At 55.9% G+C, this 57,021-nt stretch overlaps 1 protein-coding gene across 1 annotated transcript; it reads right to left on the bottom strand.

The window, feature by feature from the left end:
* Positions 1-5,544: 5,544 nt before the first annotated feature.
* On the bottom strand, positions 5,545-54,289 carry ABHD17C (abhydrolase domain containing 17C, depalmitoylase). The gene is made up of 3 exons (XM_042940823.1): positions 53,661-54,289; positions 11,492-11,671; positions 5,545-7,048 (listed from the first exon to the last, which is right to left on the bottom strand). Exons 1-3 carry the CDS (start codon positions 54,254-54,256, stop codon positions 6,829-6,831), a joined length of 996 nt encoding a protein of 331 aa, XP_042796757.1. The 5' UTR covers positions 54,257-54,289; the 3' UTR covers positions 5,545-6,828.
* Positions 54,290-57,021: the final 2,732 nt, after the last annotated feature.

The following is a 57,021-nucleotide window of genomic DNA, read 5'->3' as shown; positions in this document are numbered from 1 at the left end:
CGTATGTGTGCACTGACTGAATACATTTGGATTACTGAATTACAGCATCAGTCGTACAGCGCCCACGGCAGAAGGTGGATCCAGTAAACACGATTAGTCTTTGATCTTTCTCCAAAGATCGACTAACTCACTTTCAACTCCATAACGTCGTTGGGAGACAGTGTGTTTCCTTGGAAGCCCCCGTGACCGTATTTGAGGAAAATCGGGGCCCTGCTCCAAAGAGGCCTCCGCACCGATTTCCTAACGGAAAGCCCCAGGCCACCCTTCAGGACACCAGACGTTGCTGTCCGGGTGGGGGGGGGGGAGAGGGTATCTTTTCTGGCCTCTCCCCACCCTGAGCTCTCATGCAAGCTCGCAGGGGATTCTGTGTTGGAACCCCAGCAGCGCGTGCACCCCCGTCCTGCCCCCCACCTCCAGCCGCGAGCTCCGTGGCAGAGATGCGTCTCCCCCGTGTCCCCGACCCCGGGCTGGCACGACCACAGACGGAGCGAACGAATGCTCAGCAGACGCGGAAGCCAGCAAATAACCACCTCTCCACTGAGATTTACACGATACGCCCGAAGAGAAATTTCCCAGCACGAACAATAAATGCGAACCACGCTGGTTAAATACTCTAAGTAATTCCCAGACAACCAAGGAGCACATTAGCGGATGCTCTCAGCTCCCAAGTGTCCTCCGTGGCTTCGGCGGCCACATGACACAGGCATTGATCTTTTCCTGTGATGCCCCGAAACCTTCCGCCTTCTTTCCAGAAGTGTACCAGTGCACCCCGTAGGCACGGACTGTGCTTAAACTGTCGCCAAATCAGTCTCCCCTCTGAGGCAATTCTCCCCCCTTGTGTCACCTCTTGTACAACAGCGAAGGGGCGGGACTAACCTGGACGTGCAGACGGAAAGCCCGAAGACCCCAGGCGAGCCCCACCTGCCCGCAGGTGTGTGTGTGTGTGTGTGTGTGTGTGTGTGTGTGTGTGTGTGTGATAAAAGTGTACTCTTTCTCCCTCTCTCTCTGCCCCTACCCTGCTCATTCTCTCTCTCTCTCTCTCTCTCAAAATAAATAAATAAACATTTTTAAAGGGGGGGAGGGGGCACCTGGGTGGCTCAGTCAATTAAGCGTCCGACTCTTGATTTCGGCTCAGGTCATGATCTCACGGTTTGTGAGCTCAAGCCCCGCATTGGGCTCCGTGCTGGTGGTGCGGAGCCTACTTGGGAATCTCCCTCCCTCTCCCTCTGCCCCTGTGCTGCTCTCTCTCCCTCTCTCTCAAAATCAATGAATAAGCACTAAAAAACAATGTGAGTGCCTCTCCAGGACGCCACTTCCTGGCTCCTCACGGCGCCCCACCCCAGGCACTCACGATGCTGTCTACCCCGTACCTGTCAAGGGGCATGGGTGCCCGTGGGCTAAAGCCACCGGCTTGCCTGGGGTGTCGAAGGAAGACATCACCACAGGGCATCTGGAGCGAAAAGTTGGATGTGTCCCTGGCCAAGCAGTGAGTCTCGTACATGATGGTCTCGTACCGAGCGGGCAGGGCGGGGCTCAGGGACTCGTGGACTCTCACCAGCGGGAGATTTTAGGGACCGAGTGACCCTTTGCCAAGGAGGCTTGGTCCCTGGAGCCAGGCTGTGGCCGACTGGCCGGCCTTCAGGAGCTGGGAACCCACTGAAGGAAGGCGTCACTGATGGACAGCTTTAAATCCTGTTCTCTGGGTCACCTGTTACTATGGCCACAAACCGTAGTGTTGCCTTGAGCAGGGGAGCACAGGAGCTGTTCTCGGTAGGACCCCTTTTTCGTTTCAACGTCAAATAACCTGGCTCAGAGATTTTCAAACGTTAACACGAACCGAATCCGATCGCCCACGGGGCTCGTTCAAACGGACCCCTGAGCCCCCCACCAGCCCCGGTCCCCACCGGGGGTTCTGATTGAGCGCGGCTCGTGTGGCCCCGAGAATCTGCCCTGGGAGTGAGCTCTCAGGCGATGCTGAGGCTGCTGGTCCAGGGACCCCCACTTTGAGAACCCCCGGCCTACCGCGACAGGACTTGAGTGTAAATTATTGGCCGGTTATAAAAAATGCTTCGCAATAAAATACCAGGAAGTCTGAGAACTACGTGCGTAGATTTGTAAAATGGCTGTCAGTCACAGCCATGTGCGAAGCGGACGGTGAGTAGAGAAGAGAAACATAGCAGTTACTCCTTCCACAGATCATAGTGAGAAAGGGTGAGTTCGAGGACACGGGGCAGGAAAGCGTGTCCTCTACCCACACGCTCCCAAGAGGCCCCTCGCTAATGTTCTGTTTCTCCAGACGCTGATCGCTAGCGGTCTCGGGGAGCCCAGTGCATTCTAGGCTCATGCGATCCTCACGTTAATGTTATGAGAGAAGGACTCGACCGTCCTTATTTTACGGGCGAGGAAACCGAGGCACGGAGAGGTGCAGCGGTGTCCCCGAGATAGGCAGCTAATAGCCGGTGGCACTCAAGTTCAAGCTCAGGTCGACAGGTGGATTCCACAGGTGGAATGCTGAACCACGACACCTCAACCCTCTCAGAAGGCTACATGCTTTCTCACCTCCTCCCCGTGTTTATCGTTTCCTTTATGACGCACACCATGATTGGCTTATTTTGTTTCCCTGTGTCTTGTCTGTTTCCCCTCCCAGAGGACGGGGGCTTTGACTTCATTACTGCCTCATCCCCCGAACCGAGCAAAGTAGAGTTTGGGGTCATAAATATGGTTGGAGGAAGAACGAACGAATGAATGAATGAATGAATTCCGCGCGTCGTTCGGCTTGATAGACGAGCTCCGATTGAAAGAATATTACGTTTTGTTTTTTCTAGTGGCCACTAATTATGCACCGAGTGGTCTTGTTTTTAAGGAGAAGCCCCCCTGCGTCTTGCCCTGGGAGGGACGAGGGTCCGTCATTAAGGAGCCAGCCAGCGGTGTCTGAGGAGCAGCATTCCCCAGCCCGGTCAGTCTGCCCTTTTGTTTGTCTGCCTTTCCTTAAATGACTCTGAGAACTTGATGGCACGGGCATGGACGTAGGTGGGAGGCCCGAGGTTCCTTCCCAGATGGAGGCCGGTCCAGCTCAGAGCCTGGAGCCTGCTTTGGGTTCCGTGTCTCCCTCTCCCTCTGTCCGCAACCCCCCGCCCTGCCTCAGGCTCTCTCTGGGTCTGTCTCTCTCTCAGAAATAAACAAACATGAAAAAAAAATAAAGCCGTTTAGTACACATTTCTTACAGGTGTCCCCCGACAGAAACGAGGCGCAGTGAAGCAGTTCCCAGAACCAGGCTCTTTGTGCCCACGAGGGGGGCACCCACCTGCTGTCTTGTTAGCGGGTCCAGCAGCTTCCAGGCTCTGTTCCGAGCATACGCGGGAACCATAAAGCAACTCCGGCTCCAAAACAAAACCACCCTTCCCTATCCTTTCCAGGAACGCAACGTCTGCTCGCGTATCTGACGGGGCGTGCGTTAGTTGGAGGTGGGGGACTTGGCTTCTGGCCGGACGGCAGACTGATGACCCTTGTCCTGCTGGATTTTGCTTCGCGGCACCTGCTACTACTTGGCTTGTTATACATTTGTGGGCGCGTTATACCGCTGTCCCACTACTGCCGGACTGAAAGCTCTCCCGGGTGAGGGGTGCAGGCAGAGTGATTTCTGTGTAAAGAGCATGATACGGAGACCGCCTGGGTATTTGCTGCTATCGGAATTAACGTATTTATCGATTTCTTCTTGTGCTTTAGAGAAACAATGTTTTGATGTATTTTGAGTCTACTGACAAAAGTACTGATAAAGCCAGCAAACACACACACACACACGCACACACACACGCACACACACGCACGCACACACACACGCACACACGCACGCACACACACACACGCACACACACACACATGCACGCACACACACACACACGCACGCACACACGCACACACACACACACACACACACACCCCACAATAGTCTGGCTTTAGAACATATTCAGCTGTTTTTGCCGTGTTTTGTATCTTTTTCATTCTTTCATCTTTTTTGTTTCTTTTCCTTTTTCTTCCTTTTCTTTCTCCTTCCTTCCTTTTGCTTTCTCTTTCTCCTGTCCTTTTTTCTTTCTTTTCTTTCTTTTTTCTTTCCTTCCTTCCTTCCCTCCTTCCTTCCATCCTTCTTTCCCTCCCTCCCTCCCTCCCTCCTTCCTTCCTTCCCTCCCTCCCTCCCTCCTTCCTTCCTTCCTTCTCTTCTGTTCTCTTTTCTTTCTCTGTCTCTCCCCCCCACCTTTCGCTACAGTGTTTTGTGTAATTTTCAGCAGTGAGGGTCATGGCTACTATGGCTAATTCCCAATCTAAAGCAAAATAATGCTTCTGTTGTCTTACTGCTCAGTAAAATACCTGCTGTTTTGTTTTGAGAGAATCTCTGTGTATGTTCCCTTCTATTCTTGGGTTGGTAAGAGTTCTGCTTCCTGTCCCTCGAGCTCTACCTGACTGGGCAGGCAAGGCTCGGGCGAACCCAGTCCAGCAAATTCCACCCAAGACAACACTGGGGTCAATGCCCTCTTCCCTGTCTGTTCTCCTTTGCACCCGGCAAATCACCCGCATGGTCTTTATCTCCTTACCAGTTCACGCATCTGCTTGCGGAGATTTCTTCCATGTTAGTCAGTAACGTTCGCTTTTTTCTACTGGGAGACTTGGTCCGCATCCCAAGTCCGTCTTACGGCAGAAAACACAAGGGACCACACCTCCTAGGTTCATTACTTGCACGTGTTACTCTCGTGAATGGGGTCTCTCTCGGGGTCCCCACGGTAACCACGCACACCAATCTCAGGGGAAGGCTGTCCCCATGTGGAACTCCGGCAAAACTGTCCCCTTGGTTTTGGGAAAGGAGTCAGGAGGCAGAAAACATAAGCTACTTTGAGTGGATACAAACAAGTCACATCAAGGCTCCCCCTTACAGGCACCACCTAATACTAGAAGTCTCAAGGCTCCCCCTTATAGGTACTGACCTAACACCAGCCGTCTCAAGGCGCCCCCTTACAGGTACCCACCTAAGACCAGGAAGTGGCCCGCCCTGTGCCGGAACACACATTCACGCGAGCTCGCCCTGTCCCCTTCCACCTCCATCTTGCCAACGCTTCCTCTTCCCGCACGCTCAGGCGGTCTGTCCCCAGAGCTGAAGACAAGCCTCTGTCACTTGCTCTTTTTCTGGTCAGCGGTCAAAGGGCTGAAACGACTATGGACCACAGTTGATTCGGGTTTTCCAAAAAGCAGGCACCGTCCCCCCCCCCGCCCCCCCCCCCCCCGCCCCCCCGGCCGTGGTGCCTTCACCACCCGTTTCGTGCCCGGGACCCACCGCAGACTCTGCCGGGGTCCCGGCTGCACTCTACTACCACTCGCCGGACGCCCCGGCTTCTTCCAGAGTCCGCTCGGGTCTCTGGCAGGACAGAGGCGCACGCCCTGCGGGAGGCAGTGAAATCGGAAAGCCCCGAGGGTCTCTTCTTGAACAACATCGCGTTTTCTCACTCGTGACTGTCTCTGACGCGGGGAGGAAGGAAAGGACGGCGGGAGTCACGCTCTGATCCATGCATTCTTTATTCCGTGGCCGACCGCCGTGCTCTCTCCACGCCATAGTACACAGACTGGCAATCGTTCGCGATCCAGCTGTACAACAATCTGAGGCTTACAGTACATTTAAGGCTTTTAAATTTGAAAAGAAAAACGAAATCAAGACCGAGGAACCCCCCCAACCCGAACCCCCAACCAAGATGAGCAATGTGGCAATTTTTAAGCATCTTCCGTTTCTGATGCTTACTCGGTGCAGCTCCGGTGTCAAAACCCAAGTAGCTCCTAAACTAAAACGATTAGTTTAGTGAACTTTCCATTACATAAGTTGTTCAAAGCATCAACTTGTAATTTTTTTGTTTTTTGTCTTGGAAATGTTATAAAATTTTTTTAATAGCAAAACATAGGAATAAAAACATATTAACAAAATGTATTCAATCATTTACATTACAAACGAGGGATCTGCAGTTTGCCTTGTAGCCCGACAAAAGGAAATTACCCATTAAGAATCTATATGCACAATGCAATTGCAAATATGTACAGTACTTTAAAAAAGTCCTACCAGGAGGGCTTCACAGAAGGAAAGTCGGCTAGGCTCTGTGTTAGACCAACCGGACCATCAAAATATTAAAACTCTGTGGACTAGTAATAAATTTATGCTTAAAAAAACCCCAGTTTCCTTTTGATTAAGAATATTCCAGTTACGTTTAGAGGGTTCCAGTGGATGAACCTGTTCGTGATCGTTCCAGTAAATCACCCTTGGGCTGGTTTGTTTGGGGTAAGAGATCAGCCTGTGAACGAAACTTAGCAAAGGAATGAATTCTCATCACCCGAGTTTTCCGGTTGTATTCTAATCACAGCTTCACAAATGGATCGAACCCATGAATCCAGTGGCCGGAAAAAGAGCTGCGTGTCAAATACTGAGAACACTGGTGGGGAGAGGGCTGAGTCCTGCGTTAAGGGAACCGTGACCGGTGGGGACAGCGGGGTGACAGATGTGAGCGTTCCCCACACAGCACGGGAAAACCGACCGTCGGGCACCCAGCTCCCACTCCCCCCTTCCCGCCAGGCGGGGGACGCTGGCTGCCACAAATGTTCGGTTTAGCGTGCTGTGTGAACGAGGAGAGCCGCCTCCAGATACAGAAGGCGGGGACTTCCTCAGCAATTTGACTGGAACACCGAAAGGCGGGCGCGTCCCCCGTGGCTGTCACACCGTCACCGCTGCCCAGTTCAAGCACGTGCGAAACAGAGGACTCGTGTGTTCACAGTAAATGAGGTACGATCAAGGCGCCTTCTTCAGGAATTAGGCAGTTCGTGAGATATGAACTGTTTTAGTCTGTCCAGGTATTGTGCGTAAAGTTCTATGTCATTGTGTCCGGCCCCTTCCACCCAGAGGGGCTCCACGGCTCGGGGACAGCGCTCGTACATGGCCAGGCCGTGGGAGAAGTCGATGACCTCGTCCTCTGTACCGTGGATGACCAACACAGGAGAGGTGACTTTAGAGATCTTGTCAATGCTGCAAAAGAGAACGGGGCGGGGAGAAAAAGGGCTCCATTAGTGACGCCCCGGGGAAGATACGTTGCACCTAATGTAACCGGATCAGCAATCACAGGTGAGGAAGGGTAATACCTCCCTAGTAACTCATTTTGTTTTTTAAGTAAACTTTTCGGGGGTGCCCGGGTGGCTCGGTTGGGTGGGCGTCCGATTCTTGGTTTCAGCTCAGGTCGTGATCTCGCGGTAGGTGAGTCTGAGCCCCGCGCTGTGCTCTGTGCTGACAGCATGGAGCCTGCTTGGGATCCTCTCTCTCCTCTCCCTCTCCGCCCCTCCCCTGCTCTCTCTCAAAATAAATAAATAAACTAACAAAAAAAAAAAAAAAGCCTTCTCATTTTGCGATAATCTTGGATTTCCAGAAAAGGTGCAAAGATAACAGAGTTCCTGTGCGCCCCAGCCCGTCTCCCGTAAGGCTCACACCATACGTTGCCACGGCACGACTGTCGGAACCAAGAAACCAATGTCAGCATGTCACCGTAACCTAAACTCCAGACCTTGCTTGGGTTTTTGTTAGTTTTTCCACTGATGCCCTCTTTCTGTTCCAGGATCCGGTCAAGAACACCATACCGCATTTGGTCACTGTGTTTTCCTTACAGTATTTCATTAAAGACAGAACGGCTAAAAGCCTCCGGACTAACCATCCAGTAACTAATATTTCGGACATATTCATGTTTTGGAGAGAGGATTTCTTTAAAAAAATAAATAGGCCAGAACTTAGCATGTCTGCCAGAGCGTCTCTTCGGAAAGCCGAACACCTAATCCACACGGCCCAGGGTCTCCGTCTTCTTGGCGAGACGGCTTCAGAATCGATGGACAAGATCCCCACAAAACTCATTTTCTAAGTGCTGATGCCTCGCTTTCCATAAACACTGTGCTACTTAGCATTGTAAACACGATGCAGGCCTAGCTTTGAGTCCGAATGATTTCGGACGGTTGACAAGAATCAAATCTACCCTCAAAGGATGGATATTTGAGGACCTCCAAAGGAATGTGCTGCAGGGTCCGAAGACATTTCCCAAAGAGAAACTCAAGACCTTAAGCCTCGTTGGCCGGCTGGGCAGGCGACTTCGCCCACGGACGGACCCCCACTTAACCTGTGGACGCGGCAAGAGAGGCGGATCTGGCCGGCTGTCCCCCCCAGAGTCCCCCGCCCGTGACTTCTTTCTGTGTTTGGTCCCAGCCACGGCTACCGAGGAGACAAAGTGTTACCGTCTTCGGGGACCCCGCTGCCGAAAGAGTAAACGTCTTCCACGGCCAGGCGCTTTGCCCTTTCCGTACAACACCTGCCTCACTCTCCAACGAGAAAGGAGGAGACAGGAAAGCCCACCTCCCGGTAACCACGGAGGGCGCTAACCCCAGGGAGGCATCACTACCGCAGGCCTGAGCCTGTGCGGGTAACAGAGCTCTCGAGACAACTGCACACAACCTTTACGAGTGACTCGTGACGTCTCCGATGGTTTCAGGACGTGCCAGGGATTTGCCAAGACCAGAGCCAGGGGTGCCAGCATGCAATCTCGCAGATCCCCAACCCGCTTTTCTCCTGTTTAATTTTTTTTTAACGTTTATTTATTTTTGAGAAAAAACAGAGCGCGAGCGGGGGAAGGGCAGAGAGAGGGAGGGAGACATAGAATCCGAAGCAGGCTCCAGGCTCCGAGCGGTCAGCACAGAGCCCGACGCGGGGCTCGAACCCACGAACCGTGATATTATGACTCGAGCCGAAGTCGGACGCTGAACCGACTGAGCCCCCCAGGCGCCCCATTTCTCCTGTTTAATTTTAACGAGACTCCTTCTTCTGAGAATCTGGGAGTCCAGTTATCTTCACTTAGAAAGATATTTACTGACGGAACAGACTTGGGGCTGTTCCGCACAATTCAAGAGAATCTCTACAGCCTGGACAGTGTCTCCAGTTAGATGTCTGAGTCTAAATGTAAAGGAAAATAAGCTACAAACCAAATAATGATCACGACTCCTTTTTTTTTTAACTTGAAGCTTTCTTTTCTTTTCTTTTTTTTTTAAGTTTTCTTATTTATTTTGAGAAAGAGACAGTGCAAGCAGGAGGGAGAGAGAGCGAGAATCCCAAGCAGGTTCCATCCACACTGTCAGTGCAGAGCCCAACACGGGCCTCCAGCCCACGAACCGTGAGATCACGACCTGAGTCGAAATCAAGAGTTGGACCCTCAACCGACTGAGCCACCCCGGCGCCCTGTTTCTTTTCTTCCTTCTTCCTTCCTTCCTTCCTTCCTTCCTTTCCTTCCTTTCTTTCTTTCTTTCTCTTTCTTTTTTTCTTTCTTTCTTTCTCTCTCTCTCTCTTCCTTCCTTCCTTTCTCTCTTTCTTTTCCTTTCTTTCTCTTCTTCCTTTCTTTTTCTTTCTTCCTTTCTTTTTCTTTCTTTCTTTTTCTTTCTTTCTTTCTTTTTCTTTCTTCCTTCTTTTGTTTTCTTTCTCTCTCTCTCTCTTTCTCTCTCCCTTCCCTCCTTCTTTCTTTCTTTTTTTGTAATAGAAAAAGGAAACAGGAAATACCTTTTTTTAAAGACAGAAGCACCAACAGAGCTCTAAGAGAACATCTGCATGACTGCCTGTGGTTTGGAATCCATCATATTAATTGTCCAGGGCACTTTCTGGCAGTCCCCACGCCCCTACTTTAATTCGGCAAACAGCTCACCTGGCTCAGCCTCAGTTTCCTAATCTGTAAAATGAGTCCTTTGTAACTTGACCAACTTAAGGCCGTGGCGAAGAGTTAAGTGAGGAAGGCTCGCGATGGAATGTTCAGCCCGGTGCCTGGCGGACCAGACACAGCCAGCAAGGATTAGTTGCTGGGTTCACTGTTAATTAATAAGCTGCAATTAGTTGCCATGGCTATATTTTAAGGTATATGCTAATTTGAGTCAGGAAGCAACCTATTCATTTTGTTGCCCCGGTAACTCCTAACATCGCTTCCCACAAAACACGCCAAACATCTCCCTTTCAACAAACTGGCCTCTCATTACCAATTCGGCACAAATAAGGCCACGTCTGAGGGGCACTCGCCCCACTTAGCATTCCCAGCCACGCCGCTAGGAATCTGCAGCTGGGTCAGGCTTCCCATGAAGCTGCATCTCATTAAACCCTGGTACAAACCGCACAGAACTCAAGTTCACCCAAGGTGTTACCAGAAGGCCTCGTTCTGTAAGAGGAGACAGTCTGGGCGGATGTTTATGTAACCAAATGGTGTTCTTTCCCCTCCGGCAAGAGCAGAATGACAGCCACGAGTGGGTCGATCAACACCCTAAAACTGGGCTTTATTTCTGCCGAGGCTTCTCCTGCAAAACGGCAGTAGGAGCCGGCCGGTCCCGCCGTGACAATCCCAGACCGCTTCAGCAACGTGCGACGGGACAAGCTGAGCGGGCAAATCGTTTTTAGGAACAGTACTTTCCTCAAGCCCAGATTTTTCTTTTTCTTTTTTTTTTTTTTTTAAGATTTTTTTTTTTTTAAGTAATCTCTGCCCAACGTGGGGCTCGAACTCACAACCCCAAGACCATGAGTCGCACGCTCCAGCGACCGAGCCAGCCGGGCGCTCCTTCTCAACTCGGATTGTAAAAAAAAAAAAAAGTGAAATTTTCCAACAGAGGTATTCAAGAAGCCACCGGCTCGCGGTTTCTGCATTTGGAGCGGGGTGGTCGGCCATTCCTGCTCCTTCCATTAGCGGGACGAGGAAACAGCAAGGACGGGCAGGTGGCAAATGCGCCGCCTCCCGCAAGCCGGCCGGGGAGGACCCGGCCCAGGGCTCTCGTCCATGCGCTCGGGCAAGGGGGTGGGGACCGAACAGCAGGACAACATTGGACAGCTCGCAGGGGTCTGGGGCCGGGCTGGGTTTGCTCACTTATGGCAGCACAGCGGCCTGTCAGCCCAGCACGGAAGTCACTGGCCCGCCAGCGGCTCGCCTCACATGTTCCCTCGCCCGTCCCGTCTGTCTGAAAGAGGAAGAGATTTCAAACCCGACGGTGCTCGCGGTTTGCATGTCAGCATGGAGACCACGAATGGCCTCATCGTACATTTTGCATCGAGCTCTTTGCAGTCCAACCATACGCGCCCGTCTCCGTGAACGAGCGAATACCGAACGGGAGGTGTTTATAGGATACGTGGGCACGGCTCTTTTTATCTTGCATTCACAGCCGAGCCAGCTAATCCTGGACGTCAGTCCCAGCAAGGTCCCTGCACATCATCTGGGAGAGTTCTACAGATGAGCGAGGCCCAGAGGACGAAGTCTCTGGTGGACGGACGCGTCCCAGTGGCCGCCACACCCCCAACGTGCCCAGAGCAGGGTCTGAGTCCTGGGCACATTCAGGAAATATTTATCGGTGCCCACAGCTAATGGTGGAGGCTGAACTCGGGTCGTCGGACGCCCCAGCACTGGCACAGGTGCGAGCTTACCTGGGGAACGCATCGAAGCAGTACGTTTTCCTGGTATCCGGAAAAGCCACGCGCAAGCCTGACATCAGAGGCGAGTGGAGGATGACGGCGGCACACTCGTAACGCGAGGCCAGGTCCACCGTGGGGACGGTCCCGATGCTCTGGCCGTACAGGATGATGTTCTCAGGACTCACGCCGTACCTGCAGAGACCAGAGGGCGCACGCCGTTAGCTCACGTACGGGGGAGGACAGAGAGGCAAACCCTTGCTCGCTTAAACTCGCGAAACCCCCACGGCTACCGGTTTAAAATGACATCATCTGACTTACACACTTTAGCTTAAAACGAACGTGAACGTCGCAGAGACAGATGTTAGGGGCTATCTCTGTCCTAAGGGACTGGGATTCCCCCTTCTATAACGTTTCGCAAAAATGACGGACGTGACATTTTTGGGAGCGGGAGGGACGAACGAAACGAACGCGTTATAAATTCCATTTTGGTATTCACGGGCATCTCGTTTCTTATTCCTCCCTCTCTACGGTTTCTCCGATAATCGCAAACGTATTTCTGAAAGAGAAGCGAACGCACGTTTGGCAAATTATACTATTGTTATTAAGAACCCTTCAAGTGAGGTTTTAATAAAACATGAAAGGAATTAATGTCTATCAGAGGAAGGTACAGAGAGATGATTAATTTGAAGACGCCTATATTTTCTTCAGTGTCTCCTGCAGGCTAATCTCAGCTTCTCCACCCGCCAATGGTCTCCCGAGCCACTCCTTCCCGGCGTTTCGTTGGGAGAAGGGGCACGGGGCACGCGGCCACACTCCCCGGTCCCCCAGGGGACTCGGCTCCGGCCGGCAGAACCGAGAAGAATCCCAGGTGCAGCCTGCGGGTCGCGGCTCTAGAGAGAAGGGTGCGCCGTGCCCGTCCCGGTGGGAAGCAGGCGGACGTCCTGGCGAGGCCCCGGCCTGGCGGGAGCATGCCGCGAAGGCTGGGATGGGAGACAACGTCCAACGTCAAGGGCGAGCAAGGACGAGGACGGGGCTCCGACACACCGCTGTGCGAGTGCCGATCGGCACAGGCACCTGGGAGATACTCTGGCATCGGCCGGTGGAGCGGAAGCCCGCGACCCAACAGTCTCCCTCCTCCTGCGGCTCACGCAGAGCGCGACGCTTTCTGATAATGGCCTTCGGTGACACGGACGGTCGGGACTTCAGGCTGGCCTGCTCCCCCTCAAGCTCCCCCGAACTCCATGGGAAAACGGGGGTTCTCGAGAAGGTCTTCGGGGAGGGAATGGCCACATTTCCGCGGGTGTGCGCAGGGACGTGGTCTGTGAACAGCCGGCACCTGAGCTGCGTCGCGGGGACAGACGGGACTTGCACACGCGGGGATAAAAAGGACTTTCTCCGTGAGCAGCACCGGGAAACACAGTGCCTCGTGGGAAAGCGAAGGGCAGGCGCGGGGCAGGTGCACGGCTCAGGGTGGCTGAGGGCAGAGCCAGAGGCGGGCGGGCCGGCTAAAGGGTTAGCGCCTGTCCTGCAGACGGTGAGGGGAGGGGGAGCTGTCCAAGGGCAAGGTGATGGGGACAGAGTGAATGTTCTGGGAAGACTCACCCTTTGGGGGTGTGCAGGACGGTGACAGATGTGTGCAAGGGGACAGGGAGACAGTTACGGGGCTACTCAGAATCACGTGCGGGGGTGCGGAGAAGAGTACGACAAATTTAAAAACCACAACGTAGGAGCTGCTCTGTCCTCCCGCAGAAAAACACGTGCCCGAACCCGATCCGCCCTCTGTCACTAAAGCGAAGAGCCCGTGCGGCCCCAGCCCCTGGCACCTAACACCACCCAGGGCACCTGTGCCTGCAGAAGAGGGTCCCGGGATAAAGGTCTTGGGGGGTCGTGCCTGGGGCTTCACGTCATTGGGAAGGACAGGGTAGTAGAAAACGGTCAGCAGGAGGAGTTTTATGGAGAGGTTTGAGGAAGGAACTGATGGCCGCGGCATCCTGTCCCGAATCTAAGGCAGAGACCAAGGATTCTAGAACACAGAGCCCCTCGATGAGGCCCAAAGGACGGGGGTGCCAGAGAGGAACCCGTCGCAGTGTTCCAGCAGACCACCTCGTGGGGAAACGCTCTACTGAGGGAAGCCACCGCAGGGTCCTTCCACCGCAGCAGGAGCGTTTAACCGGGGGCTCAGGGACCCATGAGGGGAGCAGACATAAGGCTGGGGCCCCCTCCGCCCTGCACAATGTCATCAGATTCCAGAACTGTCTGTGACCCCTCCCCCAAGCATAGAGGCCAGGGGACACTTCACGGGATGGGGAGGTGGGGGGTCCGCAGACGCCCGGAGAGAGAAGAAGTCCCACATTTAGAGCGTGGGCCCCTCCCTCTGCTGTGGATTACAAACCAACGAGCCCTAAATCACAGAAAAAGAGAAGAGGAGGAGGAAAATGCAAACTGAAGGCAGCGAACGCAGGGCTGAGGACTCAGACCAGCAGGGCTGGAAACGGAAAGCGAGAGCCCGCAGGTCGGCGGGGCACCACAGCAGGGCGCCGGCCCCGGCAGGTGCGCAGAAAGGCGGGGGTGACGCAGGGCAGCCTTCCGCCGCAACGAGTGCGTGTCAACGCCGCTTTCTATCGTCATGGCCCCACCTGTGTTTTCGGGGTCTCGTCCCGCACACGGTGCCCCCCGGACCTCGGGGCCACCCTGAACAAACACGGCAGAAATGGGCCGAGCCTCAAGGGGCACGGCCCGCTGCTGAGGGGTGGGGGACAGAACCCGTCCAACGTCAGGGAACGGGACCTCCACGGTGACCTCCCCCAAGCGCTGCACAGAGGCTGGAGGCACTTCCCCGCGAGACCCATTAGCTCCTGGCTTCCCTTCGGCCAGCATCCGACGCCCAGGATGGTCCCTGCAAGTTTCACCTGCCACATCCGGACTCACATCCCCGCTGACCACCGACGCTTCGGACCCAGAGCTTCCACTCGAAAACGTCACCAGGTAAAACACAAAGCACTCGCTGTAACGGGGAAACACTGACGATTACATTAAATCAAAGTCAAGAACATCCGGTCATCAGAACTCACCGGTGAGCAAGTGAAAAGGCAAAGCCACCAAAGGGGAAAAGCCCCCTGCCTCAGCACGTGACCACCAGAGGGCTCGTACCCGGGACGTATAGAGAATTACTACAGGGCGGCGAGCAAAAGACAACCCAACAAAAAAATACAGCATTTTCTAGAATAAAAGAAGAAATCTAAACGGCAGGGAGGGACAGACTCTTGACTTCGCCTCTGGTTACGATCTCAAGTTTCGTGGGTTCGAGCCCTGCGTCCGGCTCTGTGCTGACGGCGTGGGGCCTGCTTGGGATCCCCTCTCTCTCCCTCTCTCTGCCTCTCCCCTGCTCGTGCTCTGTCTCTCCCTCTCAAGATAAATGAATAAACGTGAAAAAAATTCAAAACCAGCATGTGATACTGACCAAACGTACAGGTGCACAGAACCGCTTTGGAGACGCTGGCGATACTCGCTAAGAGATGTACTGACACGCACCTGCGACCTGGTAACTACTCCCCGGCACACGGGCCATGGCCAGACGTGCGCAAGTGCGCCAAGAAACACACACGAGACGGTGTGCGGGCATGTGTCTGCACGGCTGGAGACAACCCTGAGCGTCAGCAGCTGGGTCGGTGCAGAAACCGGGGTGCGGCCACGCCAGAGTGCACATCATGCCTGTGCAGCCAAGGACACACTGGTAAGGAAAAGGGGCAGACACAGAGCACGCACTACGTGGCACCATTTACAGAGACGCCCTCCCGCCCAGATTCAGCTTCACTGGTTGGGGATACGTAACAGGGCAGAAAGCTCATAAGGCAAAGCAGGGACCAGAAGCCTTACGAGTGAGGGCAGTGGCTGCGGACGGGGAAGGGAGGCGCTCAGACTGGGAAGAGACGTGCCTGAAGTTGCCCGTGACCCTGGTGGGATGCGGCTTACACGATACGTCTGGTCACTGTGCACCTTCTACCGTCCACGAGGCTGGACGCTTACGTGTTAGGGACATTTCTATCTGGCTGCTACATTTTGCAACCAAAACTATGATTTAAAAGTTCACCAGATAGTTCTGATATGGAGACAGCCCCCCCGCCCCGAAAAACCGTTACGACTCACGGTAGACTTTGCGCTAAAAATAAAGCCCATGAGGAAACGCGAGACCGTTAAAAATTACGTCTCGTAAAGACTTAGTGTGGGGAGAAATTAAGCTACCGTGTTCAGAAAAAAGCACCCTACAGACACGAGGTCACAATTATGTTCCATAGAACAAAAACAATAAATGGAAAAGGGACTTGAAATCAACATATTAAAGAAGGCATGATGCTAATCTTCAGGTAGTCAGAACTTCCATTTCTCTCTTTCTTTTTTTAAAGTGATCTCTATGCCCAGTGTGGGGCTTGAGGGCGTGAACTCACAACCCCGAGATCGAGAGTTGCGTGCTCTACCGACTGAGCCAGCTGGGCGCCCCTCTCTTCTCGTTTCCTTTCGTTATTAGGTACTGACTTGTTTAAGAAAATGAATAACGGAAGCAATGCTGTGAGGTCTTTCTGCAAGGACTCGGGGAGCACTGTGTCCAACGCCGATGCTCCTGTGCGGGAAGGGCTTTGCCAACCGTGAAGCGCTGGGCCAACGCTCTGATTTGTGTCACGTTCAGGACTTTCCCACCGCTTTGTCCGGTCTTTCCTATACCGCCTGATGACAAAGGATGAGCTGGAGAACGGGTGGGGCAGGGGGGCAAGTAATTCTTTGAAGGGATCAAAGATATTCGGAGGGACTCGTAAGGGGCCTCGGTGCCCACGCTCCCCTGTGCCGATGAGGCTACTGAAGTGTGTGTTTTTCACCGTACCACCGGGGTTTTGTTTTCGGTGGGAAAAAAAGGTACAAATGGATAACCTCTATACTACCAATGGTTCCAAACTGAGACGCATCTGAATTTTTTGCGAATTTTTTTTATGTTTATTTCTTTTTGAGAGAGAGAGAGAGAGAGAGAGAGAGAGTGAGCAGGGGTAGGGGCAGAGAGAGAGAAGGAGACACAGAATCTGAAGCAGGCTCCAGGCTCTGAGCTGTCAGCACAGAGCCCAACATGGGATGCGAATTCACAAACCGTGAGATCATGACCTGAGCTGAAGTCGGCCACTTAACTGACTGAGCCACCCAGGCGCCCCTGATTTTCTTGAGAATTTAACAAAAAAAAAAAAAAATGTAAATCCCCTTCCTTAGAAATTTTCCATACTCAGAAATTCCAATGGGCTTGTGGATTCCTCAGACTAAATGCTCACTGATACTAAGTACCAAGGGTCAGCCCAGATCCTAAATCCCTTTCAGCTCTCAAATTAAATAAAAAGACAGAGGGAAAACAGAGCCAGTAAATGCAATCCGCTTACGAAGCCTGTGTGAGATATGGGACATTTTAAGTTCATAACTTGAAAAAGAAAACACGGCAGGATCGAGCGAAAAGCATTCAAAAACATCAATAATCACCAAGTCCTAAACCTTCACCGCAAAATAAACCAGAAGTCACGCCCTGCCGGCCGAGGACCAGGCGGCAGGCGGAAACAGCACATGCAAAACAGAAGAAACGTCCGTCCACCGGCTTCACTTGCAAAACATGAGACGTGCCGTCTTTCAGCGAGCACCCCTCCTCCGCAGGCAGGTGTGGGGACAGGAGCGCGATCTCCGGGCCCCCCCATGCCGGGAGGTCTTTCACAAGGAGACCTCCCACCCCCTGCTGCCCGGGCACAGACACAGACACAGACACAGGCTCTGGGTGGGGGACTCCCAAGTCGGGAGGCCGGGGAGGCCAGGCGTCTGCACCGGACACGGTCCTCCCCCACCTGCTGGGCTGTGCTCCCGAGCATTTTGGAAGGTGCCTGTCTGCACACCAGGCCCACCTGCCACCCCGGGCGGGGGCGGGGGGGGGGGGCGTGGGGATCCACAGCCTCTGGGGACTCAGGAGCCTCGGCCCCACCCACACAGAACTGGTCTCTGAATCTAAGACCGGGCCAGCCTCCCCGGTGCCTACGCCTCCAGGCCGCAGTCCCGATGCCCACCGCCACTCCCCAGCCCGTCCTGACCCGGGGGGCCCCTGAGCGGAACCTCTGCTCCCACAACGTCCTGCAGGCTGCTATCCGAGGACGCTATCCATTCCGTGTCTCCTTGGCAGTCTGCGCTACCAAGAACGTCCTTCTTGGAATCCACTCCTGGGCCTCGGGGACACGGAGGTTCCTCGCCCAGCCCCACCACAAACCAGCCCGGTCCCCTTCCCTCGTGTCCCCTGCTGTGGTCTGCCTACACTCCTACATCTTCTCTTGGGATGACTTCACTGACCCCCGTGACTTTGACAACCAGTTCTCACTTGCAGCCCTGGTCTTTCTCCTGAGTCCCCGGGAGCAGGAGGTCCCCGGCCCCAGGGAGCGGAATTGTCACATGACCTTGCAAGGGGTCCTCCTCGGCCTCCTTGGATCCAGGAGGAACTCGACAGCGCAGTGACTTGTCCGAGGCCCTACAGCCAGTGACCGGCGGGGCTCTGAACGCATGGGTTGTCGGTTACGCGTAATTTCGAACTCAACGTGTCCGTAGCCACACTCATCACTTTCTGTCCTTGAAACCTTGTCAGTGGCTCGGTCATCAGGTCATATTCCCCTTTGTTGCCAGTCCAGGATCCCAAGTCAGGATGAAGGCAGAGGCGAGTACGTTATGAAGAGTAGTGGGTCGTGAAGTCACGCACTCAGCTAAAGGTCTGAACCCGGTTCTGACACTGACCTGGTTACACGGCGATTAATCCGCGGATTTGCTGCTATGCCTGGAAAATACTGCCTATTTTTTTTTTAACGGGTTCAAAAAATAGTTTCTGAGCACCTCCTTTGGTCTGGGGATAGAAAAATGGATATGAGTGGTCTCGAGGAGTGTGCAGCCTGCTGGTGAGTCACAGATGCACACAGAAGTATGGGGGGGCCAAGCGGATGAGGTGTAGACGTAAGACAAGTAGTTAGGACTCGGGACATCATAGTCGATGAGGCAAGAAATTCAAGATCGGCCCAGGTGACAGCTAGGAGGGCCAAGGGCCTCTTGAGCTCTTGGTCAACCGCGTGCCCCTCTGCATGTCAAACTGAGACACATTTTTCTCGACTCCCCCCCGGGCGTCCTCATAAAATCTGTGGCCCTGAGTCAAAGACATAAGCTGGTATTTCCTGCACACTGATCTCCAGGGAGAGGCGAGAGGAAATGCACTCGTGACAGGACAGCCTCACGCTGGAGCACCACCATTCCTTGATGGGGGAGTCTGGGACAGACCCGGGGGTCCCACGACCCCCAGCAGGTCACTGAAATCTGAGCCCGGCCGGTGGATATACCGAACAGCTCAGAGTTACGTTTGTACAAAGACTGGAAGGCGGCCAGGAGGCCCTGATATTCGTGATGAACCCCAGGACCGTCAAGGAACCATCAAGAGGGCTTAGTGTCACCCCATCTTAAGTATGAGCACCACACCCAACTAAGCTTTCCATCTCTGAGCGCCCCCTCCCGATTCTCCTGTTCTCCCACGGCCCCACGAATCCCTCTTTGACCCCATCGTTCTCCTGAGGCCGGAATTCTGATCCCCTGGGTCCCCTACCAACCACAGCTCACCTTCTTCGATCCCCAGGGTTACAAACCCCAGAATCCTTGGACTTCTTCACCATTCTACAGTCATCAAGCCCCAGCCCCGGCTTCAGCACAGACAGGTAAAGGGCAACGACCAGGAGGGGGAGAAGAACACGCCCACGGAGGAGAAGACGTGACATGGGGAGAAGTGGGCACCTGCTCACCGGCCAAGCCCCGGAACGCGGATGGGGCGGAGCGGAGGGCGCTCTGACACCCGGGAAAGTCCACCGCGTGTGCTCGCTGAGATCGGACACCGCGCTGTCACGCGGGGACCCTGGGGTCAGGACGAGAGACAGCTCCCCGGGCTTCCCCACCTCCACAGGTACGAGGAGGGCAGGACGTGGGCGTGAGCGACAGGTGCTGGCTGAGCGTCCGTTCGCTGGGGCGTGCGCCTCCCTGGCCTCCCCGGAGCCACGTCCGCTGTCGCCTCCTTCCTTCCGCTCCTCCTCGCGTCCCACCCTTGAGCGGGGCCTCCCTCAGAGCTCCCTCTCCTGGAGCCTCTTCTCTTCGCGTCTGTCCCTGTGGACCCCGTGAGGCGCCACAGCCTTGCACGGCACCCGACACGCGGTCACCGCACACGAGCGTCCGTTAACGGAGAGACGCGCGGCCGCGTTGGTGCACTCCCGACATCGCGGCTCAGCCCCGCCCCTCCCCCTTCCGTGGCACTTCCCCCTGAACTTCACGCTCCCAGATGGACTCCGTGCAGCCCCTCCCCCAGTCTTTCCCTCGCTCATCACCAGAGCCTTGACCGCACGCGCCGGAGAAGGACGATGCATGTCTCTCTCCGGTCTCCCCTCTGCCTCTCACACACCGTCAGCCGCTGAGTCCCGCCGTGTCTGCGTGGAGACGCTTGCCCGACGGCCGCTTTCCCGACCCCACTCCTGCTCTGTGGTTGCATCCTGCGGCCGATCTAACAGGACCCGCCTGTCCATTCGGCGCGTGAGCGAGCGGGGACATCAGCACAGGCGCCCTGCCGTGGGTCTGCCACTCAGAGGTCTTTCTGGAAGGCTCGCCATCATCGCCTCTGCCCTCCCCCGCGAGGCTCACGCTGTCCAGAGGGCCCCTGACCACTCAAACCACCCACCCGGTCTGCCCCATCTTTCTGGTTTGCGCGTCTCCTTCTAGGGCCGGTGAAGGGGCAGGTGTCCTAGTTCCTGACTGCTGACCTGGTTTCCATCCACGGCCTTACTCGGACTCGTGCTAACTGCACACACTTGCACATCACGGAGCCTGGGAATCCCCAGGCCGGGCCCCCCTCCATTTCTGCCCTCGCCTCTCCCCTCTCAGATCCGCCCTCGCCCCGATGCAGCACATGAGCCACCACACCACGACTTCCACTCCACCCCTCCCCCATCCATCCCACTACCACAGACCCCCTCCTTTAAAAGAGAGACAGAGAGGGGGGCCTGGGTGGCTCAGTCGGTTGAGCGTCCCACTTCGGCTCAGGTCATGATCTCTTGCGGTTCATGAGTTCGAGCCCCGCGTCGGGCTCTGTGCTGACGGCTCGGAGCCCGGAGCCTGCTTCGGATTCTGTGTCTCCTCCTCTCTCTGCCCCTCCCCTGCTCATGCTCTGTCTCTCAATAATAAATAAACTTTAAAATAAATAAATAGGTTAATTAACTAACTAACTAAATAAAAGAGAGACAGAGCAGGGCACCTGGCCGGCTCAGTCGGTGGGGCGTGCGACTCTCGATCTCAGGGTTGTGGGCTCAAGCCCTACGTTGGGTGCAGAGAGGACTTAAAAATAAAATCTTAAAAAAACACCCAACAATCATGAAAGAGAGACAGAGAGACAAGAAGAAACCTGTATTATGTTCCTTTGCTAATCACACCCCTTCAGCAAATCACTAGCCTTCGGGTAAAACACGTCTTCAGATTAACCTCTATAATCTGGCCCCACCTTACCACACCAACCTTTTATTTTCTCTCCAAAGGAACCTTCTCCGGCAGTCAGACTCCTCCCTGTCTCATAAACACCTTCTGCCTGGAACGTGCTCATGCCTTCCCTCCGACAAGAAAACTCAGGGTCCCTCAGGTCCACTCTGGTCCCACCTCCTTCACACACGTCTCCCAAACACAGGTCTGCATGGGGTCTTTTCCTTCCTGAGCCACTCACTGAGCGCGCACCAGCACGATGGTGTGAGTGATCGACCGCTCTGTGGCAGGTCCCACACCGGCAATGAGACTTGAAGTCCCACAAGGGAAGGGAAACGATACCCACACTCAGGGCAGTGGGGGGGAGGGGGGGGATCATATCCTGGAGGCGTTTCTTCCCGGGAAGGGAACGCGGTTCTAGCCAAAGACCGTTTTCAGACAAATCACAAGTCAATTCCATACGTGGTTATCATGCCAATGGATAGATCACGCCCTCAAAGTTCAGCATCTTCTTGGGGATCTGGGTACGAGCTTCTGGAGTCTCCTGTCTGCAAACTAGCAAAGAGGCGTCCATCTGTCAAGGCTGAGAGTAAGCATCGTTTCCTAGGCGTTAGGTAAGAGTTACTTCGGACACGACCCAGGGAACTCAAGTCCCCCGCGTTTTGCCAGGGGCGAGCCTCGGCCCCAAATGACGGCACCCTGAAGCAGGCAACGCCATGTGCACAGCAGCCCCCCAGAAACCTACAAGGCTCCCCCCTCCGACCTCCCCAAATGTCTACCACCTTCCCTGCATCACGAGCGATGCCGGGTTTGGGGTGCCCACTTGTCTGCTCCCGTCAGCCCCCAGGAGCCCCCGCACCCAGGGTCGGCCGGGCAGGTTGTCCTGTGGGAACCATCACTCCGCCGAGAACGTAAAGGCCGTTTGTTTTCGTTCTAACGTGGGGCTTTCTCATCCGTCTACAAACACCGACAAGCCGAGCCTCCCCACGACACCTGCGTCCTGTTTAAGTTAAGGGACCTTGACTTCGCCCTGTGTCAAGAGCGTGTCCACTTATCTCCTCAAGAAGCATGCTTGGCACGGTGCCACTGACTTTGAAGTCAGTCTTTTAAATATTTCAGAGCCAGGATTCCTGGTGGAAATACCTTCGGACATAGGACAAAGCTAAATACACAAGGTAACACGAATGTGAACGGAAGGCGAGGTCGGGGATGCCGAGAAACCCTAACAAACTTCAGGGCAAAGCCTCGGAGTAAAAGGAGTGTCCGGGGAAAGCGAGTGCATCACCAGGACCCGCCGAAAACCACCGCCGCTCACGGCACCCTCCGTCCACAGGCACGGAAACGGTAAGCCCGTCTCTCACGCTCTGTGGCCAAAGCTGAACCACAGGCCTCATCGTTTAATTGTCATAAAGATGAAAAAAGCACGATCACCTGAAACACGTTTCTTTTCTTCTTTAAAAGTACAGTGTCGGTTTAGACTTTTTCTTTAACGTTCACACGATGTTTCGCGAACACATTCGTACGTTCACTCCAGCGGTGAAAAGCAAGGAAACGCGTTTTAAAGTGGCTGCTGCGTTAACGCTGCTTGAAAAAATTAGTTAAGTTTAGAGGTCAGTGAGGTCAGCTGTGTATCTGTTTCTTTTCATCCGATCAAGGGAATTTGGTGAAAAGGGACATTGATACACGAGATAATTACAGCCTCTGGAAGTGTTGATAATTGGGGCATGCTCACTCAGGGTATTCTCCCAACACTGGCTGCAAAATAAAATGTGCCAAACGCAACATCAGAAGCAGCCTCATTCACTGGACGGCACAGTGAGCTGGGGGTGAACCCCTGCTCCCCGGTTATGAGTCTTTGGGGAAATGAAGAACAACACACAGGGCAGCTGGGGGGCTCGGTCGGTTGAGTGTCCGACTTCGGCTCCGGTCATGACCTCACGGCTCATGGGTTCGAGCCCCACATCAGGCTGTGTGCTGACAGCTCAGAGCCTGGAGCCTGTAAGGTGCACCCACGTGGGGGTACGACATTTCCTTCCAGAGGGCGGTGCAGGAAAGGGCGTCAGGCCTAGGCCCACGTTCGGAACAACTTTGTCCTTGACTCTGGGTCAAAGCAAAAGTAAGTTAAGACCCGGAGCACCAGGGCGGCTCAGTTGCTTGAGGGTCCGACACTCAGTTTTGGCTCAGGTCACGATCGGTTCGTGAGATCGAGCCCCAGATGGGGCTCTGCACTGACAGTGTGGATTCTCGCCCTCTGCCCCTCCTCTGTGTGCACGCGCTCTCTCTCTCTCTCTCTCTCAAAATAAATAAAACTACACTTAAATAAATAAGTAAATAATAAGACCTAGCATGACTTCATTTTAATTTTTGAAAAAAATCATTTTTCAGAGGAAAAGGTAGAGTCCTAAAGAACGCAAAATGAACTTTTTTAGATGTGCTACAATGAAAATGGAATAATTTGCTTGGACGCGTTTGAGTATAATTGTGCATGAAACTGCTCTCATAATAGACTCTTCTGGTGCTCTCTGACCACCTGATGCGCTAGAAAGGCCAGGAGAGGCTGTCCCCGCCACCCCCCGCCCCTCCACCGCTGCACAAGTACCCGTGAAATGGTTGCACTCCCACCTACCCTACTTTTCCGAGAGGATTACAGAGCGGGCTTATGTAAAACATCCTGCACAGGCATCTGACCAAAAAAGCCATTTAATAAACAGCACTCCCGTCCCACCAAATACAGAGACGCACGCTCGGCCACGTACAGCCTGACAGGTTCCGCGTTCCCTGCCCAAGAAGCACAGCCAAGGGGGACGTGCGCGTCTCGTGAAATCCCCGCGGTGGGGAGAAACCTAAAACCTCTCCTTCCATTATCTACCGGTCGCCAAGGCTGAATGTGGTTTCTTAAAACGAGACTCTCCAGAATCCAAGTCCCGATTATTCAACGTCACTGCAGGGGGAGGTGTAAGGCGAGCGCTCACACTGGCTGCGGTCCACACACCGGACCCAGTCGGTGAGTCTGCCCTGCCCGACACGGGCTGTGAGGGCCGGATCTGGGGTGCGGCACCCCACAGGCTGGTGTCCACCAGGTATAGCCGGACGGTCACATCCCGGGGCCGGGGCGTTCCCGACCCGCTGTGTCTTTTCAGGGCGCCACCCCCCCACCTCCCCGCCCTGCGGCTGGCGGTGTGAACCCACGCCCAGGGTCACTCCCGCAGGGACGGGCAGAGCTCGAACCGGATGGTCAATCGGCATCCTCCTGGACATCCGTGCCCTCTCCTGGGTCACCTGCGTCACCACACAGAAAGGCCCTCCTTAATCACAGGGACGAAAGCAAAGCTGAGGGAGGGGTCGGCGAGCGGTTCAAGCCGGCGCCCAGTCCTGGGTGTCCCGGAGGTTTGACCCGGGTAGACCTGGGGTTCGTTCCTGTCTCTGGACGCTGGGCTCAAACCAGACTTTCGTGAGCAGCTCAGTACAAGGTCATGGCCACGGGAAGGTGTGGGGGTGAGCACGTGCACAGCAGGCTAGGGGGAAGAACGGACTTGAAATCCTGGCCCTGCCCTGCACCAACTGCCCGACCTCTCTGCGCCCCCCTTCCTCAGTCCCCCTCCCAGGTCTGAGCCAGGAATTAAACGAGGTGATGAGAGAAACCCCACAGAGGTTCCTCCCTGCCCTCTCCAGGCGGCTCTCCAGTTTCCTCGGCCAGACATGGCTGAAGCGGGGATCTAACGTGGCCCCTGCACCTGCTGTGATCGCTCGGCCGCCTCCGCCTAGGTACCCCCGACTCACACTGGGGATGCCCTTCAGGGCACTTTGTGTCCACTCAAAACGTGGGTCTGTAGAGGCGCCTGGGTGGCTCAGTCGGTTGAGCGTCCGACTTCGGCTCAGGTCACGATCCCGCGGTCCGTGAGCTCGAGCCCCGCGTCGGGCTCTGCTGACAGCTCGGAGCCTGGAGCCTGCTTCGGATTCTGCGTCTCCCTCTCTCTCTGCCCCTCCCCTGTTCATGCTCTGCCTCTCTCTCAAAAGTAAGTAAACATTAAAAAAAAAAACTAAAGAAAACAACAAGAAAAAACGCGGGTCTGTTAAGTCAACACTGCTGGGGCAGACCCAGTGAGGAAGCCCCCCGTCCCTCCTCGATGGCATCTCTGCTTCCTCTCTCTCGGGTCTAACCCCGTCTTGTGTCCTTCCTCTTTGTGTCCCTACTCTTCTTCCAGAACCTTCCACCTGCCCCTTCATCCCTCTTAAGAACACAGAAAACTCATAGCGTCAATTATGGAAATATCGCAAGCCACAGGACAGGGACGGAAAGGCCCCCGGAGGTGGTACAGACGGATCACTTTATTTTACAGATCATGGGACTAAAGCTTTGAGTGGTTACCGACTTAACCCCCAGTTGTAATTATCAAGGCAGCGGCCACCTTACGGCTCCGGAACATGGGCGCAGGTGAAGGAAGGAGGAGGATGCCCGGGAACCGCACCCAGGCTGGCAGAATCATCCCTTCGTGGGTGTGGCATGGGTTTGGAGGGGGCAGGCCCGTGTGACGGGTCAGTCTGCTCCGTGTCTGCCAACCTGTTCAGGGATCGCCTGCCCCCCGCCCCCCCATGTGTGACGGGGCGTCTGCCCGACGGGGCTGGGACACGGCCGCCCCGTGGTGTTAGTTACCACCGCCTTCAGCGCAGAGGTAATGCGGGCTGGAATCAGGACGTCCACAGCACTGACCTGGGCGTTTCAGTTGCAGCGAGTGGCGCTTTGTCTTATGTTATTTTAAGTTTATTTATTTTGAGATAGAGAGAGAGAGAGCATGAGTGGGGAAGAGGCAGAGAGAGGGAGAGAGGGAGACAGAGAATCCCACGCAGGCTCTGTGCTGTCAGCACAGAGCCACACGTGGGGCTTGAACTCACAGTGAGATCATGAGCTGAGCTGAAACCAAGGGTCGAGTGCCTAACCGACGGGGCCACCCAGACGGCCCAGCAAATGGTGCTTTAGAAGTGGACATTCTGGGGCACCTGGGTGGCTCAGCTGGTTAAGTGTCCGCCTCTTGACTTGGCTCAGGCCACGATCACCTCGTGGGTTCGAGCACCGCGTCGGGCTCTGTGCGGACAGTGAGGAGCCTGCTTAGAATTCACCCTCTTTCTCTCTGCCCCCTCCCCCCCCCACATGCGTTTTCTCTCACTCTCAAAATAAATAAACTTAAAACAGAGCGAACATTCTGTTTCATGGGAACAGTTTCCGTCGGGGATCACGAACAGTTCTGGAGACGGATGGTGGGGACAAGTGCACAACCGTGTGAATGTTCTCAAAGCCACAAAAACGTACACTTGTAAGTGGCTGAAATGGTAAATTTAATTCAGGTATGTTTAATCATAATAAAAGGAAGAAAAAAGGGGGGAACATTCTTCTTAAATCTGACCAATTATTCCCTTTTGAAAGAGCACAAAGGAATACTCCGGCCCTCCTGGGATTCCAAGTGACTTTTTACTGTAAGAGTAGAAACAATAAATAGTAAATAACAGAGTAATAAAGGGTAAAACTTGTTTTTTTATTTTTTTTTTAACGCTTATTCTTTTTTTGATGGAGAGAAACAGAGCGTGAGCGGGGGAGGGGCAGACAGAGGGGGAGGCACAGAATCCGAAGCAGCTCCAGGCTCCGAGCCATCACCACAGAGCCCGATGCGGGGCTCGAACTCACGAACCATAGATCATGACCTGAGCCAATGTCGGACGTTTAATCAACTGAGCCACCTAGGAGCCCCTTAAAATTAAAACAAATTTTTCGTGTTTATTTATTTTTGAGAGAGAGGGAGACAGAGCACGAGTAGAAGAAGGGCAGAGAGAGAGAGGGAGACCCAGAATCCGAAGCAGGCTCCAGGCTCCGAGCCGTCAGCACAGAGCCCGACGTGGGGCTCGAACTCACGGACCGTGAGATCACGACCTGAGCCGAAGTCGGATGCCCAAATGACCAAGCCACCCAGGCGCCCCTAAAACTTGTTTTTTTACCTGCAAAATGTCTAAAACCCAAAGGCATTAAAATGCCTTAAAATGTGCCAGCGATGCTTCACAGGCACCTCACCAACGCGGTGTTCTACAGATCTAGCAACGTCTTCTACCCGCGATCTTTCTCAGAGGGGAGGTACAGACTTCAGGGAAGTCCAGGGGTGATCTACGTGACACCTCTATTTCATTTAAACATAACTTTGACCTCATTGCCCCCCCAAGAACGTGTTCTCCTTCCCACCAGCTCTCCACTTTGCCTGGATTTTTTTTTTCTGAGCAAAAACAAAGGAAAACCACTCCCTAGTACAGTCCAAGGACTCCACTGTCCTCTTGTTCTTCTGGAGATAAAAGGAGTCCCCCAGGGTCATCACAGAAGGCAGAGCAGAGCGTGGAAAGGCAGAGACGGCTTGCTTCTGCAGCACCCATCATGCGACTAAAACCGTGACGGAATTCCAATTTCTGTATCTGGCCACTCAAGGGCACTTGTGAAAGAGGTTGGCCGCACTCCGAAACGCGCCCCGGGCCGTCGAGGACGGGGGCCTGGGGACCCTGGAGCCGGGCCCAGCCACCCAGACTGCCGGCAGCACCCCCAGCTGCGTGACTCCGAGGCGTCGCCCACGTGGGGCCCTCACTTCCTACCCAAGTCAGGCTAAAATGAGGCCTCGAGGTAACTTCCACGGGATATTTTAATTAAAATACTATGCAGCACACAAACACAAGGAAGCAAAAGCTCCGTCCTGTTTATCGTAAGCCGGAAGCCTTTATCTGGCCGCTAAGAACACTGTGTGCCAGGACACGAGTAATTCAGAAGCGCCCGGCTCGCCGCGTCCCACCCACACGCTTCGCGGGCCGTGTCTCCGTATCGCCACGGCCCCGTCCCCGGCGTGTCCCACAGGCACCAGAGACGCGGTCGGAGACACAGGGGACCCGGCACCTCCTGCAGACAACACCGGCCGGAGACGTGTGCCCTGAGCTGAGAGGAGGAGCCCGCGAGCCCTCAGGCCCGGGTTTGCGTCCCTGCTCTCGGCCCGTGGGCGCCTCACGTGTTCCCTGCCGTGGCCGTGGCTCTTCTCCGGCAGGACGCGCCACGCTGGTCCTTTCGGACAGAGAGGGGTCTCGTGCAAGGTGCAACGCCGGTGACGCTCCCAACGGGGACGGACAGGGAGCAGGTGCTCGCTCTGGAATGAAACCGCCGTGCCGCTGCCGACACGTCAGACGGCGACACCCCCAGACGCGTGTATCACGCGCACCCCGGGGCCTGCGGTGGACACCTCCCTCTCCATCCGCCCAGCGGGCACTCGGGGGGCAGGCCAGGCCGCGGCGGGGGAGCCCACGCGTTCTGTGGCACGGGGGACTTCGGGGCCACTGCGGAGGCTGGGGTCGAGATGCTGAGAGACAGGAAGGCTTTGCCAAGCACAGTAGTGGGTCAGACGCACTGGGGGTCCCGCTAACTCGGGCCACGCTCCCGGGACTTCGCTGCTGGACTGAGCTCTCTTCTTTGTTCTGAGCGCAGGTGGATTCCGCTCTGCTGGGCGAGGCCGATCTAGAACCTGCCGCGCCGGCGCGAGGCCGGTCTAGAACCTGCCGCGCCGGCGCGAGGCCGATCTAGAACCTGCCGCGCCGGCCCGAGGCCGATCTAGAACCTGCCGCGTCGGCGCGAGGCCGGTCTAGAACCTGCCCGCGTCGGCGCGAGGCCGGTCTAGAACCTGCCCGCGTCGGCGCGAGGCCGGTCTAGAACCTGCCCGCGTCGGCGCGAGGCCGGTCTAGAACCTGCCCGCGTCGGCGCGAGGCCGGTCTAGAACCTGCCCGCGTCGGCCCGAGGCCGGTCTAGAACCTGCCGCGCCGGCGCGAGGCCGGTCTAGAACCTGCCGCGCCGGCGCGAGGCCGGTCTAGAACCTGCCGCGTCGGCCCGAGGCCGGTCTAGAACCTCCCGCGTCGGCCCGAGGCTGGTCTAGAACCTCCCGCGTCGGCTGAGGGTGCTCACCTGACTCTCCCCCACCCCAGCTGTTACCAGCGCTGCGGCCGGCTGGCCTGCTGGCTCGCCCTTCCTCCGGAGCCCCCCGGACCTCAGTCCCCGCCTCGCAGATTCGCTCCAGGACGCCAACCGGCACCAGAACCTGCTGAACTTCCTAATCCCTTTCTTCTGCCCTAGGATGTTCCTGCCTGAATATTCCTAATTCATCCGACTGCCTGCTCACAATTGACCCACGGTTTGTGAATTTCCCTCAAAGCAAGTCAATTCAGAAAAGGGGGATTTTTACTGCAGATTTTCAAAGTTAGTCAAGAATGGTGTTTTTCAAAAAAAAAAAAAATTTAAAAAAGGGGCGCCTGGGTGGCTCAGTCGGTTGAGCGTCAGACTTCGGCTCAGGTCATGATCTCACGGTTCGTGGTTTCGAGCCCCACTTCGGGCTCTGTGCTGATGGCTCGGGGCCTGGAGCCTGTTTCGGATTCTGTGTCCCCCTCTCTCTCTGCCCCTCCCCCGCTCATGCTTTGTCTCTCTCTCTCTCTCTGTCAAAAAAAAAAATTAAAAAAAAAAAAGAATTGTGTTTTTCATCAAAACTTGAAAGAAATCAAAACGATACAAAATCTTCTATAAAGTACTAACGTTAAATGTCTTCAATACGAAAGGTCTATTTGTATTTCTACCTTGGAAAAAAAGCCTATTGTCACCTTCCTCTACAATGTATTAGAATTCTTCAAATTAAAAAAAAAGTGAAACAATATGGCCAAAATGTTTAGGAAAACATGAATACTCATTATAATCTAAACCTCACTTCTTTGGCATAAAGCAAAATTGATGAGCAAGGTTACATGTTTCCATAACTCTGAGTATCGGAACCAAGTATTACAGAGGAAGTATCTCAGCTGAGCTTTTTTTTTCTTTCTTTTTTTTTCTTTTTTTGCCCTGCTGGTTGCACACACACACGCTGACCGCTTTCTCTCTGGGGGCTTCCCGGGCATCAGAGAGAGAGAGAAAGGAATCACATATTTCCCAGAGTGCAAGAATGAACAAGGAGGGTTTGGGTTTTGTCCTCGTGGGGTTACACGCTCGTGGTCTGGTTATATAGACTGGTTTTATGCTAAAATAGGAATGCCTGACTGTGAGTCTGGCAGAGGCAGACCCGGGCCTAACACGCTCCCCTCACTCAACGGACCGGAAATCTGGAGACCAGTAAATCACCCCAGTGCCGACGTCCCGTCGTGTTCAATGCCTCTAGCCACGTTCATGGGGCATAGGAGCCAGGATTTGTGATTCGTGGGCTCAGGGCCCGTGAACTCACTTTCCAAGGGGATGAGGCCCACACCTGCCTCTGCTGGCCCCCCCCCCTCGTCCCGGGCACTTGCTCCCACAGGCTCAACCCTCCCAGGTCAGAAATCACACCCATCAGGCCAGACCAGAGGTGTTCCCTCTGGGGAAGGCTGGGTCTCCCCTGCTTATGCACAACAGCAAGGAACCACTGGGGGGGGGGGGGGCAGCTCCCGAAGAGGAGGACACACTTCCACTCCACCTACCTTGTCTCTGATTCTAACAACCTGCCAGGAGCTACTAGCCATTTCTTTAAAGTTGCCGGCAGCTAGGTGAATTACACGAGGCCACCGATCCGGCAGGGGCCACAGCCCGGCTCTGAGGCCACATCAGATGCCTGACTCCAAAGCTGAGCCCCTCGGCCCTGAGCCCCCCGTCTCCACGCCTCCCCCAACAGCCCCTCTGTCCCTTGGCGGCCAGGGTGAGTCCAGAGCACGGGAGGCCTGCCGACCCCACCCCTCACTCCACACTCAACGTCTATAAACAGCAAAGCACCAGAACAGGTGATCAGAGAAAAATCACAAGACATATAGAAAGATCCTACAAATTCTGCAATTAACCAAGAGAGGAGGGACAATCTTAAAATTAAAAACAAAAAGAAAAACAGAAAAAACTTTCCACACAACTCCTAAATCAAGGAGAAGTCAAAACCCCAACGACAGGCCAGGTAAAAGAGACAAGTGTGTGGGTGTTCAAAGGCAAAACGATAATAAAATCATCACCATCACCATCAGCATCATCACGGCCGTCAAAATATCCAAGTCGACACCGACGTTAACCTAGAATACAAGGCGCCAGAGCCTAACGCACAGGCGGACGCCCCCACCTGCTAACAGCGGGCAGCGGAATTCTCCACCTGCCACGTCGGCCAGAGCCCCACACTCTCAGCGTCCAAGGGACAAAAGCCCGCAGACCCCCTCTCTTCCGAGGGTCTGTTAATTCTCGGAAACTGCAGAGAAGACTTCCTGGGCAGATACGGTGAGTACCGGGGGCAGGTTTCGGTCGGCTACGCTGTGTTCCTTCTTGTGTCCCCCGCCGGACAGAGCCCGGCACCCAGCGGGCACCCACACCTCCGAGCGAAACCCCCACGCACTCCAGGCGCGGCCGAGACACGTGCCCTTTGTAGCGGGGGCGCCTCCTCCTGCCGGTGCCGAGGCTGACTCTGGTCATCCTCCAAGAAACCGGAGGACAAAAACATCATCATGGGGGGTTGCATAACTCAGCTAACAAGGGAAGACTGCTCGGCACGAGATTTAAAAGACCAATAACGGCACTTATAACACAAATGGGGAAAGGAAAGGCATGTGTCTCTATTCTCCCCCTCAAATTCTACTCAAAACAAGAAGAAAACGATGTGAAGGAATAATAACGTGAAGGAATAATAATAATAATAATGTGAAGAAAACGATGTGAAGGAATAATAATAAGGAATAATAAAGCAAGCACTCCAGCGAGCCTAGGGCAGGGTGTCCATGACCCCCACAGACCCACGGAGCGGGGGCCACGCCGTCCCTGTGGAAGGCACTTCTAAACCCCGCTTCCGGCTCCGTTTTATGTTTCCGGCCATGTTTTTATTTTTCCCTTACTGTAACGTATCTCCCTTTATGCTTCACGGATGATTCACGGCGAGACACAAATCGGTCAAAAATCACTACGTGGTCCGAAACCCAACTTCCACAGTGATGACCCCGGCTCCTCAATGTATTTTCCGCCTAGGACAGAAAAGGATTACGTAAAACGTTGAGAAAGACTTCGTCGCAAATGGCTATCGGCTTTGGTACTTTAAGCAACACACGCCAGGCCGCGCTGGCCCCGGGCCGTGGCTTCCTGCCGGGCTCCTGTCTGAACAGCGCCTTACGCGCCAACCAAAGGCCTTCCGAGTGAATGGAGGCCCCGAGAGTCCCAGATAATCGAAACCTGACCTCACTTCAGGGCTATCGCTTGACTCTGTGACAAGTCAAACTTATCCCAAATGTCCACCTGGCTGGGAAAACTCCCAATAACTGTGGAACAAGAACTGCTTCTCAGAACCACCTGCCGCAGGTCAATGTCCACCAACCTCCTGCCTTGAACCCCGACGTGGGTCAAGCTCGCGTGGCCTGCCGTCTGTCCCGTGGGCTGCTGGCTTGTCTTCCTCGGCTCGGGACCTGCCCCTGCAGTCTGGGCTGGAGGAGGGGCCCTGCCAGCTGACGGTCCCCACGAGCGATGTCCTCCAGAACCAGCATCCACGGCTGTGGCTGGGAGGGCCAGCCCGGGAGCCCAACGCGGGGCCCACACTCGGCGGCTGGGCTCACTGCCCGTGGGCGGTCTGGCCCCCCGGCCCCCTGGCCCACCTGAGCTCAGAGAGGCTGAGGGACAGGAGACCAGGTGCCCCGCACGGCACCGTGAGCGCCCCACAAATGCCAGATGCCCACCTCCCTGGGCCCCTCGGTTTCCCAAAAGCCCCCAGCGTCACCCTATTTTAAGCCCTTGACTTTTGTTATAGTTTAAACTCCCTTAGAGCACGATACGCAGAATACTTTCCAACGCCTTATTTTAAAAATCACGTAAAACGAACTTTGCTCGAAGGCCCGAGCAGCACCGAGGGGACGGGCCTCCCCGACCGGTGACTCTCCAGCTGGCCCGCTTTTGGGATCAGAAGGAACTCGTGTTATCCACCACTCGAAGTAACAGCATCTCCTCTGTGGGGGCTCCCGACGCCCTGAGGAACCCTCGGCGACACGGCTTCTCTGGGGTTTTGCCTACAGAGACCGTGCAAATACCCACCTCCCCTAAGATTTCTCACTGAACGTTAACGAAGTGTCTCTTGACAGTCATTTGGTGCGTCTGGCTCTGTGTGCTCCACTCTGGACCCCCATCAAGAGGGGGATGTGGGGTCCCCAAGGCGACCCGTGGTGAATTCTCGCTGGATTGCGGCATTCCTAAAGACACGAGGAGCAGAAGCCCTAACGGCAGGATCCTGCCCGTCCCTGCATCATTGGACAGCAAGTCAGACTGCAAGGGATTCCACCCTACGAAACCCAGGAAGGTCTCCCCGTACGGAGTGCAGGCCGTGCCCAGGGCGGCCCTGGTCACCAGCACACATGATGACCTCGACAGTTCACAGCAAAATATTGGTTCGCGGGGCGACTGGGGAGGCTCACTCGGTTGAGCGTCCGACTTTGGCTCAGGTCATGATTTTATGGTTCGTGAGTTCAAGCCCCCGTGTCAGGCTCTGTGCTGACAGCTCAGAGCCTGGAGCTTGCTTCGGATTCTGTGCCTCCCTCTCTCTCTGACCTCCCCTGCTTGTGCTCTGTCTCTCTCTCAAAAATAGAAAATAAACATTAGAAAATAAATTTTAAAAAAAGAAGAAGAAATACTGGTTTATGAAGCAGTAATTTAAGATCCGTCTGACCACTAGGTCAAAACGAGGGCCCAGCCCATTTGATACTTGCTTCCCAGCCGCCTGCCCTCAAACCCCACTGAAGAAGAAACACGTGAGTCCAGAAAGGACCAAGCCCACCAGGGCAGAGAGGACGGGAGGATGGGGCAGAATCAGAGGACAAGAGATTTCGGCGCCTTTCCAGGGCACAGAAGGGGAGTGGCGATTGTTGACGGATGAAAGCGAGTGGATAAAGTTGTCCGGGAGAGAGGACACTGCGGGGAAACTGGGAGCCGCGGGGATCACCGGACGGCTTCAGGCTCAAAACTGGCACAGAGCTAAAAATAGGGAATCGCACAGATCCGCCCCTCCCCCCCGCCAGACCCTAAGGCCCCCTGGGGTGAGCGAGACTTCTGGGTCCTGCCCTTGAGTGAACTCATCCCCGTCCTGACCCCGGGGCCTCCTTCCACCTGCGAACAGAATGTGCATCTCAGGGAACATGCCCAGGCTGCCTTCCCTCTCGGGGAGAGGCCACGGGAGGGAGGGACAGATCTGCTCATGCCACACGAGGACACCCAACCCGACGACCCAGTTCTCACAGAGCACCAGACACAGCGGTCAGGGCAGCAGACACGTGCTGAGCATTCGCTGCTGAGCCGGCACAATTCTAACACCTTGGCGGCTACAGACTCATCTAACCTCAACACGTCTGGCTGGCAGCTGCCGTCGTCATGACGAAAGTGCTTTCCATGCAGGAAAAGGTATGGCGAGGATTCAACCTGAGTCTGAGGCAGAGACCAAGCTCCTAATTGCTGAGAGACACTACCCAACACACCAGGAAAACGGGGGGCACTGGAGCCCCAAGTGCGAGCCTCACACGAACAGACAAGTGAGGGGCCAGCTTTTAGGACTTAAAAGAAAAAAAAAAGGGATACCAAAAGAGCAGGGATACTGATGGATCTGAGAACACACATCCATAAAACAAGAACAGGGTGCTCTGAAAAAGGAAAGTCAAAGGCTAACCGTGAACCAAGAGACAAAAGACACATAATGCTAACACAGAAAATCTAACTCAGAGGCTACAGCACCAAGCCAAAGAGATGTCCCGGGATGTCAAACGAACTAGACAAAGAGACGGGGACCTCGAGAGGCAGAGGGGGGCCTGCAGGCCAGGGTACCAGGGGCCATGGCAGGAGGGCGCTACGCAAGCAGACCCTGGCCCTCGGTGAGAGCCTGGCTGGCAGGGGGCATGTGGAGACGGGCCGGCTCACGGGCTCACTGAGCGGACGGGGCTGGGCTGGAGCGGAAGCTTCTTACCCACGATCACAAACACGGCCAACGGAGGCCAAAGAACCAGCAAACGCTGGAAACGGCAAAAGGAAGTCAGCAGGAGTGGATAATGGAGAAGAATCCTTGTGTTTCACGGCAGAAAATCAAAGTGCTGTCCAAGGTCGTTCCTGGGTGCTGGGGAGTCGGTGGCTTTTGTCATAATCTCCCCTGTTTATTACCACTCTAGGCACACGTATCGCTTGAGTCAAAACGTTAAGTTCCGTCGTGAGGATGTCACTCACGTCTCACGTCGTCCTGTCTACGTTTCTCGCTGGCGCGTCGGCAGGACCCGGTGCCGGCAGTGACCCTCGCCGTATTTGTTACCGGGACACGTTCTCCGGGACTTCCCCAAACACACCCTTCCTTCACAAAGACGAGGAGGGGGGCTGGTCCTACACACCGCACAGGTCACAGCCGTCAGCGGGACGAAACACAGGCACGCCCGGGACTGACCAGCGAAGTTTCTCTGCCCTCACCGCGCCCTTCACAAACCGGCCGCGCCTCCGGCAGACGCAGGGTGACACCATCGCCCTGGAACGAAGCCACCGTCCTCCAAGTCACCAGCTGCTAATCTACGGTAATTACATTTAAGAATCTGATCTCAAAACCAAGACTGAATATTAATAAGGTCAGCGGCAAGGAGATACTGGCGGGCCAAGCGCGGGGCCTGAAATTACAAGACGACGTTTAGAATCTTCAAAGCTGGTCTCAAAGACAGCCGCAGCGCAGGCCTGAGGCCTCATGTGAAAGAGTCCACATGCACAGCAAACCAGCTGACTTGAGGGGAGGGCGTTGGAAGCGATCCAAAGCTTCGAGCGAGGCGCAATTCTGAGGGGGCTGTCGGGACGGTAGCATCGGCCGACCCCAGAAACCCCTGCTCTCCCAGCCCAGCCCACCTTCCGGACGAGCCGGCGTCACAGTGCACGCACCACACGACGGTGATGTGCCACCGGAGCGCCCCGTCGGGCCACCGGCTCTGCAGACTCGTGAAACCCCCCGACTGTGTTACTGCAACCGTGTGGGAACTCGGCTCGAGGGCATCCTAAGTTCTTCGGGACGACAAAGATTTTAAAAATCACTGTTTAAGTGCGTCTCGCTCTTAGTTTACCAAGCGAATGGACGACGGGAAAAACAGAACTACTAAAACTTAGCCCCGTGGTCAAGGCAAAGATGAAAAGTATCAGAGGTACCAGGGCTTTGGGAGGGCTCTTGGTTTTGTTTTTGGTGTTTCCCACCATCAAATGCTCACCGGCCTCCGGCCGACAGAGGCTATGTTCCATCACGAAGGAAGAAAGAGAGCACTTCAAGAACGTGTATGAAAAGCCACAAATAAATGTGTTTTAAAGACTGTTTGCTCTTCCCGCCATCCTTCGGGGCCCCCGTAAGGGTGCGCATGAGGGTCCTGGCAGACGCTCTCAGGAGCATCACCAACGCCGAAAAGAGAGGCAGACGCCAGGTTCTCACCAGGTCGTGCTCCGAAGTCAGCGTCCGGTTTCCGGCCCTGGTGATGGAGCACGGTTACACTGGGGAGCTTGGGGTCACCGATGCTCACAGAGCTGGGAAAACCGCTGGGAACCCCACAAGGCAGCAGGTGAAACACGTATGGGGCGAGCCGCCCCCGGTCTGCCGTACGACTCCAGGATCTAGAAAAACCGCGTAATCGTCTGGTCCCGTGCCACCAGTCTGGTTTCGTTGAACTGACAGCCTCAGCTGGCATCACGGACCATGAAGAAGCCGGACGAAAACACGCAGGAGGGAAAATCCTGGGATTCCTCCTCTAGGGAGGTAACACGTACATACAAATAAAATGCCTCAATGGACCAAAAAAAAAAAAAAAAAGACTCCTTGAAAACTGAGATACGACTAGGACGTTATTTTTTTAATGAACTCTCAGTGAATCAAAGCTTCCCTATAACATGAAAGTCTTACCACTCCACTCTATCTCCTACTTTCAGAAACGCATGCATACGCAGCAGCGAGCCGCATTAACTGGGGAGTCCAGGCCACGGGAGCGACAGGGCCATCACCCTGCCCTGCGGTCAAGTCTCAGAGATGTCGCTAAACCAGAACACATTCAGGGAGGACCACCACAACCGTGAAGGGTCGAAAGAACCGGGGGTACTGAGCCTGCAAAAAGAGATGATTAGGCACCAGCACTCGCTGAGGCTGTACCTGGCGTTCCATTCTGGAGGGAAGTCCGAGACGAGCTTTGCCCCGAGGGAGCGTACCTGACTAGTGGTTTCCAAGTGCACGGTTGTTCAACGCAACGGCGAACCAAGAATTAGGACAGGGAAGAGAAAAAGTTAAGAGTTGAGCTTAACCACAGAAAAAAGTTGTCCTTAGAAGGATTCAACCGGTGATTTCCAGGTATGAATTCAGTTATTCATCCAGACAACATTTGAGCCTGAATGGCTGCCAGTAGTCAAGGAACCACCGGCAAAGATAAATCCAGGATTCAGGCGGCCGGCTACCTGGGGATTGGAGGGGGTTGGCGGGAGTTAAGGGGGAGACAGAGAGGACCACACGGTCCGAGGTTTCCCCAGTCCTATGATAGGAAGTCCTATCACTTCCCCAGCTCTTCTCTGAGGGAAAGCTTTGGGATGTTTACTTTATATTACTAAAGCAAACACAAAAGCTAAATAATTAGCAGCGAGTCGTGAAAATATACCAAGAACCTACGACGGTGAGCAAATTTTGCACTTGAAGGTAGCAAAGTTTTTTTTTTTTTAAGAATAAAGAAATTCTTGAATCAAGCATGACCTAGACTAACTGACTAGATCTGGACTTTTCTAGCTTCCACACACCGGCCAGGCTGCCCCTTCCTTCCCTCCTCCAACGAGACAGGGAGACGATTTAGTCTGCCAAATAAAATGGCGTGGAAGGTGATTTTGACAACGAAATGTGGGAGCGGCACAAATCTCAGCAATATTGGACCCATTAAACACGCCTGGCTCTGAGACACCACCGCTGTCCTTATTGTTCTTCTCTTGCTGTGGATGAATAAATGTGTCTCCCGGCACCGTGGACTGACACGGGGACCCGCCGGAGTCCCCCAATCCTCACGTCCCTCCCAAGGATCGTGCGACCACACACTCGAATGGCTTCCCTGGCAAGGGAGGGGCCGAAGCCTTCAAATCCACTGATAGACATCACGGGCTTTACCGGGCACAGCACAGCTAACTAGATGAACAATCTTGCCCCCTAACGTCTCCGGCTATAATTCCGGAAAACTAAACTCCTGTGGGGTGGGGGGCTGGGGGAGGGGGGGAAAGACGATTTCCCTTACGAATGGCACCTGACATCGGGGTCCACTCTGGCAAGACACCTGCACACGTTCCAAACTTCAGTCTTCTGCTGCCTGCGCCCCTCTCGCTGTCGGCTTGCAAAGACCCTGTCGCTTTCGCGCCTTGGTAAGAACCCGCAAAGTGGAGAGGTTTCCAAGGACTTACGTCACTTGCTGTCCCCTGCCCGTTGAGACAGGAACATGTCAAGAGGCTCGTCTGGGATTAGGCGGAAGAGCCCTTGCTGAGACCTGCCTAGCACTAGGCTTCGGGCAGCCGGGGACGAGGACCACCCTGTATCCTCGGGGTGGGCTCCATCCGGACGCCTTTCTGAGGTTCTCTGTCGAGCCCAAAGCACGCCAAGGTGCTTCGCAAGGTGGATTCGCAAGGACTTTTCACTCCCCGTCCGCAAACACAAACCCTGCAGCTCAGTAGGGGAAACGGGTCCGACTTGAAAGGCTCAGGAATAAAACCCTGTTCCGTGTTATTAAAATAGGTCATGATGGCTCTTTAGAGCCAGTCTCAGGAAGGACAATAAACACAGGAACACAGGAACGAGAGATAGAAGCCAATGTGCTAAAAAAAAAAAAAAAAAAAAAAACGTAAAATGTGGAAAGCCCGCGTTGCTGGACCATCCGTACAGGACGACGGACATCATCGCCGGAGAGCAAGCTGTAAGAGTGCCCAGGCCGCGGCACATTCAGAGAGGCCGCGCTGGAAGGAATCTGACCATCCCGACAAAGACACTGACACCTGGCCCTCGGCCGCTTCGCAGCCCCCGGGCTACTGCAGACCACTCACTCTCCCTAAACCTCCTTGTACTAGCGCCCCGAGTGCAAATGACAGTCCCTTTCTCCCAAAACGCTTCTCGGGACCAGAGAGGGCACACAGAAAAGCGCCCAGGAGGGTACAACACCCTTCAGAAAGGCAGGGTGCTATTCTGAAAATCTTTTTCTAATAAAATTTTCTCACGTTTGTTTATTTTTGAGAGAAGGGGAGAGACAGAGCAGGAGCCGGGGAGGGGCAGAGAGAGGGGCAGACACAGGATCCGAAGCAGGCTCCAGGCTCCGAGCTGTCGGCACAGAGCCCGACCCGGGGCTCGAACTCACCAACCGCGAGATCGTGACCTGAGCCGAAGTTGAACGCTTGACCGACTGAGCCCCCCACGCGCCCCTCTTTTTCAAATCCTTTTTTCTTTTCTTCCTTTCAGCTGATTTCCAAAGGTTCAGGAGACATTTTGTGTCTTCAGAATACTGCTAGACACAAGTACAGAATTCCACGGGGGGAAGTCTCTCCAAGGGTATTCAAAGTCATCTTTTAAATGCAAATGGAAGGGTTTTTTTTTTCTGTACTAGAAAAGACCTAACAACAATGAAAGATTGTACCAAGCATCTGGCCCAGCACCTGACACACGTCAGGGAAATTGTAAGGTTGAAAATTCTAAAAATTTAAATTTCTCAGCCTGCTCAGATCCTGTGATTCTAAGAGAAGAAGTCCAAGAAACACTACGTAGCAGTATGCGTCTAGACCACCGGTGTCCAAACTTTTCACCACGCTTTCTCCTTCCTAAAAATGAGCACATATGGGGGCGCCTGGATGGCTCAGTCGGTTATGCGCCCGACTCTTGGTTTCAGCTCAGGTCGTGATCTCAGTTTGTGGGTTTGAGCCCCACATCAGGCTCCGTGCTGAGAGTGTGGAGCCTGCTGGGGATTCTCTCTCTCTCCCTTGCTGTCTCTCTCTCAAAAATAAAAAAATAAAAAAATGTCTTTTAATAAAAATGATCACATGTATCCGATGCATGTACAAATACAGATTTATACATATGAGTGTTTTAAAGCATCGTATGAAACCTGGGGTGCCTGGGTGGCTCGGTCGGTTGGGCATCTGACTTCAGCTCGGGTCATGATCTCACGGTCCACGAGTTCGAGCCCCACGCCGGGCTCTGGGCTGACAACTCAGAGCCTAGAGGCTGCTTCCGATTCTGTGTCTCCCTCTCTCTCTGCCCCTCCCCCACCCATACTCCCTCTCTCCCTCTCCCTCTCTCTCTCTCTGTCAAAAATAAATATGGGGCGCCTGGGTGGCTCAGTCAGTTAAGCCTCCGACTTCGGCTCAGGTCGTGATCTCGCAGTCCGTGAGTTCGAGCCCCGCGTCGGGCTCTGAGCTGACAGCTCAGAGCCTAGAGCCTGTTTCAGATTCTGTGTCTCCCTCTCTCTGACCCTCCCCCATTCATGCTATGTCTCCCTCTGTCTCAAAAATAAATAAAGATTAGAAAAAAAATTAAAAAAAAAAGAATAAACATTAAAAATTTTTTAAAACATTGTATGAAACCTTATGAACATTTAAAGCAAAAAAGCAGACACTGAAAAATAATAACGAACAGAAACAGAAGTTCTGCTGTTTCCACGTGTGCAGTGTGCAGCCTTGAGTACCTTCCAAGACGCTCAGTGCCCATCACCCTGGGAGCCCACTGATGGAGAGAACACCGTCTGATTTTAGAACGTGAGCTCCAGGGGCAGGCTGCCTGGGTCCAAATCCCGGCTCACCTCTCGACTCCGTGTGACCCTGGTCAAGTCGCCCCTCTTTTCCTGGTCCTCGGTTTTCCGATCTCTAAACTGGAGACAACAACAGTCCCTGCCCTACAGATGCGATGATTAGAACTACGTAACGTATGACATTTGCTCCACACAAAGAAGAGGTTCGGGGAGTCGTGGCGAAACCCAAACTGACATCCAAGCAAACCTCTGGTTTATGAAGAGAGAAAATGGGGCCCGAAGACAGGACAGGACCAGGCACCGCGTGCCTGTGCATCTCAGTGCCTAAGCAGGGCCACGTCTCCTAGCTCCGGACCACCAGTGATCTTTTCACTGCACCCCACTCGTTACAAATAGATGGGCCGTACCTCCTGCCTGCCTGCCTGTCTGTCTGTCTCTCTATCTAATCTTTACGACGCTGATGTTGAAAACCAGTAGCCGAGACTCCGGCACCTTTCCTTTGATACGTATTTGGTATTAAATCTATTTAATATCCCCCCGAGATCCACTCTCGTATTGCAACCCATACTCCAATAATGCCAGGACGCCTCCCACGACGCACCAAGGTAAGCCCGGTTCTGCGGCTGGCTCATCACCACGTCTGAGTGCTGATACAGACAGCAAGAGGTTGCCGGGAAATCAGACAGCGAGGATAGGATTTGTGCATGTCGATGGTGTGGAGTTTTCCTCGCAATAAAGAAGAGCTACAGGAAGGTGATAATCACGTGGGGGAGGGGTGTGGACAGAAGCGTGTCACGGGTACGGCAGAATATTGATAACCATCGAAGGTGGGGGATAAGGACGTGGGTTTTTTTTAAATATTTATGTTTGAGAGAGAGAGAGAGAGAGACAGAGCCTGAGTGGGGGAGCGGCAGCGGGAGAGGGAGACACAGAATCCAAAGCAGGTCCCGGGCTCCGAGCTGTCAGCACAGAGCCCGACGCGGGGCTCGAACCCACAAACCGTGAGATCATCACCCGAGCCGAAGTCGGATGCTTAACCGACTGAGCCACCCGGACGCCCCAGGGACACCGTGCTCCTGCAGACGAGTCAGCTGTGGTCAGAACCAACCAGGAGCTCTCGGTAGCAGTGATGAGACCCAGCGAGCTATGGTCAGAGCTGTGGGAGCAGAGAAAGGGACCCGGGCTTTGTGGGGACGACGGGTCCGGTCCGCAGGTGCAGGGGGGATGGTCAGCGGGGTGTGCGGGCTGGAGAAGGGCGGTCCGGGCAAAGAGCTCGGGGAGCCCAGCTGTCCAATCTCCATAGGCACACAGGCGGCGGCCCTTTCAACGAGCCTGGCCAGAAAACACTGTGGGTGGAAGAGGCCACTCCCGACACCCTCAGGTTCCAACCGTCCCGGGTGTTAAGGAGTCACCTTTGCAGCTCCTGGTAAACGTGGACACAAGAGGAAAACGCAGACAACGGAAGCAGGGGCCACAGAGCGAGCGGGTGCTACGGAGGCCCCCAAGGAGCTCTCGTCCCCCGTTCAGCTCAGAGGGGACACGTGGGGACAACAGGCAGGCAGCAGGCGTCACGGCAATCAAAACCACAGTCTTTGCCACACCTGATCGTGCGATGGTAGCGAAGATGCTCTCACGCCCTACACGCCGTGAAACGCTGGTCCCGGGGAGCAGCGTCAGGCTTTCCAGAAGCTAGTTGGGGAAGCCAGGAGGCTTGCAGCACCAAAGGCACCCTGGGGTGATGGCCGGACCCAGGAGGGGGCAGCGCCTTCCGCGGGGAACCACACGGGCGCTGGGAAGACACCAAGGGGGTCCAGCCTCCAGGCACAGAGCGTGACCTGGGAGCCACCAGCCACCAAGCAGAGCACACATCCCCGGACGGCATGGTGCTGTCCCCCAAGGAGACACCGGTCACTCGGGGGAGCCTCTGACCCTGCCACGTGGGGCTCCCTCGGAGGCCAAGGGGCACAGGCAGGGTTCTTCCAGACAAATGCCCGTTCTCTCCGATTTGCTTTTGGCTTCGTGGCTTTTCCTCCTTGGAAGGGACAACTCCCAAATTCATCCCGAAGTCCAGGCTCGCACCCTGTCGCCCCTCCACTTGACCCCCTGGACGTCTGACGGGCATCTCAAAGGCGACAATGCCACAGCCGGAGTCCCGGCCCAGCCTTGGCACTTGGGAGCCACGCCAGCCCCCGGCCACCTCAGTGAGGAGCGACTCCGGCCTCCCGCTGCTCAGCCAAGACCCTCGGACTCGTCCACGCCCCTCCCGTCCCCACTGCGCTCAGCCAATGCCGGTGGTCTGTCTGCACAAGAGCACCCCGGGTCCGAGCCCTTCTCACCACGTCTGCTGCCACCATCGCCTCTAACCCGCGATCCCCCAGGGGAGTCCCAACCCGTCTTCCTCCCTCCCCGGTACCCGGGCCCTCTGTTCATCACCAACACAATCACCCGGAACCACTGACACCCGTCAAATCCGGTCCCTTCTGTCCCCGAGGCCCCCGTTACACGCCGTAGGACCCCCACCGCCCCCCTTCACTGTGTCCCCCTCCTCACGGCCCCACTGTGCACGCCTCGTGGCCCTGCTCCGGCCACACCGGCTTCCCTGATGTTCCACGAACCTTAGGGCCTCCGTCCCCTGGCCTTTCCTGCACCTGCACGGAGCCACGGGGCTGACCCCTTGGCGCTTGGGGCCAGAGGTCGCTCTCCGGATGAAGCACATTCTCACCTTTGAAAACCGCACCGTGGGCGCCCACTCTCCGGGACGCCCATCACCCTGCTCCGTTCTACATTCTCTGCCCTTTTCCCAAACACGTACTGTGTTCTCATCAAATACTGTTTACAGAATCATGGGGTTGGCTGCTTTTCCTTGGTTTCTGCCCCTTGCAAGGAAAAGCATATGCAAGAGAAGGTGTGGCCGCGGCGGGGGCTGTGGAGCCCAGCCGGTGGCGAAGGGCAGGGAGGGTGAGGGACGGGCCCAGCGACGAGGAAGCGGGGGTGCTGAGAGCAGGCTCCGGGGACGTCCCCATGGGTGGGACCCAGACAACCGTGATCAGGCGAGCAAGCTCTGATGACTCAGCAGCAAGGTGTGGCTGGCCAGACGTGCGACGGACAGCGAGGCACCCAAGGGGACCCGGAAAACACAGGGTGACACGAGGTCGGAGTGGTGACGAGCTGTGTTTACAGTACGCTGACTCTGAGGGGTGGCGGGGCCCCCCGTGGGTGCAGCCCAGGGGCGGTGGGACCCCAGGCCAGCCAGCTCCCGCTGGGCGTCAGGGACAGAGGCAGACACGGGGAAAGCCTTCATGGTGACAGTCCTGCCATCTTCGGCCCTCTCGTCATGACGTCCTTTCTGGGGTTTTCTCGAAGTTTGAGTGCAAAAAACTAATTTCATCCAATTAAATACATGACAGCACGTTCACTCAAAAAACTACTTCAGGGGCGCCCAGGTGGCTCAGTCGGTTAAGCATCTGACTCTGGATTTCGGCTCAGGTCATGAGCTTGAGGTTCACGAGATCAAGCCCCAAGTCAGGCTCAGTGCCGACAGCGTGGAGCCTGCTTGGGGTTCTCTCTCTCCCTCTCTCTCTCTCTCTGCACCCTCCCCCCAAAATAAATAAAACTCAAAAACTGAAAAAAAACCCAGCAACCAGAAACAGGGAATTTGAAATATCTCTGGGTTATTTATGACAAGAGGGATAAATCAAAATACTGAAGTTAAACCGGCATATACAACTCCTGTACACAGACCTTTGCAGGCACTATAATCCTCACGACACACGGTCTGGTTCTGTCCGCGACAATCGCCAGAAATAGTGTTGGGTAAGTTGGAACTCTCACTTGATTACTAACCGTACTAGCAGAGGGCTTAGCTCGCAGTTATAATTAACGTCTGGAAACCCACTGAACACAGGCTCCCTTCGCACTCCTCCCCCAACCGAACTGCCCAGATTTCTTTTTTTTTTTTTAATTTTTTAAATCTTTACTTATTTTTGAGAGAGAGAGAGAGAGAGAGAGAGAGACAGAATGTGAGCAGGGGAGGGGCAGAGAGAGAGAGGTACAGAATCGGAAGCAGGCTCCAGGCTCCGAGCTGTCAGCACAGAGCCCGACGCGGAGCTCGAACTCACGAACCGCGAGATCGTGACCTGAGCCGAAGTCAGACGCTCAGCTCAGCTCAGCTCAACCGACCGAGCCACCCAGGCGCCCCGACTTCATTTTTAACCACTGAGAAACGGAGCCGAAAGAAACAAACTAACAATCACCACGGGATTCTCTGTGCTCCTTTTTTCCCCCCAGGACAACCGAAGCAGCACTGCGTTAAAAAGTAACCTTGCGGCCACGCTCTTGGCTCTTCCCGGTGACTCGGCAAATCACTGATACGCGACAGTCGACTAGCAGGCCGGGGGCCGAAGCGCCACGACCTGGACTTTCTGGAAACAGGTTCACCACGGTGCCAGGGTCCTCGAGCGCTCTCAAGCGAGCCAATGGTGTGAGCTCCAAGACAGAGCCTCGAAGACTCGACAGGAATCAGAGCGACGAGGCCCCGTGGGAGGGCTCGGATTTTCGAAGGAAGTGTGCGATTCGGGTCCCGCGGAAGCTCGAGGGAAAGGGAAGGCCAACTGCCCGCTGAGGTCGTCCCGTTCGTGTAGAGCCACCGGACCGCCCTGGGTGGTGGCGGGGGGCCGGCTTTCACCTTCTCCTCCTCCTCCCCACCCCTGACTCTAAGCCCCAAGAAGTCTCCGGTTCCAGCCGGAACATACACCCCGCGAGTGCGGCCTGCCAACGGCCCGGGGGAGGGAGAAGAGGAAGGGTTTGCCAAGGGACCGCAGGGTGCCGGGTTACAGGCAAAGTTGCCTCTCCTGTTCGGTCCTCCTGCGGGCACCCAGACGCCCCGGGGTGGGGGGTGGGGGGCGCTGTCGGATTCGGAACCCCAACGCACCCCCCCCCCCCAGAGCTACGACAGGACACCCGGAGCCCAGACGAGCGCGTTCGAAGAGCCCTCCTCCTGGGCACCGAGCCCAGTAATGCCCCCGGATCCCGGCAGGCAACCACGATCCGGAGGCAGACGACCCTCCCTCCCACGACGCATCGCCAGGAGGTCACCAGCGGCCTGACGCCACATCACCCGCCTCACCGGGTCTCCTCGCGTGGGCGCGCGTCGTCTCCCGTCGGCGCGAGAAAAGGGGGGTGCAGCACAATGACAGATGCCGACAGGCCACGTGCACGTAACCGCGCTGCTCTCGTGTTGCTCACGTCTTCGTGTGCCGAGTGCATACGCGACCTCGATCGCGGGTACGCGTGCAGACAAAAGAGCACCGCACACGGGGAATGGGGGGGGGGGGGAGGGCGTCTGGTGCTCTGGGGGTTTGCACCGTGCCCGCGGTCTCCCACGGACAAGGGTGGAAAAGCGTCAAACTGAAACATCTCTGCCCTTCTCTGCGTCCACACCGGCCCGGCCAGGGTTGCCCTTAGGTCTACGGAGAGCGGGGAAGGAAGCAATTTCTTTAATGGTCTTTCTGATCTGAGTGCCTGGCCTTCAGCAAGATCTGAACGTTCGGTCGGTACGGCTCTAATAACTGTATTGATGAGCGTAAACGATAAAAATGGCCCACGTGTGGCGCCCTCCCCTCGTGGAAGGCGCCGTGCTAGAACACTCGCTGTTCATGCTGTTACTTTGCTATTACTGTTACTGTTACCACTGCACCTGTCACGGAGGCTCGCGCTGCTTGGGAAACCTGCCCGAGGCCACGCGGCTAAGGGTGGCACAAGCGGGATCCAGACTCAGGTCTGCCGGACTCCAAAGCCTCTGCCCTTAACCATAAAAGCCCCAGGGAGAGCTCAGACTCGCGAGAACATTCCTTTCCAGGTCACCCTTGAGACAACCTTGCTGCGTTACTATGACGGAAGGAGCCAGGGATCGGTGCGGCTGTAAATCGCCTCAATGAAGACACGAATCACGAAGTCACCTCAAGCCGGGGGCCTCTGACAGGAGCCGCCCACAAGCCACGCCGACACAGGCTCGCCCGTGTCTCCTGCCTCCTCTACCCGCGCCCGCCCACTCTCCTCTGCCCCGGGGGCTGCTCAGAACCTAGTCCATGCCACAGGCCACTTGTCCCCAGCAGCCCGGGGGGGGGGGGGGGGGGGGGGGCAGCAGCTGCAGGGCAGGAGGGAGGGGAGGCCCTCTTCCTACCGCCTGTCACCTGCCGTGGGAGCCCACACGCGTGGTCACAGAAAGGCAAAGACGTCGCTGATCTACTGACCCGCTTTAAGAAGTGAATTGTGGGCTATTTTTCAAGGCCTGTGCTCTTTTGTGAGAGTGAGCCCTGTGGAGGCCGGGGCTCTGTGGAGACTGGGCCTCACCAGCCCCACAACCAGAGGGGGCGGGAGCTTGGCTGGCAGAGTCCCAGGGCCCGCTCTCTCTCCCTCTCTCTCTCTTTCTCTCTTGGAACAGGAAACCCAAGCGTGTGGCGCCTTGTTCAAGGTGACATGATGGGCCAGAAGGACAGCTGGGATCAGGACGAATCTCCCCGGCTCAAAAGGTTCTGCGCTTATCTAACTTTTGTAAATTAAATCTCTTAGACAAACCGGGAAGCCTGCTATTCAGAACAATGCGGAAAAAGAAAGCAGTCTTCGAACAGCCGATTAGTGACGCCCTACGTGGATCTGTGCTGAGACTCTGGATCCTGCCCGCCAGGCTTCCTCTTCACCTGGAGATTTACAGCGTCCGCGCGGCGCAAGCAGAACGCAGCCAGAATTCTCGCCGCCGTTCCGAACGCCAGACTCCGAGTCTTACGCGGGATTACAGACACGGAACAGGGTGGAGAGGTCCTGCATCCAGGGAGGAGGAGAGCAGCGGGAGGGGAAGGCTTCTTCCAAGTTTATTTTCATTTATTCTGAGAGAGACAGAGAGGAGGCAGTGACGGGACAGGGAGGGAGAGAGTCCCAAGCAGGCTCCACACCCGACGCAGAGCCTGACGCGGGACTCGATCCCACGAACCGTGAGGTCATGACCTGAGCTGAAATCAAGAGTCAGATGTTGAACCAACTGAGCCACCCAGGCGCCCCAAGGCTGCACCGTAAGTGACCTCGGGGTGGTATCCTGCAAATGACTTCTCCAGAAAGGCCTTCTCCGCCCTTACGGAAAGACACAAATCACGGTTTCCGGCCCGAGCCTCCAAGGGCACCCTACGTACAAACCAACACATCTGGCCGAGAGAACACGCCCAGGACTGACTGCCTGTTCGGTCGCTGGTCACGACTTCCACAAGGGGATCACCAGAGGGAAGTGAGGCCCGTGAAACAGAACCGTGGAGAATAATCGTGAATCACGGACCCAAAGCTCCGAATCCGGTTGGGCTGGAGAGAAACCGTCCCTGCCGGATGCGTGGGAAGGTGGCGTGGACGGCCGGGCGTGGAGCAGGTGTACTTGGAGGGAGAGGGGACGAGACAGCAAGGTGAGAGGCGCTGTGCAAACCCCAAAACGCACTTTTCAACGCATCTATTCTGAAGAGTCACGGTCTTCTGAGAGGGATATTCCCACACTAGCTGCCTTCAACGCTCTGCTCCCTTTCTAGAAATACCACTACACTTTCCCCTTAGGTCACACACCGTCCGTAACACATTCTGTTCCCCTCGTCCCCGGTCAAGCCCAGCTAGAAACCCGAAGCATCCTTCCCGAACGGCACCGTAGTATCCCCTCTGACAAAGCTTAAGAACAAAGAAGTCAGGTCCGCAATTTCCCCAGCCCGGGGAAGGGCCTGCTTTGCTGCTCCCAGGGGAGACCCACCCGGAGAGGCGAAACGATACACAGCATTCACAACCAGCCGCCAGGGCTCTCCAAGGGCCCCACCACCCGAGGGCACTCACTACAGCCTTCCCGGGACCTACCAATTTCCTAATTACGGATCCTATGAATCAGAGACACAGAAGTTACAAAACAGCAACCCTTGGTTACATATTCAAAACGCCTCTAGGGGCGCCTGGGTGGCTCAGTGGGTTGAGTCCGACTTCGGCTCAGGTCACCATCTCGCGGTCCGTGGGTTCGAGCCCCGCGTCGGGCTCTGGGCTGACGGCTCGGAGCCTGGAGCCTGCTTCGGATTCTGTGTCTCCCTCTCTCTCTCTCTCCCCCTCCCCTGCTCACGCTGTCTCTCTCTGTCTCAAAAATAAAACATTCACAAAATTTTTTAGAAATGCCTCTAAACTCTACCCCACCTTTCACCAAAAAAAGAAGGAGAAAAAAGCAAGCAAGAACGCGTCTGCGGTTAGGGATGCTCAAGGGGAGCGAACCCTACGGAGCCCCGCATCGACACGTGCGTTTAACGGCTAATGGTGTGCCGGCAGAGGAAGTGAGTGTGGCTGCAACGTTATCTTTCCTAATTAGCCATTTGCACGCAGTCACCGGACGTCATCTGTCTCTGTCTGCACTGGCTTTCTCTGATTGGGTCGGTGTTTCTGTCACCAAATGCCTCGCTCCGCCACAGGCTCCGCGTCGGACGAATGTTCCCACAACTTCTGTGAATGACGACGGTGAGCGCAGGTGCCCCTCCTGTTCTTCCGGATGAAGACGCTCCCGGCTGCCTCACACCCCATCCCCTGGCTTATCTGCTTGACTCACCTTCCTGAGCCCTGGGTCCCACTTCTGCACAGCCTACGACGCCGACGTCCGCGAGGACCACCCCCCCACCCCCGCCCCGGGGACGTGTGTCGAGGGGGCTCCTCTGTCTCCGCCCACCTGAGCCAATGGAGGAGCCACCCCCCAGCTCGTTACACACCGCCTTCCAAGGAGGCCACCGGCTTCCAGTGTCCCGTCTGCGAGTATCCCCAGGGGGTCCCGACGCGTTTCCCCAACGGCGCGTCCTCAAAACACAAACGTCACGCGCGTCCTAACCGTCAAGCCGTCGATCACGCTCAGGTCCTCACTCGTAGAAGGTTCTCACCTTCCCTCCCTGTTCCCACACCGGCTGCCGGGGGGGGGGGGGGGGGGGGGGGCTAGACAGTCACGAGTCCCCTCCCCAAAACTCCTAAGTTGAAACCGCACCCCCAAAGTGACGCTGTCAGGAGGTGGGTCCTCCGGAAGGCGGTCGGGTCACGAGCGTGGAGCCCTCTGGCGAGGTTGTGCCGCGAACGGTCCCTTGTCCCTTGAGCCGAGTGAAAATACGTAAGCCAGCAGCCTGCAACCAGGAAGAGGGTCCTCACCGGACCCCGACCACGCTGGCACCCTGATCGCAGCCCCTAGAAGCGTGAGGAACAAACCGTGAGGTCCCGAGGACCACCCAGGCTGTGGCATCTCCTCAGAGCAGCCCACGGACCGGGACGCCACGTGACTTCCTTCACGCTGTGTCCACACCCTTCCTGGATCCTGCGAACCTGCTTCTCTTCCACACCTTTGCTAGCGACGTTCAAATGCTTAAAATAATCGTCTGCTGGCCCAACAGCAACGAACACCCTGCTCGCTTCAAGTTTCCTTCCTCCGGAAGCCTTTATTCTGGAAGACTCGCCCGCCCGCCGCACGGCTCCTCACTTAGAGGCCCCGCTAACCTACCCCAGGCACGTGCGCCCTCGGTAGTGTCTACGCGGGAAGTCCCCAGCCCAGCACTGGGCAGCCCGGGACAGCGCACACGGGGGGCGGATACAGGTGAAGAAAACACACAGACGCTTCGCCATCCCGAGGACATCCACGTCACGGACACAGCGCGTGTACGTCGTACGACCCCCTACGGTGGTACCCTTGGATGTGAAAACTTTGGAGGGAAAATTAAACCCAACTCCTTCTCCTAAGAGTCCAACCTAGGAAAAACTGAATTCACCCCATTTATCTATTTACGGGGCACCCATATGTGCCATTCACTAACCAAATATTTAAAAAAAATTTTTTTTTTTTAACATTTATTCATCTTTTTGAGAGAGGGGGAGAGACAGTGTGAGTCGGGGAGGGGCAGAGAAAGAGAGACAGACAGACAGACAGACAGAACCTGAAGCAAGCTCCAGGCTCTGAGCCGTCAGCACAGAGCCCGACGCAGGGCGTGAACTCATAAACCATGAGATCGTGACCTGAGCTGAAGTCGCTCAACCAACTGAGCCACCCAGGCGCCCGCCCCGTCGTTAAACAAATATTTAATGTATGCCATTATTTTAAGGCATTGTGGGGCATAAGGAGGACACAGAGCTCCTGCCCTCAAGAGACTTCCAATTTGGTGGGAATACAGTTAAATGACAGGATGTGGTAAGAAAGTACGGGAAGGGCAGGGCGGGGTACCAGGTGCCCAGGGACACAAAGGGTCTCCGGATCCAATCAGGACCCGGTCAGGATGGAGCGTTCCCGGCACAGGAGGAGGGCACGCTCAAGAGGCCGGGGGCGAGCATTAGGAGGGAGAAGGGAGGCCAGCACCGGGCCGGGTACTGAGGGGAAGCAAGCGGGACGCGCACAACTGACTTACAGGCTTACAGTCCTCCTGCGGGAACCCACCTGGGGCCGAAGAAGAAGCACAGAGGACGAGAGAGCCGCCGACGGGAGGCCGTGAAGGGACCGAACAGCTTCCGCATCGGGCGACTCCTAAGTTGTCAGAGTGAGACACATACACGCCCCTCTTGAGAAACCTGATAAGTAGGCCCGCATGGCATCGTGGGAAGAGCACTAAACCAGCAGCCAAGAGACTGGTCCCCTGTCCGACGGCCTTCCCTGGCCTCCGTCAGACGAGGTGGGCACAAGATCAATGTCCAGAAGTTAGGAAACAAATTCAGGGGCCAGCAACCTGCACTCTTTTCCTTGTTTGTTTGTCGCTGTTGTTTCACTATGAAACCAAATGGAAGACATTATACCGAGTACGTCGCCCATAGAAAAAAACAGGGGTTTGTGAAACACTTCGGGTGTAAACGGATACAGACAGGTACCGACGTTACCTGCGTGCGCTTGATAGAGACCTGACGTGTAGTATTTGTTACTGGGGGGCCACTGTCGAAAAGGCTTGAAAAGCCCAGGGCAAGATCATTTGTAAGTTTCTTCAACCTCTAAGACGCTCATCGTAGCCTTTAAATTCTAACCCACTTTGGGGACGCCTGGGGGGCTCGGTCGGTTAAGCGTCCGACTCTTGGTCATGATCACAGGGTTGTGAGATCAAGCCCCACATCAGGCTCTGTGCTGACAGTGCGGAGCCTGCTTGGGATCCTCTCTCTCCTCTCTCTCTGTCCCTCTCTTGCTCTCTTTCTCTATAAATAAACATTAAAAAAATAAAATAAATTCTAACCCGTTTTACAGGAGTGTGAATCGATCCAGACGTGAATTGTGGCATGAAATTACATAAGTCATGGGAAAAATGTAGATCCATCACCAGATAATCCAAAACTGCATCGGACTGTTTATCCAGAAGCCGTGCCTTTAATTAAACTAAATGTAGCAAAAGTCTCCAGGAAATAACTACACGTCGCCTATGTGGTAACACGGCCACACCTGTATACTCAGGGCAAAGGGCTAGCCTTGAATCTGACGGGCTTTAGTTCTAACGCAGTTTGGCACAAGCAGGGACAGGGGCTCCTAACATCTTGATACCCAAGGGAGGACTTTAATGGTTCGTTTGTTACGGACTTCAGGCCAACCCTTATGCTTACTACCTTTACCAACGGCACACTGTAGCAAGGTATTGACTGTGTAGGACACGCTGTTTTGAAACCCCTTCCGGGAACAGGTGGCTCTCACTGTATCTACGTACGATACATTCTCCTCCGCCCAAGTCATTTTCGAAAAACTATCAGCCAAGAGAAGTCCTTCAAGACTCCAGGGGAACACAAATTAGCATCTGAAATGTTCTTCTGTTGGACAAGCTATTTTCCCAGAAAGGCAGAGGGTAATTTATGAGCATGGCAGGAACAGGAAAGGAGACAGAACTCATTCCTGTCGGCCACCTGCATAAGCCAAGCAAAGACATTTTAGATCAAGTGCCCATCGCCATAACAGGGCCAACTGCATGTACCCTGGGGACTCTTTCCGGGGGAGGAAACCAGGTGACATGATAAACATGATCCCAAGTATTGTCACCATCATGGCTCCGGGGTGGGTGGGGGAAAAGTCACACACACCACAGCTAGAGCACAGCGGGTGACGTGACTGGCCCACCTGCCAGACACGTGCCCACGCGGAGAACAGACCTCAAGTTCTCTGAGTGCTGTCTCACCAGAGCACCACGACCCGGGTTTGGGCCTGGTCCACCAAAGGCCCCGCCTCCATACCTACTTCCCAGTCCTTCTGTGAATGCTAACTCAAGGTCAAGTGATTCCCAAGCCCCATCCCAGAAGATTCAAGCTCATCTTGGGCTTGTTCCTGAGGCTCTGTGAGGTGCGAGGCCCCACAGGCCGCCGGCTAAGCTCCTGGCCGGGAGGCTAACTTCCCACTAACTTCCCACTCCGCCCCTCCGGCCACCTCCAGGGCTGGCCACCTCCAGGGCTGCCCACACGTGGCCCCTCGGAGCACCTGACGCGGGGAAAATCTGTGGAAGCCATCCCGTGTCGCCCCCGGATGGTTCCGCGACCCCCGCGCCTGGCCCAAGGTCACTGCAGTGTGACGACCTTCGGTCCCCGGCCGCCAGCTCGCACAAACCAAGTTGCTCGCACAACCAAGTTGTTCCTGCCCGGGCCCCGCGGCGCCCCCAGGCCGCCGCGGGCGGTGACCGGAGCCACGAGGGCCCCGGGCCGGCGGCACCCAGGCGTGCCTGAGGGGGCAAAGCCCCGGGGCCCGCGCTCCCGGCGGCGTCTGGGGAGCGGGAAGGCCAGGGGCGGAGGGGGCAGGCGAACCCACCCGGCCCCACCGCCCACCCCGCGCGCGGCCGGCGAGGGTGGGGACCCCGGAGAGGTGCGGGGGGGGTGGGGGGCCGGGGGACCCCTCCCCCCGCGGGCTCACCGGGTGCGCAGCGCCTGCCAGGCGGCGTCGATGTCGGCGTACAGGTTCTTCTCGGAGGGCTTGCCCGAGCTGACGCCGTAGCCCGAGTAGTCGTAGGAGAAGATGTTGCAGTTGATGCGCGAGCCCAGGCCGATGTAGAAGCTGCACATCTGGCCCAGGTCCACGGCGTTGCCGTGCGAGAACAGCAGCGTGTAGCGGCTGGAGGGCGCGCAGCGCACGAACATGCAGCCCAGCCGGTTGTCCCGGGCGGTGCGCGAGAAGAAGACCTCGACGGCGTCCAGCTCGCGCTGCGAGTACTGCCAGTCGGCGCGCTCGCTCAGGTGCAGGCTGCAGGCGCCGGGGCCCGCGCCGTCCTCGGGCGGCGGCGGCGCGGGCTGGGCCCCGGCGGCGGCGGCGGCGGCGGAGGAGGCGGCGGAGGAGGAGGCCGGGGCCGGGGCGCCGGGGCCGCGCTGCTCGGGCGCCAGCACCGTGTAGGTGGGCTCGGGCGGCAGGAAGGCCAGCTTGGCGGCGATGCGGCTCGGGCAGGGCGGGCAGCAGAAGAGCCAGCACAGCTCGCCCAGCGAGAAGCCGTTCATCCTGGGGCCGGGCTCGGGCATCGGGGCGGCCGGGAGCCCGCCGGCGGCGGCGGCGGCGGCCGGGCAGGCGGGCGGGCGCGGGCGAGGGCGCGGGCGAGCGAGCGCGGAGGGCGGCTGCGGCCCGCCCGCCCGGCGGCAGGAGGCGGGGGCGGGAGGGGGCGGGGCGCGGCGCTCGGAGCCGGGGCGGGTCAGCGGCGGCCCCGCGGCCGGGGCGAGGGGCGGGCGGCCGGGGCCCGCGCGCGGCACACAAAGCCGGCGGCGGCGGCGGCGGCGGCGGCCATGGCTCCAGCGCGCCGCCCCCGCCCCCGCGCGCCCGCCGCCGCCGCCACTTCCGGGTTACCGCGCGCCGCCCCACCCCCCACCCCCCACCGCGGGGCTCGGCACCTGGGCGGGGCTCCCCGCGACCCCTCCCTACGCGGGCGCGGGCGCGGGCACCTGCCGGGCCCGGGGAGCGCGCGCGCGTCTCCGGGATGCCCGGGCCCCGGGTCTCTGCTCGCGGGCGGCTGGGCCGCTGCCACGTGTGGAGCCCGGAAGGGGCGGTGGGCACCTGCCCGGCCCGGGGAGCGCGCGCGCGCGTCTCCGGGACGCCCCTGCTCCGGCCGATCCCACTCGGGGAGCCCTGAGGGGGCGCGGGAGCGCGCGCCCGGCTCGGTGGTCTGCCCGAGGGCGGCTGGGCCGATCCCACACGGGGAGCCCGGAGGGGGCGCGGGCACCTGCCCGGCCCGGGGAGCGCGCGCCCTTCCCCGGGACGCCCCTGTTCCCGTGTCTGCACCCGGGCAGCTGGGCGGATCCCCAGAAGGGATCGTGCAGGTGGCGCGGGCACCCTCCCGCATTGGACTGTTCCCCTCACTCCTCTCTCCCTGCTCCAAATCCAAGTTCGGGCGTGGATGGAGGTTCTTGGGAATCTACTGAAAAGAACCTTAATGGGTGGACGAGAACGGGCATGTCCCTGAGATATTCGGCCCTTGGTGTCTGTGCTCAACTGCCTCGCCCTCAGGTCTCGGCACCTTAAGGGGTGCTGCTCTTGAGGGACACAGCGGTCGGCGCCGCGTGTCCCCGTTACAGGACTGTTTCCGCATAAGTAGCAACGATGTCGCCTTCGTAGGGGCATGATTGGGCCTGCAGGCTGTTCCTGTATGGGTGAGAGTATCCGGGCCGCTCTGCACTGAGCAGGGCACCTTCCCCAGGTGGTCACTTCTGGTCCCACGGGCGGCGGATTTCCAGGTGTCCTCCACAGGGCTAGTGAGAAGTCCAAGGGTCCCAGGTGGCTAAGTGGTCTGAATCATGAAGGATTGCTTGTAATGACTTAAGTCCACTGTCATCTTGGAGTTCGCCTTTAAGTGATTTTTTTGAATTGTAACTCTCGGTGCCTGAAACCGGGCGGGCCCTGGTGCCAATTTCCCAGAACCTTCCACTCTCCCTTCTCCCTCCCGATTTGGCGGCTGAGCTGTCTTTCAGGAATGAACAGGAGATCCCCCTCCTGGACTGCCAGCACGGCAGCTAGCACGGGCCGGCCTGGACCTGTTGTTTTAACTAACAGATGCCCTGCGGAATTTAAGTTTAGCTGTGGCTTTTAAAGGAGTATTTTGAGCACCTTCTTCTGCACGAATTAGCCAGTTCACATTGCGATAACCTTCGGGATCTGCTTTTAAAAGACTACGTCTTTTTGTTTCTTTATTTAAATATATATAGGTTGTTTTAATGTTTATTTGTTTTGAGAGAGAGAGCAAGAGAGTAAGTGAAGGAGAGGCAGGGAGAGAGGGGGAGAGAGAATCTCAAGCAGGCTCCGAGCCGTCAGCGCAGATCCCCATCTGGGGCTCGAACTCACCAACCGTGAGATCATAACCTAAGCCGACATCAGGAGTCGGTCGCTTAACCGATTGAGCCAAAGACTGCTTCTTAGGGTCTCAAGCCAACGTTCACACAAACCTGAGACAGCTCAGCTTCCGGGGGTATGTAGTATTTGTTTGTGTACCGGCACCCGAAAGACTCTTTCTTCAGTAAAATAATTTTAGACGCTTTGGAACCATCCAAAACCCGAGAGAAAACCTGGTTGGCACAGCCTGTGGTCAAAACATTTCATGGCCTGTTTTTAAATTATTCACACTTGGCGGAGTTTTACCTCCAACCAGGTTCTTCGCTTCACCGGATTGGCTTCCCTTCTTTAAAAACGTTTATGACTTGGTACACTTCTGGGTGCTTTGCTTGCATACGTACTCGGTTTCCTGTATTCAGCGCTTGTGTATATTTTCGTAATGTTTTCATGCTCACAGCACCCAAGGTGTTTTTTGTACAGCAGTTCTACAAAGACAGTTCCTTCTCTGGAGTGCCTTAGAATCTAATTACAGCCTCAGGAGAAAATTCACAGCAGTTTTTCACGTGCCTTTGGAGAAGAAAAAGAAAGAGAGAGAGAGAGCAACTCCCCACGCAGGCTAAGGAGAGCATCTTGAATCCCGGCTCTGCAGTGGGGTTTCTGTGGGGAGCTCAGGTGATCGCCGCGTCTAACTCAGAATAGGAAGAGAACTTTGAGGACCGGGGTGAAGATGTCTAGTTTGCCCCTCGGTCTTTCTCAGATTCCACCGTTACCGCTCATTTGGGCAGGAGTCGAGCAGCGGGCGGGCCACAGAAGGGCACCGCGACGCGAGTCTCGAGGAGGTGTCCTCTGGGAGGCTGGTGGAGCAGACGGGGTCTCTGTCCTCCGTGGCCCGTAGCCGTGCTCACGTCGCCGGGAAAATTAAAAAAGCCAGACACGTCTGCGAACGTCATGTCACTCCACAAAGGGCCTG

This window comes from Panthera leo, chromosome B3 (assembly GCF_018350215.1).
Source record: "Panthera leo isolate Ple1 chromosome B3, P.leo_Ple1_pat1.1, whole genome shotgun sequence".
Lineage (NCBI taxonomy): Eukaryota > Metazoa > Chordata > Mammalia > Carnivora > Felidae > Panthera > Panthera leo.
Note: the sequence above shows the minus strand (reverse complement) of the source record. Positions and strands in the feature narration are given on the sequence as shown.

Excerpts from the sequence above, each read along its gene's own strand:
- ABHD17C (XM_042940823.1), bottom strand. The coding sequence starts at position 54,256 with ATGCCCGAGCCCGGCCCCAGGATGAACGGCTTCTCGCTGGGCGAGCTG. Across the intron at positions 11,672-53,660 it reads TGGCAGGCGCTGCGCACCCG|GTACGGCGTGAGTCCTGAGA; the intron begins GTGAGCCCGCGG and ends TGGTCTCTGCAG. Across the intron at positions 7,049-11,491 it reads TGCTTCGATGCGTTCCCCAG|CATTGACAAGATCTCTAAAG; the intron begins GTAAGCTCGCAC and ends TCTCTTTTGCAG.